Consider the following 72,089-nt stretch of genomic DNA (forward strand, 5'->3'; position numbering starts at 1 on the left):
TACATTTTATCTCTGTTTGCTTTATTGTTAATGTACGTTCTCCCAGCTAACAATGATCTATTCTACACTTTCCTTAATCTCCACTCCCTTTGATAACTCGTTCTCACACCTACACTTCCTTATCTCTGTATTTAGTTTTAGTTTAGTTTAGTTTAGAGATACAGCGCGGAAACAGGGCCTTCAGCCCACCGGGTCCGCGCCGACCAGCAATCCCCGCATATTAACACTATCCTACACCAACTAGGGCCAATTTGTTTTTACATTTACCAAGCCAATTAACATACAAACCTTACGTCTTTGGAGTGTGGGAGGAATCCAAAGATCTCAGAGAAAACCCACGCAGATCACGGGGAGAACGTACAAACTCCATACAGACAGCACTTGTAGTCGGGATCGAACCCGAGTCTCCGGAGCTGCATTCGCTGTAAGGCAACAACTCTACTGCAGCGCCACCGTGACCCCTCTCCCTCTCCTTCCCCTGACTCTCACTAAAGAAGGGTCTCGATTTGAAACTTCACCCGTTCCTTCTCTCCAGAGATGCTGCCTGTTCCGCTGAGTTACTCCAGCATTTTGTGTCTATCTTACATTAATTAGCCACAAAAAAATGCTGAAGTAACTCAGCGGGTTGTTTTTAGTAATGTGCACAAAGATCATCATTATACCTGGCACCCTTGCCACTCATGTGACCCCCTGGGGTGGTATGATCGTTTGAGGTATGTCTCCACCATACCCTGCTCCTCAACATGTAGAAGCAGGAGGACCCTGGACTGTGCTCCCCTTCACAGAGCCTTGACGTTGGCTGCACCAACCTTGATTCTATTTCCATCACACTCACAGGCGATGAGTTCTAATCTTGTTTTCCCTCGCAGTCCCCCTGTATCTTTTGGCCATCAGTTTGCAGTTATGAATCTTGGACATTGCAGCTTCTGTCCAAGGAAGCAGCCTCAGTTTAAGTGTATCTAACATTTCTGGTAACTGTTTGGTTTAGTTTAGTTTAGTGTAAGGTGTAGCAAGGTACAGTGGACAGCTTTTGTTGCATGCTAACCACAGTGGAAAGGCTGTACATGATTACAATCGTGCCGTCCACGGTGTACAGATAAGGACTGCTGCTGTTGGAGTAGAGGTTTAAAAGAGTGTAGCAATTGGAATGAATGATTGCAGGTCCATTGCTGGGACCAACACACAGGGAGTCGCCTGGCTTGAGCGCCATCTTGGAATGATGCAATGGTTCAATGGTTTCTTGACTATCATGCGTACCAAGGTGCAGTGAAATATGTTTCTGGCATACAGCCCGGCACAACTATCACCATACATAATAAGCCCCATTCCCCAGTTAGTGCAGAATGTACAGAACAGCCCACTGAGTCCACATACAAGAAGCTCCATTTTGGCGCCATTTTACAGTCCCAGCTGCAGCTGACCCCAAAGGCCCGTTGCAGCCATCTCCTCCATTACGGTCTTTATGCGATCTGTCATCCCTGTTCTTGCACGGACCTCTTCAGCCTTGCACCCATGGGGGCACCTCCCGCAGCTGACCTTGAGGGGATGGAAGGTTAGACTCCCCCCCCTTCGGCGCTTCTTGCTGGGCTCTTTGTCCAGCGTCTGCTGCCATCGCTGGCTCCCTCCACCCTCCTCTCCACGACTTCCCTCTCTGGTCGGGTTCCCGGGTCCACGGTGGGCGAGCCAGGCCTGCTGTTGTGATGCAGCCGTGGCTCGCCGGGATTCCTTTAGCTGTGCACAGCGTCTGGGATACATCTGATATTCCCACTTTCCCCGAGTACTCAAACCTACTCTCTTCTGACACAGAGCACAGAGACCAGAAGCTGCTTTTACTGAGGAAGAATAGGTCACAAGGAAATCCAGCAGGACATGGGATTGCAGTGTGAGTTGCAATGAATTTCCTTGCTTGAAATGACCTCTTTCTGTATCATATACAATGTACGATACAATGATTGACCATTGATCGGGGCTTTTGGCTATATGTGTACGTGTGCAAAAATCCAGTCTGTTTAAGACTTGAACTCTTTTGAAAAGAACCTAACCTTTGAATATTTTAATTTGCATTGTGTTGCCTGTTGCTATTTTTAAAAACCAAGTAGTCATTTGATCACAGTTTGGTGTGTGCAAGGAACAAAGGCATACTCAAAACCTCATTTATAAGGAATGGCTTGAGGCAAAATAGCAGCAAGAACATTGAGGCTGAAACTAATGAAGTGGGAACATATGAAGCTATTTAGCAGCTCACAGATTGCTTAATGACCCCATATTTGTGAAATTAATTGCAATTTTCAAAACCCATAATACTTTGCTTGAGAGCGCTTAATTGCTATGTTGAGACAGTTCTATGGTGAGTTTCCCTTCTGGGCACCAGCACCATAAATTAATGTGTCAGAAATTCATACACAAAATAAAGTCACAGCATCATTCATCGGTATAGTCAAAAAGTATGAAATAAGAAAAGAATGGCTCCTGTGGAGGAGCTGAAACATGTAAAAGGTAGCAGAAGGTAGACACAAAATGTTTAGTTTAGTTTACTGTCACATGGTACAGTGAAAAGCTTTTGTGTTGTGTTAACCTCTCAGCCGGGAAGACAATGTACCATTATAATTGAGCCATCCACAGTATATGGATACATGATAAAGTATAGCTGGAGTAACTCAGTGTAGGGCAGCAAAATCCATCGATTGTCCCTCACCTCTCAAAACACGGAGGGGGCGTGTCCCCCTGTCCCCCCCCCCCCCCCCGGGATTTCCGCCCATGCCAAGGACATATAGGTGTGAAGGTTAATTGGCTTGGTGAAATGTAAATTGTCTCTGGCGTGTGTAGGAAAGTGTTAGTGTGCAGGAATCGCAGTTTAGTGCGGACCCGCCGGGATGATGGAGCTCCGTCGTCGGAACGGAAGAACACTCTCAGCGGCTTGGAGTTTCCGAAACGGTCACTTCCTATCGGAGACCGCGGCTTCTGAGGTCCACAGGCCGAGCTGGACAGAGCTCCAACACTGGCGACCCCGGAATGGATCCCAGACTACGTGATGTTACAGCCAGCGCCGCCCGCGGCTGGAAGCCCCTCAAATCACAGCTCCACGATGTTAAACAGCAGTCCCAACACTCCGGAGCTTCACACAGCGATCCCCGGTAAGGCATCGCCCGCTCCACAATGGTAATGCAGTGCTGCGCCACCGCTGAAGCTCTGGCCGGTCTCCGGCAGGAAAGGCTGCGCCAATCAGATTCAGATTCAGATTCAACTTTAATTGTCATTGTCAGTGTACAGTACAGAGACAACGAAATGCAGTAACAGAGACAACGAAATACAGTGGAGGAAAACTCTCTGGGCAGATAGAACGGTCTGCATCTAACCAAGAGGATCTCTAGGTTAGCTGAGCAGTGACTCTTGATGATGGTGCAGTCCGTGCACCATGCTTTATTTACATAAATGCAGACCCCCACCTCTGGTCTTACTGGAGTCTGTTGTTCTGTCCGCTCAGAGTAAATGACACCCCATTAGCTGGATGGCGCTATCAGGAACGACGGTGCCAATCCAGATGGTAGGCCACAAGAGGGGTGAAGATGCAGCTGGGAGACAAATCGCATCCTCGACCAGGTAGTGACTGAGAAGACGGTTTCGCCCTCCCCACCCTACACATAAAAAAGACTAAAAGACCTCCAAAACTAAACTTTTAGACAGACTAAAAGTAACAAAAAGGATGAAAGAGCTGCTGGCGAGGCTGCCACACTCAATGGTGCCACCAATTGTTCCATATCTCCCATCCCCAGCATATCCATGTGCCGATCCAAAAGCCCGTGTATGCCAATATTGTATTTTGCTCAACCACCACTCCCACATTGGATTCCAGACACTCACCACCTTCTGTGTAAATAACCCTGTCACGCACATCCCCTTTAAACTTTGTCCCTCTCACCTTAAAGCTATTCCTTCTAGTAATTGATTTATCCATCCTGGAAAATATGGTTCTTTTTTTTTTCTTTTTTTTTTTTTTCTTTTTTTTTTTAATATTTTATTTTATTAGAAGTACAGTCATATGGCACCAAAGTGCCTAATATATATTTTCATAATACATTTTATGTACAACTTCTTTTTTTTTTTGTTACATTGAAAAAAGATGAGAATAAGAAAAAGAAGTTAGATAGTAAAGGATAGAAAGATGTGAAATATATAGTGTGTGAAGAAAGAAAACGAGTAAATGAAGAAAGTTGGGAGAGAAAATAGTGAAAAGAAAATAAAATAAAAAAAGAAAAGGAGATCATTATTTATAATCTTGACCAACCCTCGTCCAGTCCTGAAACAGTTATTTTTTACAATTGTGTTGCACCATATGATTCCAAAAAAACGACGAATGGAGACCAACTTGTTATGAATTGGTCTGATTTATCCATTAGGAGGAATCGCATTTCCGAAAATATGGTTCTGACTGTCTATTTTATCTAGGACACACAATTCAATGTACTTCTACCCTCAACCTCTGACATTCCAGAGAAAACAATCCGTCTGTCCATCCTCTCCCTGTAGCAAATACTCTCTAATCCAGGCATAATTTTGTTAAACCTCCTCTGCACCCTGTCCAAAGCCACCACATCCTTCCTGCAATGGGGCAACCAAATCTGCATGCAATACTCCATGCGCCTTGACCTCTGATCAAATCCAAGACTGGATATAAGTTCGGGGCAGTACTTGTTGTGCCCGAGAACCATGCACCACTCCTTAGTGGCTGTGTAGTCCAGCAGATGGACAAAAGAATATGTAGATAAAGAACGGGTGTTTGGCAAGAGCTTGTGGTTCACAGTGCTGGCCAGATGTTGCAACAGGGATGAAAGACTTCACACAAAAATCTGACGTGTTGAGAGATCTAGAAAAACACTTTGACAATCAGAATGCGTTGCAGACTTCGCGTTAGGATCCAAATGTATGCAGCTTGTTGGATTGCAAAATTTGGTTCACATTTCAGGCTGACAACATGGCAGTTTATGTTATGTGTAGGAAGGAACTGCAGATGCTGGTTTATACTAAAGATTGACACAAAATGTTGGTGTAACTCAGTGGGTCATGCAACATCCCCAGAGGTTTCGTTTCGGGTCGGGACTTTTCTTCATACTCTGAAGAACTCAGCCATTTCTTCAGATTCTGAAGAAGGGTTCTGACCCGAAACGTCACGTGTTCCTTTCCTCCAGAGACATTGCCTGATCCACTGAGTTACATCAGCATTTTGTATCTATCTTCGGTTTATGTTATGTAATCTTTTAAGTTTCATTGACTATCATGCATGTAGATATATTTGGGTTTGTCGTAAAAACAAGAACATGCGTTTCCCAAGATATTGATTGTTGCAATCAGAGTTCTCCATCTAAGAACTCTGCCAGTTGCATGGCAGCATAGCTTAGTTTTGTTTATTGTCACATGTACCGAGGTGCAGTGAAAAGTTTATTTGTTGCTTGCTACCCAGCCAGTGAAAAGACTATACATGACAAATTAAGCCATCTACAGTGTACAGATACAGGATAAAGAATACAAGATTAAGAATAAAAAGTTTAATGTTACTATTGAAATGAAGATTTAAAAGAGTGGAGTGATTGTAATGGATGATAGCAGATGCACTTCCTGGACCAGCACACAAAGAGTCACCTGGCTTCAGCACCATCTTGGAATATTGGCCCCACCAGAGGCCCTGGTTCGATCCTAACCTCGGGTGCTGTCTGTGTGGAGTTTGCATTTTCTTCCTGTGACTACGTGGGTTTCCTCCCACATCCCACAAAGATGTGCGGGTTTGTAGGTTCATTGGCTTCTAAGAAATTGCCCCTCGTGTGTAGGGAGTGGATGCAGAAGTGGAATAGCATGGAACTAGTGTGAACGTATGATCAATGGTCGGTGTGGGCTCGGTGGGCCAATGGACTTGTATCCATGCTGCACCTCTAAACAGAACTAAACTAAACTAAATATAGAGGGGGGTGAAGGTGATGTGTTTCATCTGGCAGTAATCCAAGATAGTCATGGAGTTTTTCAGCATGGAAAGTCTTTCGGCTCAAGTTATCTTTGCCGACTAAGTTGCTCATGCAAGCTCATCCCATTTGTATGCGTTTGATTTATATCCCTATAAACCTTCCCTATACAGGTACCTGTCCAAATGTGTTTTAAGTGTTGTAAATGTATCTGCCTCTACCACTCCTTCGGGCAATGCAATAATACAAGCAACAAGCTTTTCCAGACAGACAGCCTCACTAGAATGGAAGACCCAGATGCAGTCGAGTAAATAGCTCTGAAATAAATATATAATATGACTCACCACCAACCCACAGAATCCAAGAAGAAACACATTATGTAAAATGAGAACAATTACTGGAGACAGCATAATACAATGTTACTAAAAGAGTATGAATCATTCGCAATGGCACAAACATTGTGTCAATGATAGACACAAAATGCTGCAGTAACTCAGTGGGTCAGACAGCATCGCCGGAGAAAAGGATGGATGGCCTTTCAGGTCGAAAGCAAAGTTTCCTTTTAACCTGAAATGTTACCTAATCCACTGAGTCATTCCAACATTTTGTGTCTATCTTTGGTGTAAAGCAGCAGTTCCTACACCGATTACACCCTAGCCAAGTAAGACAGGGCAGAGACTGCACAGCATTCAAATATCTGTCAGTACAGTCAAGTCTCAGCAAGCAGTTTGTCAAAAAACATATCAATTATTTATTACATTGTTTTATGGTGTTTTCATACGTGGTAAAACATGGGAGCAAACAGTACAAAGAAGGACATTTATTCCCAAGAATGTAAGAAGCGGGTGGCACAGAGGCACAGCGGTAGAGCTGCTGTCTTATAGTGTCAGAGACCCAGGTACTACTGGTGCTGTCTATACGGAGTTTGTATGTTCTCCCTGGGACCGTGTGGGTTTTATCCGGGTGCTCCGGTTTTCTTTGACATTCCAAAGACCAGCAGGTGGGTAGGTTAATTGGCTTCTGTAAAATAGTAAATTGTCCCTAGTGTATCACTAAAGTCTAAACAGAGACTCAACCTGTCCTTGTTCTCCTCTCAGTGAGATCCTGGCTCATCCAACCTTGCTGATAACACCACATTCCTGCTTTCCTCCAACTCCCCACTAGGTCAAATCTCTTCCAGTTTATGTCTTGAATATATTCAATGCCACCCCTTGGCTTCTCTGGCAGCTTGTTCATATACCTACCATCCTTTGTTTTAAAAGATTGTTCTTCGGGTTCCTATTAAATCTCCCCCCACCTCCCTCACATTAAATCTTTGTCCCCTGGTTCTTGATTCCCCTGCTCCGGGTAAAAGTCTCTAGGCATTTACCCTACCTTTAGAGTTTAGAGATAGAGAACGAAAACAGGCCTTCTGTGTCCGAGTCTGCGCTGACCAGCGATCCCCGTACACTAACACGATCCTACACACACACACTCCAGGGACAATTTACAATTTTAACCTGCAAACCTCTACATCTTTGGAATGTGGGAGGAAGCAGGAGGACCCGGAGAAAGCCCACGCAGTCACAGGGAGAATGTATAAACTTTGTACAAACAGTACCCGTAGTCAGCAGCGAACCCGAGTCTCTAGTGCTGTAAAGCAGCAACTCTACCACTGCACCACTGTCTATTCCTCTTATGAACTGACCTAATGTAACTGCTAGTTTATTGTATATCTGTTTTTTGTGTTGTTGCCTTTAATGTTCTGGTGAGTGCAGCAAGTAAAAATCTCATCATTCTGGCATATGTGACAATTAAACACTCTTGAACTAATTTGTCAAACATAATTTAATCGACACCAACAACATAATGACTGTTTATAGTCATCTAATTATTTACAAAAACTTGGATTGTTTTCTCTGGAGCATTGGAGGTTGAGGGGACATGATAGAAGTGTATAAAATAATCGGCGTCGTAGATTGGGTCGACACTCAGGATCCTTTCCCCAGGGTGGAAATGTCAAAGAATTGAAGGCATACCTTTAAGGTCCGAGGAGCAAAGTTTAAAGGAGAAGTGTGAGCAAGTTTTTTTACATAAGCGGATCATGTGTGCCTGGAACATGATGCCAGGGGTGGTAATGGAAGCTGTGATCATGATGTGTAAGAAGCTTTTGGATATGCACATGGATATGCAGGGAATGGAAGGATATGGATCATGTGCAGGCAGGCAAAATTAACCTGGTGTCATAATTCACAAAGTGCTGGAGTAACTTAACGGGTCAGGTAGCATCTCTGGCGAAGAGGGATAGGTGATGTTTTGGATATACAGTGCCCTCCATAATTTATTTATTTACCTCTGTACTCCACAATTTGAGATTTGTAGTAGAAAAAAAATCACATGTGGTTAAAGTGCACATTGTCAGATTTTAATAAAGGCCATTTTTATACATTTTGGTTTCACCATGTAGAAATTGCAGCAGTGTTTATACATAGTCTCCCCATTTCAGGGCACCATAATGTTTGGGACATAGCAAAATCATGTAAATGAAAGTCATGTTTAGTATTTTGTTGCATATCCTTTGCATGCAATGATTGCTTGAAGCCTGCGATTCATGGACATCACCAGTTGCTGGTGATGTTATGCCAGGCCTGTATTGCAGCCATCTTTAGCTTATGCTTGTTTTGGGGGCTAGTCCCCTTCAGTTTTCTCTTCAGCATATAAAAGGCATGCTCCGTTAGGTTCAGATCGTGTGATTGACTTGGCCACTCAAGAATTGACCATTTTTTAGCTTTTGAAAAACTCATTTGTTGCTTTAGCAGTAAGTTTGGGAGCATTGTCTTGCTGCAGAATGAACCGCCAGTCAATGAGCTTGGGGGCATTTGTTTGAACTTGAGCAGATAGGATGTGTTTATACACTTCAGAATTCATTATGCTACTACCATTAGCACTTGTATAATCAATGAAGGTAAGTGAGCTAGTATCTTCAGCAGCCATAGATGCCCAGGCCATAACACCTCCACCATCGTGTTTCACAGATGAGGTGGTATGCATTGAGCTTGGGCAGTTCCTTCTCTCCTCCATACTTTGCTGCCATCACTCTGATATAAGTTGATCTTCGTCTCTTCAGTCCACAAGACCTTTTTCTAGAACTGTGGTTGCTCTTTCTTGGCAAAGTACTTCTTGGCAAACTGTAAACTGGCCATCCTATTTTGCGGTTAACCAGTGGTTTACATCTTGCAGTATAGCCTCTGTATTTCTGTTCATGAAGTCAGCTGCAGATAGTGGTCAATGACAAATCCACACCTGACTCCTGAAGAGTGTTTCTGATCTGCCAGACACGTGTTTGAGGATTTTTCTTTATTATAGAGAGAATTCTTCAGTCATCAATTTTTGTTTCTCAGTCTCATAATGGCTTCTTTGACTTTCATTAGGTCAACTTTGGTCGTTATATTGATAAACAGCAATAAAAGTTTCCAAAGGTGATGGGAAGACTGGAGGAAATAATATGTGCTGAGCTCTCTTATATCTGCATTAAGGAGGGACTTAAACAGTCCCTCCTTAATGGCTTTTAATAAAATCTGACAATGTGCACTTTAACCACATGTGATTTTTTTTTAAATTACAAATCGTAAATTGTGGAGTACAGAGGCAAATAAATAAATGATGGGTCTTTGTCCCAAACATTATGGAGGGCGCTGTTGGAGCCTGAAAACTGTAACATTCAGGTTCAGGAGCAGCTCCTTCTCTACAATCATCAGGATATTAAACACTGTAACCTCCAAATAGGATCCAAACTGTATAGCCTTGGGGACATTATTTTTGACTTTGCACTATTATTGTCTATTCACTAATAGTCGATTTATACTGTATATACTGTATGCTGAACTATTTTTTTGTTGTTTATTATGGATTTTACAGAGTACTGTTTACATATCTGTTGTGCTGTCACAAGTAAGAATTTCATTGTTACATTTCAGTACATATGACGATAAAACACTTTTGACTCTTCTTCAGAAAGGTCTGAAAAGTAAGAAGGGTTCCCACCTGAAACATCTCCAGAGATGCTGCCTGAACCGCTGAATTAGTCCAGCACTTTGTGTCTTGTTTTGTAAATCAGCATTTGCAGTTCCTTGTATCCAGGTTATCTTGGCATCACATTTGGTACAGGCATTGAGGGTTCATAAGTTTATAAGTTATAGGTGCAGAATTTGGCCATTCGGCCATCAAGTCTACTCTGTCATTTAATTATGGCAGATTTATCGTTCCCTCTCAACCCCATTCTCCTGCCTTCTCCACATAACTGCTAACAATCATACTAATCTATCACTCTTCGCCTTAACACTATCCATTGACTTGGCCTCCACAGCCATCTGTGGCAATGAATTCCACAGCTGAGTGCTATGAATTCCACAGGTTGAAGAGCCTGATTTTGCATTGTGCAGTTATATGTTCTTTCACCCCCTTAATAGTGAATTTCAATATATTCCCATTTACACTTATCCCGACTGGCTTTTTAGATTCCTGTTTTCTGCCTTGCTTCTAACCACAACGGTAGTAGGCAGCGCCGTGGAGCACAGCGCCAGAGACCCTGATTCGATCCTGATTAATGGGTGAAGTATGGAGTTTGTATGTTCTCCCTGTGACCGCGCGTGTTTTCTCCGGGTTCTCCGGTTTCCGCTACACTTCAAAGACCTGCAACCTTGTAGGCTAAATGCGTAGGAAGGAATTGCAGATGCTGGTTTACACCGACGATTGACACAACATTGCTGGAGTAACTCAGCGGGTTAAGCAGCATCGCTGGGGGAAATGAATAGGTGACGTTTAGGGTGGGAACCCTTCTTCAGACGTTTAACAAGGGCAGGACCTGTACACAGGAGCATAGTGATCCAGGATACAGTTCGCTGAAAGTGGCGTGGTGAAAGTTGTGTCTATCCCAGGTTTGTAGGTTAATTGGCTTCAGTAAAAAAATGTCAATTGTCCCTAGTGTGTTGGGCAACGCTAGTGGCTGGTTCCCGTGCTGTATCTTTAAAGTCTAAAGTCTATAGTAATCCCCTTCCAGCGGATCAGTAATTGGAAACAGGAACCAGGCAAGCAGTGATTCGTGCATGCACACAAGACTTCTGAACCTGTGGGGAGCGGTCTCGAGTGGCTGGGACTGGTCAATATTGAACGCCATGTTCAAGTTATTTCAAAGAGCCGCTGGCATGAGCTGAACAAGGCGGCGGCGTGTGTTGTCCGCCGAATGAGATTACTGCTGCTGCTGCACCTTGAGGGGGGAGTTTTTCTTTGTGCAGAGTAGCACACAACTCTTAGCCACACAGTCAGTGTTCGCTCCTGGACTTTCATCAATGACTGAACGATGCGATCAGCTGATATCAAGAAGTGCTGTCACTTCTGCTCTGCAAAATTAGATCTCAAACTTTGTCGCTCCCGCGGCAGCTCAGTGGGACTGACTGAGGGAGTCCGGCTCGGTTGATTTTTGATCTTCTAATCCTGGGGTTTGAAGGGGGTGAGGCACTTGTCTTCGGTCGAGATCTTAACACCACCAGCGGCGCGGCAGCAGAAAGAGACCATGGGAATCAAGCTGGTGTCCTTCGCGGTGGCCAGTGTGCTCCTGGGTTACTATGTTTACCTCCCTCTCCCCGAGGCATTGGACGAGAGGTGGAAGATCATGGTGGTCGACGCCTGCTTCCGAAGTTTGGAGCACCTGGTAAGCGGATCTGAATAGCAGGGAAGGTGGGGGAGTGGAGCGTAACACAAAGTGCTGGAGTAGCTCAACGGGTCGGGCAGCATCTATGCGGGGAGTGGAGTCTGAAGAAGGGTCCCCTCACCCGAAACTTCACCCATCATTTCCCCCCTTGAGATGCTGCCTGACCCGCTGAGTTACTCCAAGCATTTTGTGTTTATCTTTGGTATCATCCAGCATCAATCTTCACCCTCCTTGTAAAGGGTTCCGACACGAAACTTCGCCTATCCATGTCCTTCAGAGATGCTGCCTGACCCGTTGAGTTACACCAGCGTTTTGTGTCTATCTTTGGCGAATTTTCGAGTCGGGACCCTTCTTCAGACTCCCGAGCCAAAACCCTTCCCTCCACAGATGCTGCCTGACCCTTTGAGTTCCTCCAGCACTTCGTGTTTTGTTATGATCCCGGCATCTGCAGTTCCTTGTGTCTCCCAAAAATGTGGCATGCTTCGCTGATTTTTAAAATGACTTAATTGCATTTTCCTAGCGATTAGTGCATCCTTGCTTAGAGATCCTTTGTAAGACTGTCGACCACTCTATATAAACCCATCCTGCCCCCCCCCCCCCCCCCCCCCAGGGGCTGTCAACCTGCCCCGATTAAGAACATTGAACATAGAACAGTAGAGTACAGCAACAGTCCCTCCGGTTCACGAAGACCGCGCCGAACATGATGATGCCGAGACCACCTCCGACCTGCCTGCACATAACCAACATCCCTCCACTACCTGACAGGTTCGTTTAACGAAAATAAAACGTTCAGCTTGAGATGCAACGTTGAAACTCACTGCCAAGAGATTTTGCAACGCGTTGAGAAATCCTCCGATTTCCAACGGCCCCCTGGTGTGGGTTTAACGTTGGCCAACGGGAGGATGTGTGCTGCGATGGATTTTTATTTATAAACTTCAGACCAGAACCTGACACACCGGGGAAGATTAATCTCTATTGTTCACCATCTGCCTCACTTCGTATTTGTCCTTTACCTGTGCGCTTGTCCTGCAAATGTAATCTTGTTCATTGACATCCCGCACGCCTTCTATGTTGAGAGTTGTATTTCTATATCATTAGAGTATAGCTTCGCTTAAAGCGGGTGCCTGTAGTTTAGAGTTTAGATTATTTTAGAGATACAGCATGGAAACAGGCCCTTCATGCCACCGGATCCACCCCGACCACCGATCACCCATTCACACTAATTCTAAGTTATCTCCAAAAAGACTCGAGGTGCTGGAGAGACTTGGTGTCTTTTTTTGTTTTCCCCCTTTCGCAACCACCCTTCACACACCAGGGGCAATTTACAGAGGTCAATTAAACTGCAAACTCTTTGGATGTGGGGGGAAACCTGAGCAACTGGAGAAAACCCACGTGGTCACTGTGAGAACGTGCAAACTCCACATAGATCGCACCCGTGGTCTCTGGATCTCTGGCACTGTAAGGCGGCAGATATATCAGCGGTGACTCATCGTTTTTCAAGATATGGCTGGAAAAGCGAGCCGTTCTTAATTGCCCTTGAAAGAGTACTGGAGAAATGCATCTGAATGCCAGCAATCCTTTTGATTAAGGCTATTTTAGGGGATGAGAACAGTTTCAAGTCAGGATGGTGTGCCGCTGAGGGGAACCTTCAAGTGGTGGTGCCCCCTACATCCCTCTGCCCTTTTACCCCATGGTGGTAGTCAGGGGGTAGGGATGCAATGCAGGAGCAGCTTATACAAGAATCCATCCACATAGACATTGTGAGCTGAAGGGCCTGTTCCTGTGTTGTATTTTTCATGTTCTAGGTTTTATGTTTTATGTTAATAGTCAAGAGTGTGTTTGACAAATGTACCAGTGGAACAGTAAAACTCTTATATTTTACAGCACATTAACATAGAGCATTAAACAATGCAACATAGGAACAGGCCATCTGCCCAAAATGTCCATGCCAAACAAGATGCTGACCAATTCATATCCCTTCATCCTATGTGTAGGAAAGAAGATCAGATGTTGGTTTAAATCAAAGATAGACACAAAATGCTGGAGTAACTCAGTGGGACTGGCAGCATCTGGAGAGATTGCCCATCAGTCTGAAGAAGGGTCTCGACCTGAAACGTCACCCATTCCTTCTCTCCAGAGATGATGCCTGGCCCACTAAGTTACTCCAGCATTTTGTGTCTACCTTCTTTCTAGGTGCCTATCCAAAACTTTAGACTTTAGAGTGGAAACAGGCCCTTTGGCCTACCGATTCTGCGCCAACCAGCAATCATCCCGTACACTAGCACTATCCTACATACTAAGGATGATTTTGGCAGAAGTCAATTAGCTTATAAACCTGTATGTCCTTGGTGTTTGAGGAAACTGGAGCACCTGGTGAAAACCCACGCGGTCACAGGGAGAGCGTACAAACTCCGTCCAGACAGCACCCATAGTCAAGATCGGATCTGGGTCTCCAGTACTGTATGGGAGCGACTCTACTGCTGTGCCACAATGCTGCCCCTTAGAAGTCTCTTAGAAACAAAAATAAATATACAATAATTTAGCAGTTACTCTAATTAAATGAAACCATCATAGTCCAAAAATAAAGTACATGGGGCAACCATGGTAGTGCAATCTGTAATGGTTTGGTGCTCAGGTAGAGTTGTGCTGGGTGGTAATGAGAAGAAGCAGTTCCTCAACATGGAAATTCTTCCCATTGGTAACAATGAGGTGGAGTGGCAGAGTGGTAGAGTTGCTGCCTTGCAGCGCCAGAGATTTGGGTTCGCTCCTGTCTACGGGTGCTGTCTGTACGGAGTTTGTATGTTCTCACAGCATTTTGTCTTCTCCCCATCCCTCGCATTTGTTCACCCATTTGCCAATCAAAACCCCCCACACCTGTATCCACCTATAAACTTGCCCAACTCATCTCCTTTAAATGTTGCCACACTCACCTTAAAGCGATGTCCTCTGGTCCTCTGTCACTCACCAGGCTTTGCCCCACCCTCACCTCTCTTCCAGCTTTCTCTCCTTACTACATCAATGAAGCAGGGTCTCGACCCCAAATGTCTATTCACTCCAGAGATGCTGCTTGACTCACTGAATTACTCCAAGACTTTGTGACTTACTCAAGATCCCAGCATCTGCAGTTCCATGTGATTACCAATAGCCTGAAGAAGGATCCCAACCCGAAACGTCACCTGTCCATGTTTTTCATTGGTCGGGGTGTTGAACATGGTACAGTAGAGTTGCTGCCTTAGAGAGCCAGAGACCTGGGTTCGATCCTGACGGCAGGCGCTGTCTGTATGGAGTTTGTACTTTCTTCCTGTGACCGTGTGGATTTTCTCTGGTTTCCCCCCACACTCCAAAGACGTGCAGGTCTGTAGTTTATTTGGCTTCGGTATGTTGTAAAATTGTCTCTAGTGTGTAGCAGCATACCCAGCAGTCCCTAGCAGCATGTCTGGAGAACATGGATGGACGTCATTTTGGGTCGGATCCATCTTCAGACCTGTGCAGGTCATAATGTGTAGGTGTTGCTTGTGTACTGCTGTTTACGAGTTGCATTGTTAATGGTACTTTAATGGCACACACTCCTCATAATTAAACAAAGACATGGCATTGATTAGCAGGGTGGAATTTGTCCAGCCTTTTATGAATACCAGTGGGCAATTTTTGACAACAGAAATAGCTGCCAGTTGTATCACTATTGAGACAGTTTAGCTCGAGGGATGTGTAGGAAGGAACTGCAGATGAAGAAGAAGAAGAAGAAATCTTTATTGTCATTGTACAAGACAACAAAATTTTGTTGGAGCAGTCCTCCAGCTGCACAGGAATATGAGTATAAAAATGCGTTTAAAAAAGAACTATTAAAAAATTAGACTATAAATGCTTAGTTTACACTAAAGATAGACACAAAATGCGGAAGTAACTCAGCGGGACAGGCGGCATCTCTTGAGAAAAGGAATAGGTCATATTTCGGGTCAAAATCCTTCTTCAGACTGGGGCTCTGTCTGACTCTCTGAGTTACTCCAGCATTTTGTGTCTATCTTAGGCTCGAGAGATGACTAGTTCTGAAGCATACACCTTCAGTACCACAGTGGTATGTGTTAATAGGTTACTTTCAATTAGGATAACCAATTGACTTCTTCTTTCGTGTCCATCTTCCATGTTTCAAATGTTGACATCGCTGTCATCGTCCGTCCTGAAAAGGATGCAAGCGTCCGGCGACATCAGTGGGAGCCATCACTTGTTACAATAGATGATGGTGGTAGCAGAATTAGCTCGGGATATTTCCAGCTTCCAGCCCCGTGACATGGACGCTTCTGCTACAGGGCCACCAATTGACGAAGAACCATAAGAGTAATTTAGTCAAGTAGGGTTAGAGCAGACCTTTTAGCCTTTCCAACTTATTCCACCTTGAGATGCTCTTTGACCCAATCCCATACACTTGCCTGTTCACCATTCTTTGTCCTTCATTTTAACTATAACACAGATCATCCAATTTCAGTCTAATCTTAACAGCTGACTTATTAAAAGTTTCCTTTATTTGGATGAAAGTTTAGAAGTTTGTTCATCCCCTTGTGTGTAAGGTATGTCCAAATTCCACTGCTTCAAATAAAGTCTCGGACTTCTCATGCCAATGGAAATAGCTTGAATGCATTGACACCAATGAAACACTGTGTACAAAACAATTGTTGCGTTGAGTTGTAGAGTTGTCTTGATGCAGTACGATTAGGGTTCAGTAGAAACAAGGAACCGCAGATGCTGGTTTATACCAAAGATAGACACAAGGTGCTGGAGTAACTAACGGGTCAGACAGCATATCGGGAGTAAAAGGGCGGGAGAAATTTTGAACTGAAAATAGGAAGGGGGGGTTCTGGTGGTCATGGTGTATGTGAAAACTGGAGGCAAGAAAATCAATACCAGTTTGGGCCAGCCACAAATGACGCCAGGCAGGTCGGTTCTAGTTAAGCCCACTGTTGGTTAGGGAAGGTAAAAGTTGCTATATGGCTGCAAATCAGTGCAACCTTCCTAGAGGAAAAAAAAAATGAGAACAGTGGAACTGCTAAAACGACCAGGGTGGAGGAAATGTGAGAGGGGTGAGGGGAGTGTAAGTAGAAGTTACTTAAAATTAGAGAATTCAAGGTTCATACTGCTGGGTTGTCAACTACCCAAATGAAATATGAGGCTCAATAGATCGATTAAAGAACCAAATGGTTCTGGGAAAGCAGCTGTTGCTGAATCTGAGGCTTATGAACCTTAGTTTGGAGTTCAGAGATAGTTTAGAGATACAGCATGGAAAATAGTTCTTCGGCCACACCAAGTCCATGCTGATCACCGTCCCTTCACATTAGTTTAATTTTGTTTAATTTGGAGATACAGCATGGAAACATCCCTGAGGCTCACCGAGTCCGCGCCGACCATCCATCCACTCCCTACACACTAGGGGCAATTTACAGAGGCGAATTAATCTACAAACCTGAACGTCTTTGGAATGAGGAAGGAAACTGGAACACCCGAAGGAAACCTATGCGGTCAATAGACAATAGACAATAGGTGCAGTAGGTCATTCGGCCCTTCGAGCCAGCACCACCATTTAATCCACATTCCCCGTTCCTGCCTTCTCCCCATATTCCCCGACTCCGCTATCTTTGAGAGCCCTGTCCAGAGAACCGGCCACCACCGCCCTCTGAGGCAGAGAATTCCACAGACTCACAACTCTCTGTGTGAAAAAGTGTTCCCTCATCTCTGTTCTAAATCCGGTCACAGGAGAACAGTCTCCAGTCTCCGGCCATGGGGAGAACGTGCAAACTCCACACAGACAGCACTTGACGCCAGGATCAAACCCTGGCACTGTGAGGCTGCTTCTCTACCAGCTGCATAACCGTGCGTCCCATAACCTCCTACCTCAGATCTCACAATTACTAAATGGCAGCAATTCAGTGCAACCTTCCTAACTAAAAATAGTTTGGAGAAGGTTGGAAGATTAGAGTGAAGACATCTGCAAAAATCTTGCTACTTCCATTGTTTCCTCAGCTGAATTCCTTTTTTGTTTGGTTAGGCACTTCTGCTCCAATGTATTCTTTGCTATCAGCTTTCATTCAGCTTTGTCTCTCTCCTTGAATGAATTAGTGTAGCTGGGACATGTTGGTTGGTCAGTGTTGGGCTGATGGACCTGTTTCTACACTCTACGACACTATGACTCTATGACTGTATCTGGCATGTTTCCTGGCCTGACAGATTGAAGATGTTTCTGACGAAGTAAAGCTGTTTGCCATATTTATTTTGTAAATGCTTTTGATATTAAACACCTGTCTACAATTATGCAAAACAGTTACTTCAGCACGATTTTTCGCCACCTTGAACATAAGTCGTAGGAGGGAGAGGATACGTTGTCCCCCTAGGCCTGCCCTGCGTGCAATGTTCATGGTTGATTGCAGCCTTCACACTGATCCTCACAACTCCTGACACCATTGTGAATCCAAAGTATATTTTAACTTTGGTTGCACTCGATGACTCACCATTCATCACTCAGCACATTTGCAAGTTTGGCATGCCAATATACTGCGCCTAAATATTGTCTAGGTTGTGGTTTGTTATTGTCACGCACACCGAGGTCTGAAGAAGGGTCCGATCCAAAACATCATCTATCCCTGTGTTCAAGAAGGAACTGCAGATGCTGGAAGATCGAAGGTACACAAAAATGCTGGAGAAACTCAGCGGGTGCAGCAGCATCTATGGAGCGAAGGAAATAGGCGACGTTTCGGGCCGAAACCCTTCTTCAAACTGAATTTTTGCAGTTATATGTTCTTCTACCCCCCTAATAACAGATTCCTGTATATATTGCCAATGGCAGAGTTCCTCTGACTGACTTTTTAGATTCCTGCTCTCTGCTTTTCTTTATTTTTGTAAGCCAGCATCTGCAGTTCCTTGTGCCTGCACTGAAAAGCTTTAGCTTGCGTGCTATCCAATCAAATCGGATAACACTTTACATGAATACAATCAAGCCAGTGGGAGAGTCTAGGACCAGAGGGCACAGCCTCAGAATAAAACGAGGTACCTCCAGAAAGGAGAGGAGGAGGAATCTCTTTAGCCAGGGTGTGGTGGATCTGTGGAATTCATTGGGTATTTTTAAGGCGGAGATTGACAGATTCTTGAATAGTAAAGGTGTTAAGCGTTATGGGGAGAAGGCAGGAGAATGGGATTGAGAGAGTACCATAGATCCGCCATGATTGAATGTCGGAGTAGACTTGATGGGTCAAGTGGCCTAGTTCTGGGAAGAAGCTGTTCCTGAGTTGGTACATGCTTCTAAGCTTCTGTATCTTCTGCCCGACGGGAGCAGGGTGAAGGAATTACCATGGTGGGAAAGGCCCTTGATTATGTTGGCTGCTTCCTTGAGGCAGCATGAAGTGCAGATGGTGGGGAGTCGGGTCTGCGTGATGGATGGGCTACATACACAACTGTCTGTAATTTCTTGCAATGTTATGCAGAGCTGTTTCCAAACATGCTGCGATGCAATGTGACGGTCTGCTTTCTCCGGTGCTTCTCAAAGAACCATAGAGTCATACAGTGTGGAAACAGGCCCTTTGGCCTTACTTGCCCACACTGACCAACATATCCCATCTATACTAGTCCCACTTGCCTGGGTTTGGCCCATATCCCTCTAAGCCTGTCCTATCCACGTACCTGCCTAAATGCTTCTTTAGAATCTAACAAAGTCGTTGGAGACATGCCACATTTTCTCTGGCGATGTTGGTGTATTTTTGGCTGTTGCTTTTAGTTGGTCCATCTCCGCCTTTCCCTACAATCTACCTTTTCTTTTCCCTCATTACCATCTTCCCACATCTCTGCCCATATTATAGGCCTCACTTCTACAATGTGCATGTCTCCTGAAATTGCTCTTGCCCAGAGGGTCATTTAGAATGAAGCACAAGCATGATTCTTGTTTATTCCATGAGAATAGTCAGATGTGAGCTGTTATCTTATTGTGTACGTCACCATGAAAACAACCTGTTGCTGAAAGAGAATATCTTTTGTGCAGAGATTAATGACCTGGGAAACACAGCTAGAAGGGATGGTGGAAGCAGCTTCAACTGTACGTTTTAAAGAGGATTGGATAAGGATTATTGGTTGGAAGCTGAGAAATGATATTAATGGGATTGATTATAGACACAAAGTGCTGGAGTAACTGAGCGGGTCAGGCAGCATCTCTGGAGAAAAAGGATGGGTGGTATTTTGGATCAGGATCCTTTTTTAGACCCGACCCAAACCACCACCCTTCCTTTTTCTCCAGAGATGATGCCTGACCCGCTCAGTTACTTCAGCAGTTTGTGTCTATCTTCGGTATATACCAGCATCTGCAGTTTCTTTCTACACACTTATTGCCATTGATTATTTGGTTGATTGAAAGATACAACATGGAACCACCGAGTCCACGCTGACTATCGATCACACTAGTTCTATGTTATTCCACTTTTGCATCCATTCTCTACACACTAGGGCCAATCTACCTACAAACACACACGTCTTTTGAATGTGGGAGGAAACCAGAGTACCCTGCAAAAACCCATGCGGTCTCAGGGAGAATGTGCAATCTCCACACACAGACAGCACCCGAGGTCAGGATCGAACCCTGGTCTTTGGTGCTGTGCGTCAGCAGCTCCACCCTCAGTAGCACTGTGGCGCCTACACAGACAGCATGCAGATGCTTAATGAGATAAATAAAATAAGCTTTTCTCCTGCACTATGTTATTTACGATTCCTAGATTTGCAGGTTTCCTTAGAAAAAGTCTAAGTGTCCTCAAATATGTTTTATTCTTTTACATCAGCATCACTTCACAGTAGCCCAGGAATTATTTACCTCATTTAAAATACTGATCCAATACTTTTCTAAAACATGACAGTGAAATGAATATTTAATTGGCTGCAAAGTGCTTTAGGATGACCTGACGTTTTAACCTGACACTTGTAGGAATGAAAGACTTTCCTCTTGTGCTTTAATGCAGCCAAACATAGCGGCTGACTCATGCACGGAGAAAATGTCCTGCAAAATGCAGTGAGTGAAAGTGACTGATTAATCTGCTGTTGATAGATACAAAATGCTGGAGTAACTCAGCGAGACAGGCAGCATCTCTGGAGGGAAGGAATGGGTGATGTCTGAATAAGGGTCTTGAGCTGAAACGTCGCCCATTCCTTCTCTCCAGAGATGCTGCCTGTCCTGCAGAGTTACTCCAGCATTTTGTGTCTATCTGTGGTTTAAACCAGCATCTGCAGTTCCTTCCTACACATTTAATCTGCTGTTGATGTTGATTGAGGAAAGTGTCATCCAAGATTACATACTTCAGTGCTTGTGGTGTGCTGTGAACCTATACCCTTCTGTCCCAGCAGGCAAGTGAAGTACTGCTGAGCGTTACAACAGCATTGCCAAAGCCAAACTTGGAATAATTTCAACAATTCAGCCTAGCGCTACTCCCACCATTTGCAAAGCTCGACCCTCGTATATAAAAACATTCGCATTGTCCTGTTTATGGAATTCTAAAAGGCTGCAGCATTCTCAAGGTTGGGACCAAGCTAAAAGATCAACAGTGAAATGCTTCCAATGTTATTGTGAGCTTCACCCTACACGAGCTGTCGTTGTGTAACAGTTGCTCTGCAGTGTCGAAAATATAATATCCCTCCCGTTCCAGAACTCGTAAAGTTACAAAGCTTTTATTAATAAAGGACTTCAAAGATTGTAAAATATCCCACACGCATATTTGGTCAAAAGCTGATATTAAGCCACATCAACATAGAACAGTGCAGCACAGGAACAGGCCCTTCAGCCCACGATATCTGTGCTGGGCATGATGCCCAAGTTAAACTAACCTCCTCTTCCTGCATGTGATCCAATCCCTCCATATCCATGTGCCTATCTGAATACCACTTAAACACCACTATTGTATCTGCCTCCATCACCACCCCTGTTAGCATGTCCCAGGCACCTACCACTATATGCCTTTATACATACATATATATGTATGTGTGTGAGTGTGCATGTGTGTGCTTGTTCGTGTGCGTATGTATATGATATCTATGCAGATGCATATGTATATGTATACACACACACACATTATACGTGTATATATACACACACACACAAATATATATATAGACACACACTCAAACACATACACACACACACACACACACACATATATACACACACACACATATATATCTACACACACACATACATATATACACACACACACATATATATTATGGAATGAATGGCAAGGCTCATAGGTTGGGCACTTATTAAAGTCAATGAGGCTGGTGTTGGCACAAGAGCCCAGAATTGGAGGTTTTCACCAGTCTCTGAATGGAAGAAATTACAAAGAAGGGGAGGTGTATGGGAATGTAGGGATTTGAAGGGATGTCAGTGAAGTCCAGTGAGATCAGGGGGTGGTGGGTAGTAGGATGATGCAGAGATGGATAACAGAGCTTCGGTTATCCTGACGCTTATGAAGATGGGAGCTGAGAAGAGAGAGTATTGGGAATTGCTTATCCTTGAAGGAAACAAAGACGTGGATCAGGTTCAAGTCAATATGGGCCAAATGTGGGCAAATGGGACTAGCTTCGATAGGGCATCTTGATCAACATGGATGAGTTAGGCCAAAGGGTCTATTTCCATGCTGTATGACTATGACTAGGGCAAAACATTAAGATTCCATGTCAATTCCCAAATGTCAGGTGATCAATGTAGATGTTTGGGAGCACAGTAGTGTAAGGGAAGAGATCATGTGATGCAACCTTCAGGAACATGTCCATTCAGATTTTGGTTTGGTTTTGCTTGGTTTAGTTTAGTTTGGTTTAGTTTAGTTTAGATTAATTTAGTTTAGTTCGTTTAGCATATTGTCACATGTACCAAGGTACAGTGAGAAACCTTTTTGTTGCGTGCTGTCCAGTCAACAGAAAGACTACACATGCTTACAATCAAGCTGACCACAGTGTACAGATACAAGATAAAGGGAATAATATTTAGTGCAAGATAACATTCAGTAAAGACAGATTAAAGATATTCGGAGGGTCTCCAATGAGGTAGACGGTATCACTCTCTATTTGTTGGTAGGGTGGTGATAGGATGGTTCAGTTACCTGATAACAGCTGGGAAGAAACTGTCCCTGATTCTGGAGATATGGGTTTTCACACTTCTGTACCTCTTGCCTGATGGGAGAGGGGAGAAGAAGGGTGAGATTCTTCCTGGATTATGCTGGTGGCCTTGCCAAGGCAGAGTGTGGTGTTGATGGAGTCAATGGAAGGGAGTTTGGTTTGTCCGATGGTCTGGGCTGCATCTGCAATTCTCTGCAATTCCTTGCAGTCTTGGATGGAGCTGTTGCAAGAGTTGGCAGTCTTCAGTGCCTATGGTAATGACTGTACAGGCTGATAACCACCCAGATTTCTAACCACTCAAGGGCCATTGACTTCAAAGATACAATCAACAGATTGAGCTTCCCTCCCATTTATTGAATTTTTATTCCATGTAGGGGATCATTTCTCTGAACAAAACTTGCCCAGGCAACATTTGCTCACAAGTTTAAACTTGCAGAGAATAGTGGGTGTGTGTAAAATAAGCAAGATTTTGTTACAAAAGTACGTGCATGAATGATATCCTTGAAAAGATGCCCAAAACTGAAGGTGGTTTGCAAATGAACCATGTTCAGAAGTGATCAGAAAAGATAAACTCAGACTTTCTACCCCCTGGAGTTTTTTCTGTGCTTCTAAAATATATGTTTTTATTAATTGATCAAAAGATATAACATGGAAGCAGGTCTTCAGCTCACCGAGTCCACGTTGACCATTGATCAGCCCTTCACACTAGTTCTATGTTATCTCACTTTCACATCCACTCCACTAGGGGCAATTTACAGAAGCCAATTAACCAACAAGCCCTGTGCATCTTTGAGATGTTGGAAGGAATAGGGTACGGATTGGGGATGATCATCCATGATCACATTGAATGGTGGTGCTGGCTCGAGGGGCCGAATGGCTTACTCCTGCACCTATTGCCTATTGTCTATCAGAAACTGGAGCATCCGGAGGAAACCCATGCGGGCACAGGGAAATGTGCAAACTCCACACAGCCAGCACCCAAGGTCAGAAACGAACCTGGACCTCTAGCAAGATTCCCTTGTGAGGCAGCAGCCATGTTGACCAAGATGCACTGTGAGGCAGCAGCCCCTACAAGCTGCCCAGTTGCAGAAAACCTTTCCAGCAGAACTCCAAAAGGCATTTGGACAGGTACCCTGAGAGAACGGGTTCAGAGGCATATGGGCCAAACACAAATAAATGTGACTAGCTCGAGAGGCATCTTGGTTGGCTTGGACGAGGTGGGCTGAAGGGTTTTTTCTGTGCTCTAGGAGTCTAAATAACTGCAGGTATGTATAGAACTCATGACATTCTCCCTTCATTAGGTGTTCAAACTGATCTGACCGATCAACGTAAAAACAGTTGGAAATTCTGAATTGGTAGCCAGTTTGCGAAAAGTCAGATCTTGGTTTAGGCCATATTTGATGATGTTTGAGAGAGAATGAGGATGGGGTGGGGGGTGGGGGTGGTGTGAAGGGGCAGGGGGGAGGGGGAGGGGGGGGGGGGGGGGGGGTTGATAGGCTGGGAGGCTCAGTGAGTGAGGGAGCTTCACATTGAGAAAGTGATAGAGCCAGGCATGATTTCATTTTTTCCGTCTGGCTTCTCATTATCTTCCTATATCATTTGAATTACGCCATTTGGCCGATTGTGTCAATCATGGCTGATCTATTTTTCCCTCTCTACCCCATTATCCCGCCTTCTCCCGCCTTCTCCTTTGGCACCCTTGCTATTCAAGAACCTGCCAATTAAAAAATACCCAATGACTTGGCTTTCCACAGCCGTCTGTGGCAATTAATTCCACAGATTCATTACCCACTGGCTAAAGAAATTCCTCCTCATTTCTTTTCTAAAGGTATGTCCTTTTATTCTGAGTCTGTGCCCTCTGGTTCTAGACTCTCCCACCAGAGGAAACATGATCTCCACATCCACTCAATCCAGACCTTTCACTAATCGGTGAGTTTCAATTAGCTTCCCCTCATTCTGCTAAACTCCAGCGGGTACAGGCCCAGTGCTGTCAAAGGCTCATAAGACGATAACCTAATCATTCCCGGGATCATCATCATAACCCTACTCTGGACCAAAGCCAGCACATCCTTCCTCAGATATGGGGCCAAAACTGCTCACAACACTCCAAATGTGGTCTGACCAGCGCCTTATAAAGCCTCAGCATTACACCCTTGCTTTTATATTCTGGTCCTCTCGAAATTAATATTAATATTCTCCAACAGTTGTTGCCAGATCCTGTCTGGCAACAACTGTATCATAAATTAATGAGGATTTGGGCTGTGGAAGTTGGGGCTGTGACTTCTCTAACCCTAAGGGATATGAAAAGTTGGGCACATTGGAAAAGATGGAGCAATGCATAGGGGCAGTTGAGAGCACAGGGCTATTTTAGCATGTTACCATAAAATGTACCTTGATCTATAAATACATGGCCATGCACTGCAGTGATAGAATAGCATCACGGTTGAGTTACTGGGGGAGTAATCAATTTTAGTTTATAGATACAGTGCGGAAACCGGCCCTTCGGCCCACCGAGTCCGTGCCGACCAGCGATCATCCCAGCACTATCCTACACACTAGGGACAATTTTTAATATTTTTACTAGAGCCAATTAACTTCCAAACCTGTACATCTATGGAGTATGGGTGGAAACCAGAACACCCAGAGAAATCCACGTGGTCACAGGAAGAATGTACGAACTCTATACAGACAGCACCCGTAGTCAGGATCGAACCCGGTCTCTGGCGCTGTTAAGGCAGCAGCTCTACTGCTGCACCACTTTGCTGCCCATTTAATTAATTAAGACAGAGACACAAGGAAACACAGATGCTGGAATCTTGAGCAAAGCACAAAGTGCTAGAGGAACTCAGCAGGTCAGGCAGTATCTGATGAGGAAACATACTGGTGACCTTTCAGTTTGGGACCCTTCTTCAGACTGATCAATTCACCCCTGTGTAATCAATTGACACTGGATATTGATTAAGAAGAGACAAGTTTAACTACTGCTGTGGACTAAAACAAAATGGAATTAAAAATAAAATTGTTAATGATAATGTTGATTGTAAGTCTAAAGAATTGTAATAAAACTTACGTCAGGGTATAAAAGGAACAGATAAAAGGAACTGCAGATACTGGAATCCTGCATAGAACAGAACGTGCTGGTGTAGGTCAACGGGTCAAGCACATGCCAGGAGAACATGGACACTTACGTCTGAAGAAGGATCCTGAGACAAAACGTTATCTAACCATGTCCTCTGGTGATGCAACAGTTCAATGGTGCTTTTATTGTCACATGGGCAAATTGCTAACACAGCGAAGTTCCTTGTGATACAAACAGTCCAGAAAAGTATTACCATACCCTCGATCCCCAATTAGCAAGTGCAGAGAAATAGTCTACTGAGCCTACACACATGAGATGCTATGTTTTTGTATCAATTTTAAAGTCCATGCTCAAGTTGTTATGAGCGGTACCTGTTCCAGGCAAGTCCCAGGCTGAAGGTACACAAAAATGCTGAAGAAACTCAGCGGGTGCAGCAGCATCTGTGGAGCGAAGGAAATAGGCAACGTTTCGGGCCGAAACCCTTCTTCAGGCTGATGGGGGGTGGGGGGAGAAGGAAGGAAAAAGGGAGGAGGAGGAGCACGAGGGCGGGGGGGTGGGAGGAGACAACTCGAGGGGTAAGGAAGGGGAGGAGACAGCAAGGGCTAGCAAAATTGGGAGAATTCGAAGTTCATGCCATCCGGACGCAAGCATCCCAGGCGGAATATGAGGTGCTGTTCCTCCAATTTCCGGTGTTGCTCACTCTGGCAATGGAGGAGACCCAGGACAGAGAGGTCGGATTGGGAATGGGAGGGGGAGTTGAAGTGCTGAGCCACCGGGAGTTCAGGTAGGTTCTTGCGGACTGAGCGGAGGTGTTCGGCAAAACGATCGCCCAACCTCCGCTTAGTCTCACCGATGTAAATCAGCTGACATCTAGAGCAGCGGATGCAGTAGATGAGGTTGGAGAAGATACAGGTGAACCTTTGTCGCACCTGGAACGACTGCTTGGGGCATTGAATGGAGTCGAGGGGGGAGGTGAAGGGACAGGTGTTGCATTTCTTGCGGTTGCAACGGAAAGTGCCCGGGGAGGGGGTGGTACGGGAGGGAAGGGAAGAATTGACAAGGGAGTTGTGGAGGGAGCGGTCTTTGCGGAAGGCAGACATATGCGGAGATGAGAAGATGTGGCAAGTGGTGGGGTCACGTTGGAGGTGGCGGAAATGGTGGAGGATTATTTGTTGTATTTGCCGGATGATGGGGTGAAAGGTGAGGACTAGGGGGACTCTGCCCTTGTTGCGAGTGCGGGGATAGGGAGAGAGAGCAGTGTTGCGAGGTATGGATGAGACCCTAGTGCGAGCCTCATCTATGGTGGCGGAGGGGAATCCCCGTTCCCTGAAGAACGAGGACATTTCCGATGCCCTGGTGTGGAACGTCTCATCCTGGGAACAGATGCGGCATAGGCAGAGGAATTGGGAGTAGGGGATGACGTCTTTACAGGGGGCAGGGTGGGAAGACGTGTAGTCCAGATAGCCATGTGAGTCAGTTGGTTTGTGGTGTATGTTGGTCAGGAGTCGAGTCCCAGGCTGATGCGGGCCTCCAGTCGTCTCCTTCCTTGCTCCCTCTCCTCACCCGTGCACCTTTGTTCTGCCTGACCCGCTGAGTTACTTCAGCATTTTCTGTTCTGGCCAGACTGGCATATGATGAAAGAATGGATTCACTGGGCTTATATCCTCTGGAATTTAGAAGGATGAGAGGAGATCATATAGAAACGTATAAAATTATTTAGGAATTGGACAGGCTAGATGCAAGAAAAATGTTCCCAATGTTGAGAAAGTCCAGAACCAGGGGTCACAGTTTAAGAATAAGGGGGAGGCCATTTATGACTGAGATGAGGAAAAACTTCTTCACCCAGAGAGTTAAGAATCTGTGGAATTCTATGCCACAGAAGGCAATGGAGGCTAATTCTCTAGATGTTTTCAAGAGAGAGTTGGATATAGCTCTTAGGGCTAACGGAATCAAGGGATATGGGGAGAAAGCAGGAACGGGGTATCATTCCGGATGATCAGCCATGATCATATTGAATAGCGGTGCTGGCACGAATGGCCGAATGGCCTATTCCTGCCCCTATTTTCTATGTTTCTATGTTTCTAACTTACAAACCTGTAATTCTTTGTGTAGGAAGACACCAGAGCACCAGACGAAAACCCACACAGGTCACTGTGGACTTTGTCTTAGTGTAAATGGCGCCAAAATCCGATTCAGATTCAGATTCAGATTCAATTTTAATTGTCCTTGTCAGTGTACAGTACAGAGACAACGAAATGCATTTAGCATCTCCCTTGAAGAGCGACATAGCAAACGATTTGAATAAATAATAATAAGTGTCTGGGGGGGGGGGGGGTGGGGGGGGGGGGGGGGGATTGGCAGTCACCGAGGTACGTTGTTGAGTGAGTAGAGTGACAGCCGCCGGGAAGAAGCTGTTCCTCGACCTGCTGGTTCGGCAACGGAGAGACCTGTAGCGCCTCCCGGATGGTAGGAGGGTAAACAGTCCATGGTTGGGGTGAGAGCAGTCCTTGGCGATGCTGAGCACCCTCCGCAGACAGCGCTTGCTTTGGATAAGGTGACTTGTGCATGCGTGATCAATGCAACAAGAATTTCACTGTGCAGTGTTCACGTGACAATAAAGAACCATTAAGCCATCCGTGGGTGTCTGGAAAGCGCTGCAAAGGGTGGTGGTGGAAGCAGATACAATAGTGGTGTTTAAAGAGCTTTTAGATCGGTGCATGGATATGCAGGGAATGGAGGGATATGGATCATTTGCAAACAGAGGAGATTAATTGAACTTGGCATCATATTCAGTGCAGACATTAGGAGTTGGTTGGGTCTATTTCTGTGCAGTACTGTGCTATGTTCCATGTTCTGTCATCTAATCTGTGGTTGTCATCCATCACTTACACAAAACCCAAGGCTCAGCATTGTGTGGTGACTGAGCATTCGAAAATTTAAGGAAAAGCATTTTTGTTGCAGTTTGCACGAACTATTTGGTAATAAAAACATAAAATGTTAACAATACTTCGCAGGTCAGGTTGCCTTTGAAGATACTGCTGAGTTTTATACGCTCAAAAGTATTTCCTGATTTTGTTTTTACTTTAGCTATCCACCATCTGCTGTTTCCTTTCGATTTCCAGGGTTTGACGATTGGGTATGTTCATCAGGTTAGCTGGCGATGTTAGATCCAGCTTTTCTAAATCTTTAGTTTATTTACAGATATAGCGTGGAAACAGGCCCTTCGGCCCACTGAATCCACGCCGACCATCAATCACCCGTTCAGGCTAGTTCTATGTAATCCCACTCTCGCATCCACTCCCTACACACTAGGGGCATTTTACAGAGGCCAATTAACCTGCAAAAACAAACACGTCTTTGGGTTGTGGGAGGAAACCGGAACAATCTCTCCTCAATACGGAAATGCTCCATCCTAGGCAATTTAGGTTTTAGTTTTAGTTTTAGAGATACAGTGTGGAAACAGGCCCTTCGGTTCACTGAGTCCACAACAACCAGTGATCACCCCTCCAACAGTTCTATTCCACACACTAGGAACAATTTACAGAAGCCTACAAACTCGCACGTCTTTCAAATGTGGGAGGAAACCGGAGCACCTTGAGGAAACCCACGCGGTCACAGGGAGAACGTGCAAATTCCACAAAGAAAGTACCCCAGATCAGGATCGAACTGGGGCCTCTGGCACTGTGAAGCAGTGGCTCTACCACTTGCTCTATTGTGCTGCCCATAACTTTGTCTCCATGTTCCTACTAATGCTGCCATATGTTGTTTACTTGTAAGAAAAGACACCTAAATTATAGCTTTCCAACCAGACTAAGCTTGATACAATAATGTCTGTAGCAACCACTTACCCATTCATTTAACTTATGCTAAATCTATTTTAGAGTTACTGTGTCATACAGCACAGAAAGAGGCCCTTTGTACACTCTCAATCCATGCTGACTAGGTTTTAAAGCTGAGGCTGTCCCATTTGTCTTTGGTTGACATATCCCTCGAAGCATTCCTTATCTTTTGGGCAGCACAGTGGCGTAGCTGGCAGACCTGCTGCCTCACAGTGCCAGAGACCCAGGTTCAATCCTGACCTTGGGTGCTGTCCGTGTGGAGTTTGCACGTTTTCTCTGTGACCATGTGGGTTTCCGCTGCATGCTCTGGTTTCTTCCCACATCCCAAAGACGTGCAGGTTTGTAGGTAAATTGGCCCCCTCTGTAAATTGGCCCTAGTGTGTAGGGAGTGGATGCAAAAGTGGGATAAAATAGATCTAGTGTGAACGGGTGATCAATAGTCAGCAAGGACTTGGTGGGCTCAAAATGTATCTTTAAGATTTATCTTCCAAGATGGATGCAAAATGCTGGAGTAACTCAGTGGGACAGGCCCTTCTCAGCCCGAAACATCACCCGTTCCTTCCATCTAGAGATGTTGCCCGGCCCGCTGAGTTACACCAGCATTTTGTGTCTATCTTCGGTGTAAATCATCATCTGCAGTTCCTTCCTATACAGATCTTCCAAGATGTATGTTTAACTAAACTATCTATGTACCTGTCTAAATGTCTTAATTGTTGCCATTACACCTGCTTCTACAGCAGCACACAGAAGAAATCCCTCTCACCTTGAATTTATGCCCTCTAGTTCTGCACTTTTCTACCCAAGGAAAATGCCTCCTGGCATCTAAGGATATAGGCCAAATGTAGGTAGGTGGGACTAGTGTAGATGGGGTACCATGGAAAGCATTCACAATTGGTTGGAATCCTATTCACAACTGCATTAAATGCTTACAAGACAGCATCACTTGTTTGAGATTGAACCCGGGTCTCTGGCGCTGTGAGGTAGCAGCTCTTCCTGACCCTGTATTAATGCAACTCTTTCTTTTCATTAGCTAGGCCACCTGATAGGGGCCTTTTTCAGTGAATGTTTTAGACTGCTCTGATTAATTTACCTTTAATTAGCAATGCTAAAGTGCATCTTTGAAATAGATATTTTAAACCCTCCCTGCTTTGTGGGGGGATCGTTTAGAAACTTACAAAATCCTTAAGGGGTTGGACAGGCTAGATGCAGGAAGATTGTTCCCGATGTTGGGGAAGTCCAGAACAAGGGGTCACAGTTCAAGAATAAGGGGGAAATCTTTTAGGACCGAGATGAGAAAAACATGTTTTTTCACACACAGAGAGTGGTGAATCTGTGGAACTCTCTGCCACAGAAGGTAGTTGAGGTCAGTTCATTGGCTATATTTAAGAGGGAGTTAGATGTGGCCCTTGTGGCTAAAGGTATCAGGGGGTATGGAGAGCAGGCAGGTACAGGATGCTGAGTTGGATGATCAGCCATGATCATATTGAATGGCGGTGCAGGCTCGAAGGGCCGAATGGCCTACTCCTGCACCTATTTTTTATGTTTCTATGTTTGTGGATTTCCTTAGCTGGCAGTTGCTTTGTGTACAGACCTTGGAGATCGGGCTTGTTCAGTTGACAACTTATCTTTTGGCAGCCTCTCTCGGTCCTTAATCAATGTCTAGACATTCAAAATGTTGAACTGAAATCAGACATGAGAAGCACATGCCTGAGATCAACTACTGTGTTCGCAACTTCAACGTCTTCTCGATCAAACTGCTACTGGTGTTCTGCTTTGCTCTTTGCTCGATCTGTCTTTTAGTGGACGTTCCAATTTGCCCAGTTAAATGAGCGACCTCCAATTTAGTGACACAAGGAACTGCAGGTGATGAAATCTTGAATAAAACTAAACTGCTGGAAGAACTGAACGGGTCAGGCAGCATCTGTGGAGGGAATGGACAGGCAACGTTTTGGGTCGGGACCCTTTTTCAGACTGATTGTAGTAAGAGGCAGAAAGCGGGAAGAGAGGTGGGGGCAGGACCAAGCCAGGCAGGGTATTATTATTATTTTATAACCATCTTAACTGGGGTCAAGGAAAGAGCGTTCACGTTGTGGCCCTGTTTTCACCAATCTTTCCACCACCACGCACAAGAAGCACAAGAAGCGCAAGACAGACACCATTGTATGCAGATGCCGTGGTGTGTTCAGCTCTGGCTGAACAACTAATCTTGTGTGTGGACTCGAAGAAGAAGAAGAAGAAGAAGACCATCTTAACTATCATTAATATATTGTCCATCCTCAACTTCATTCCTACCATTGGGAAGAAGGTACACTAGTCTGGAAAACATGACCACCAGGATGAAAAATAGTAGAAACAAGGAACTGCGCGTGCTCGTTAATACAAACGATAGACACAAAGTGTTGGAGGAACCCAGCGGACCAGACAGCATCCTGGAGAACAGGGAGAGGTGATGTAACGGATCGGGAACATTCTTCAGGACTTGGGTATTCTTCAAGAATAGCTTCTTCCCAACCATCAGGTTTTGGAGCACTACACAACGCTAACCTCTCCTCTAAACTTCTATGGAATGTCTTTGGTTTCACTCAGGACAGTTTTTTCTTTGCTCTAGTTTTCTGATTATTTATCTTTTTTTTTTGTTTATTACATACAGTATCATCTATGTGTATTGTGTTTACAGGCCTATTAAGCTACTGATGTGATAATTTCATTGTTGTTGTCAGTACATACAGTAGAGTCACAGAGTCTTACAGCATGGAAACAGGGCATTCGCCCACAACTTGACCACACCGGTCAACATGTCCCATCTAAACTAGACCCACCTGCCATCATTTGGCCCATATCTCTCTAAACCTGTCCTATGCAAGTACCTGCCTAAATGTTTCTTAAATGTCGCAATAGTACTTGTATAAACTACCTCCTCTGGCAGCATGTTCTACACAGACCACCACCCTTTGTGTAAAAAAGTTACCCCTCAGGCTCCGATTAAATCTCCCCCCCCCCCCCCCCCCCCCCTCACCTAAACCAATGTCCTCTGGTTCTTGATTTCCCTACTCTGGGCAAGGGACTCTGTGCTTTTACCCGATCTATTACTCTCATGATGTGTACACCTCTATAAGATCACCCCACATCCTCCTGTGCTCCAATCTATGGAGTGAAGGAAATAGGCACCATTTCGGGCTGACACCCGGGCCCGAAACGTTGCCTATTTCCTTCGCTCCATAGATGCTGCTGCACCCGCTGAGTTTCTCCATGATTTTTTTGTATCCTCGCAAAAGTTGCCAGGTGTGAAATTTAAACACTTCTGATTATTGATGCCATTAATGTGGCATTGTATTATCAAATAAAACAAGCTACAGTGGAGAACTATTAGGATTGATGACCAAAAACCTTGATTAAAGGGATAGAAGAAATCCCTTTAAGCCATGCATGGCCTGTCCCATTTTAGATCTGTACGTTCTGACCTACAGAGTATGCAGCTGACACTGGTGAAGTTTCAAGGGCAGGTGGGTGGTTTGATTGGTTTATTGCATGCTCCGTCCATTTTATCTGCTCCCAGATATGACCACACATGAAAACAACTGGAATTTAAGCTGGATAGTGGGCCGAGAAGATTTACGAGGATGTTGCCAGGACTTGAGAGTCTGAGCTCTGGAGAGAGCTTGAGCAGGCTAGGACTGTATTCCTTGGAGCGCAGGAGGACGAGGGATGATCAAATAGAGGTGTACAAAATCATGAGAGGAATAGATTGGATAAATGCACAAGAGTTTCTTGCCCACAGAAGGGGAATCGAAAACCAGAGGACATAGGTTTAAGGTGAGAGGGGAAAGATTTAATAGGAACGTGACGCGGAACTTTTTTTACACAAAGGGTGGTGGGTGTGTGGCAAGAACTGTTGGAGGAGGTAGTTGAAGCAAGTATTACCGCAATGTTTAAGAAACATTTAGATGGGTACATGGATAGGACAGGGCCCGACATTCTGGCAGGCAGGTTTGCTAGGGCTACACGTGTGGGTTTAAATTAAATAGTGGGGGGAAGGGATTGGCAAATTGGGAGTATAACGATCGAGTTGAAGGGGAAGTAACTACAGGAAAAATTACAAAAGATTCTCGAATTAATGGGAAGGAAAGCTCAAGGTGACAACAGAGTAAGGTCAGGGCCAATTGCGAGCGGTACGAGGGGGGAAGTGAATACGGAGGTCAAAGAGCTGTATAAGAAATAAAGTGGACGAGCTTGAGGCTCAGTTAGAAATTGGCAAGTATGATGTTGTGGGAATTACAGAGACATGGCTGCAAGAGGGCCAGGGCTGGGAACTGAATATTCAAGGGTATACCTCCTATCGAAAAGACAGACAGGTAGGCAGAGAGGGTGGGGTAGCTCTGTTGGTGAGGAATGAAATTCAGTCCCTTGCAAGGGGTGACATTGAAACAGGAGATGTGGAGTCAGTATGGATAGAACTAAGGAAGTGTAAGGGTAAAAAGGCCCTAATGGGACTAATCCACAGGCCCCCAAATAGTAGCCTGGACATAGGGAGCAAGTTGAATCAGGAGTTAAAATTGGCATGTAGCAAAAGTAATGCTGTGGTTGTTATGGGAGATTTCAACATGCAGGTAGACTGGGAAAATCAGGTTGGTACTGGACCCCAAGAAAGGGACTTTGTAGAGTGCCTTTGTGATGGATTCTTAGAACATCTTGTATTGAAGCCTACCAGGGTGAATGCAATTCTGGATTTAATGTTATGTAATACAGTGGATTTGATAAAGGACCTCGAGGTTAATGAGCCATTAGGAAGTAGTGACCTTAACATGATCAGGTTTAATCTACAATTGGAAAGGGAGAAGGGTAGATCAGGGGTGTCAGTGATACAGTTGAATAAAGGGGGCTATGGGGCCATGAGGGAGGAGCTGGCCAAACTTGACTGGAAAGATACACTAGCAGGGATGACAGTGGAACAAAAATGGCAGGTATTTCTAGGAATAATACAGAAGGTGCAGGGTCAGTTCATTCCTGGGAAGAAGAAAGATTCCAAGTGGAGTGTGGGACGACCATGGCTGACAAGGGACGTCAGAGACAGTATAAAAATTAAAGTGAAGTACAACGTAGCAAAGATGAACGGGAAGCAAGAGGATTGGGTAATGTTTAAAGAACAACAGAAGATAACTAAAAAGACAATATGGGGAGAAAAGATAAGGTACGAAGGTAAGCTAGCCAAGAATATAAAGGAGGATAGTAAAAGGTTATTTATGTATGTGAAGAGGAAAAAATTAGTTAAGAGCAAAGTTGGACCCTTGAAGACCGAATAAGGTGAATTTATCATGGGGAACAAGGAAATGGCAGATGAGTTGAACAGGTACTTTGGATCTGCCTTCACTGAGGAGGACACAAAGAATCTTTCTGATATAGTAGTGGCCAGAGGATCTGGGGTGATGGAGGAACTGAAGGAAATCCACATTAGGCAGGAAATGGTGTTGGATAGACTGATGGGACTGAAGGCTGATAAATCCCCAGGGCCTGATGGTCTGCATCCTAGGGTACTTAAGGAAGTGGCTCTAGAAATCATGGATGCATTGGTGATAATTTTCCAATGTGGATTGGAGGGTAGCTAATGTTATCCCACTTTTCAAGAAAGGCAGAAGAGAGAAAACGGAATTATAGACCAGTTAGCCTGACATCGGTGATGGGGAAGATACTGGGTCAATTATAAAAGAAGTAATAGCTGCACATTTGGATAGCAGTAACAGGATCGGAGTCAGCATGGATTTACGAAGGGGAAATCATGCTTGACTAATCTTCTGGTATTTTTTGAAGATGTAACTAGGAAAATGGACAAAAGAGAGCCAGAGGATGTAGTGTACCTGGACTTTCAGAAAGCATTTAATATGTTCCCACATAGGAGATTAGTGGACAAAATTAGGGCACATGGAATTGGGGGGTAGAGTGCTGACATGGATAGAAAATTGGTTGGTAGACAGGAAACACAGAGTAGGAATTAATGGGTCCCTTTCAGAATGGCAGGCAGTGACTAGTGGGGTACCGCAAGGCTCGGTGCTGGGACCGCAGCTATTTACAATATACATCAATGATTTGGATGAAGGGATTCAAAGTAACATTAGCAAATTTGCAGATGACACAAAGCTGGGTGGCAGTGTGAACTGTGAGCAGGATGCTATGAGAATGCAGGGTCACTTGTACAGGTTGGGGGAGTGGGCAGATGCATGGCAGATGAAGTTTAATGCGGATAAATGTGAGGTTATCCATTTTGGTAGCAAAAACAGGAAGGCAGATTACTATCTAAATGGCGTCAAGTTGGGAAAAGGGGAAGTACAATGGGATCTGGGGATCCTTGTTCATCAGTCAATGAAAGTAAGCATGCAGGTACAGCAGGCAGTGAAGAAAGCGAATGGCATGTTGGCCTTTATAACATGAGGAGTCGAATATAGGATCAAAGAGGTCCTTCTGCAGTGTACAGTGAGACCACACCTGGAGTATTGTGTGCAGTTTTGGTCCTCTAATTTGAGGAAGGATATTCTTGCTATTGAGGGAGTGCAGCGTAGGTTTACAAGGTTAATTTCCGGGATGTTGGGACTGTCATATGCTGAGAGAATGGAGCGGCTGGGCTTGTACACTCTGGAGTTCAGAAGGATGAGAGGGAATCTCTTTGAAACATATAAGATTGTTAAGGGTAGCACGCAACAAAAAGCTTTTCACTGTTTTTACTGTACCTTGGTACACATGACAATAATAAACTAAACTAAACTAAACATTGTAATCCATCATCCTGGCTTTGACTCTGAAATGCTTTGCACTTGTAATTGTTGCTTTACCATGAGATGGCACCAGATGGCACTAATTCTCTTACATTCCACCTTTTGGGTAAAAGAACAGGAAATTAATTCTTAATGTACTGCAAAACATTTATCCTTCAAACATCACAGAAACAGATGGTTTGTTCTTTTTCGTGCTACTTCTTTTAAAAACTGCGTAAACTGGCCACTGCATTTTTTACATAACAGCAGAGACTGCAGAAGCTATGTGCAAAGATCAATTTCACTGTGCCTTGGTAGGTATGACAAGAAAGTACCACTGAACCAATGGGATGCATTTGATTCAATGGGGCGGAATTTCTTTAGCCAGAGGATGGTGAGTCTGTGGAATTTGTTGCCACAGTCGGCTGTGGAGCTAAAGTCATTAATAGGTTCTTGATTAAAAAGGGCATCAAAGGTGACATGGAGATGGCAGCAGGGTTGAGAGAGAAAGATAGATCAGCCATGATTGAATGGTGGAGTAGACGCAATGGGCTGAATGGCCTAATTCTGCTCCCCTGTCTTCGGGTCTTATGTACAGCATCTTGACTGTCTAGAATATATTCATCTCCATTCCGCATGGTGGGAATGTGGAATGACCTGCAAGAGGTAGAGGCAGGTATAATTGCAACATTTAAAAGACATTTGGACAGGTTCTACTGTGTTGCCACTATCTTGGAACTATGCACGTTCACTTTCTGTACTACAACACTCTCTGAGTCTGAAGAAGCTGAAACGTCACCCATCCTTTTTCTCCAGAAATGCTGCCTGACCCGCTGAGTTACTCCAGCACTTTATTTCTACTGTGTAAGTTTTGCCCTGCTTTGTCTTACCAAAATTACTTCTTAAATGTGATGAAGCTTTAGCTATCATTGCAGACCATATATATGTTCCAGACCCTAATTTCTCAAAACGTTTCATTGTGATCCATTTCTAATCCTTCTGCCAAATATCATAAATTGATGCCCCTTAGTTATTGATTTCTTGTTGAGCTAAATAAAGGTCTTTTCCCTCATCTTGACTTAGTCATAATCATACAGCACAGGCCCGTTGGCCCATCTCTCCAACCTACCAAGATGCCCTTCTAAGCCAGTCCCACTTCTGCACTTTTGGTCTATTTCCTTCTAAACCACTGCTAACGAGATACCATATTCTCATAATTTGATTGTACATATTTTGCTTACAGTAATTAAGCATCCTATTTCTGCTATGTTCAGAGGACCGTACAAGCGCAGGAGGCTGTGGAGTAAACTTATAGAGGCATATAAAATCATGAGAGACATAGGTCATCTTTTACCCAGGGTAGGGGAAACAAGAACGGAGGAAATGTTCAAGGTGAGAGGGGAAAGATTTAGTGGGAACCTGAGGGGAGCTTTTTCCACACAGATGGGGAGCAAAGATACTAGAGGAGCTCCTCTGGTATCTTTGGTGGTGGGTACATGGAACGAGTTGCCAGAGGGGGGTTTTTGAGGCAGATACTGGAGCTACATTTAAATGACATTTGGATATATACATGGATAGGACATAGTGGGATATTGGCCAAACATGGACAGCTGGCACTCGAGTAGATGGGGCATCAGGGTTGAGATGGGCTGAGGGGCCTGTTTCCATGCTGTATGAATCTATGACTCCAAAATGGCAATGGACAAGTTTAAAAAAAAATCAAAATTAAACTTTATTTGGAATTAAAAATATGTACAAAACAAGAACTGTGCAAAAATTCTTCTGACATTCTCAGCGGTTATACATATATCTATAGCGTTGTATTTGGTAGTTACTACAGAAATATCATTATACCCGGCAACTTTGCCACTCATGTGGCCCCTTGGGGTGATATTCCTTCCCTCATTTGAGGGTTGTCCCCACTTCACCCTACTTCCCAATGTCCAGCAGAAGAAGGACCCTGGACTGTGGTCCTCCCCCATTGAGCCTTGGCATTGGCTGTACTGAGCTTCAGTGTGTCCCTCAGCCTGGAGCGGGCCAGTTGGCAACATCTTGCTCTGCTGGGAGAGCAACAAGAGCAGACCAAAGAGTGTCTTTCATCGAGTTGATGACCTTCCAGCAGCACCTCGAGCCGTCCGTCTCAGATTGTGTCCCTGGGAACAGTCCATTGGCTGTACAGTCCATAAGGCCCTCTGCTACAGCTGTTAGGGAGAAACCCTGACAGGGACCCTTGCAACTTTCTGTGGAGTCAAATCCACACTCTACGAAAATGTGGACAACTGTCTCTTCTCCATAGCAGCCATCCCGAGGGCAAAGTGCGCCAACAATAAGATTCCAACAGTGCAGGAAGGATTGACTGGGAGGGCCCCTCTCAATGAGGAGCCAAAGTGCTTGTTGGTGAGTGTTGCTTACGAGGCATTTCACCAGACAATGCCACAGGGTCCATCAAGTGCCTTTCTTGCAGCGCCAGCAGGATGTTCCGTGCTGAGCACTGCCTGATGGACTTGTGTTCAAAGGTATTGGTCCAGGGGAACCTTTCCACCAAGGACGGGGGGTCAGGCAATGGACAAGTAAGGCCAACTAGAGGCGAACGGATTGCAGGAGAAGCATATCACGACTACCAATGTTCAGATTCACATGGTTATCTCTGTTTCTCTGTTGGTCTAGGCTGAGCTGACTGAGTTCATTGGGCTGAAGCACTACATGGAGGTGATGATGCTGCTCACGGTGGCGGAGATGGTGGGGCCCACGTCCGACGAAAATGTCACCGTGGTGGACACAACCTTTAACGGGGTTGCCGTCCGCGTCTTTGAGCCGACCCGTCGGAAGCCAGGACTGCGGCGGGCGGTCATTTATATGCACGGCGGTGGCTGGTGTTTGGGAAGTGCAAGTAAGTGGTAAATTAATTCTCCAATTAATGAGATAGAATATAGAGAATTGGTGCTGGAGTAGGCCATTTGGCCCTTCGAGCTAGTACCACAGTTCAATATGATCATGGCTGATCATCCAAAATCAGTCCCCCCTTCCTGCTTTTTCCCCATGTCCCTTAATTCCCTTAGCCCTAAGAGTTAAATCTAACTCTCTCTTGAAAGCATCCAGTGAATTGGCCTCCACTGCCTTCTGTGGCAAAGAATTCCAAAGATTCACAACTCTCTGGGTGAAAACGGTTTTCCTCATCTCAGTCCTAAATGGCTTACCCCTTATTCTTAAACTGTGACCCCTGGTTCTGGACTCCCCCAACATTGGGAACATTTTTCCTGCATCTCACCTGTCCAATGCTCTAAGAATGTTTTACGTTTTTATGAGAATCCTTCTCATCCTTCTAAATTCCAGCGAATACAAACCCAAACGACCCATTCTTCATCATAGGTCAGTCCCACCATCTCGGGAATTAACCTGATGAACCTACGCTGCACTCTCTCAATAGCAATAATGTATTTCCTTAAATTAGGAGACCATAATTGCACACAATACTCCAGGTGCGGTCTCACCAGGGTCTCGTACAACTGCAGTAGGATCTCCTTGCTCCTGAACTCAATTCATCTTGAAATTAAGGCCAACTTGCCATTGGCCTTCTTCACTGCCTGCTGTACCTGCATGCTTACTTTCAGTGACTGCACAACTAGGTCTCGTTGCACCTCCCCTTCTCCTAATCTGACACCATTCAGATAATATTCTGCCTTCCTGTTCTTCCCACCAAAGTGGATAACCTCACATTTGTCCACATTATATGCTTGCCATGCTTCTGCCCACTCGCCCTATCCAAGTCACCCTGCAGCCTACTCGCAGCTCACACTGCCACCCAGTTCTGTGCAATCCAAAAAGTTAAAGATGTTACATTTAATTTATTCGTCTAATTCGTTAATATATATTGTAAGCAACTGAGATCCCAGCATCGAGCCTTGCGGCACTCCACTAGTCACTGCCTGCCATTTGGAAATGGACCCACTTATTCTTGCTCTTTGCTTCCTGTCTGCCAACCAGTTCTCTGTCCATGTCAATACCCTACCCCCAATACCATGTGCTCTTATTTTGCATACTAATCTCTTGTGTGGGACCTTGACAAAGGTTTTTTGAAAGTCCAGATACACCACATCCACTGGCTCCCCCTTATCCATTCTACTTGTTACATCCTCAAAAAATTCCAAAAGTTCAGTCATGTATGATTTCCCCTTCATAAAGCCATGCTGAATTTGACCGATCCTGTCACTGCTATCCAAATGCGCTGCTATAACATCTTTCATAATCGACTCCAGCATCTTCCCCACTACCGATGTGAAGCTAACTGGTCCATAATTCCCTTTCTCTCTCCCTCCTTTCTTAAAAAGTGGGTTTACATTGGCTGCCCTCCAGTTCATAGGAACTGATCCGGAGTCGAGAGAACATTGGAAAATGATCATCAATGTATCCACAATTTCTATGGCCACCTTGAGTACTCTGGGATGGAGACCATCAAGTCCTGGGGATGTATCTGCCTTCAGTCCCAACAGTTTACCTAACACAATTTTCTGACTAATGTGGATTCCCTTCAGTTCCTCCCTCCCACTGGATTCTCGGTCCCCAAGTATTTCTGGGAGATTGTTTGTGCTTTCCTTAGTGAAGACAGAACTAAAGTACTTATTTAACTGTTGTGTTATTTCCTTGTTTCCCATTATAAATTCACCTGTCTCTGACTGTACGGGACCTACATTCATCTTCACTAATCTTTTCCTTTTTACATACCTATAGAAACTTTTACAATCAGTTTTTATATTCCCCGCAAGCTTGCTTTCATGCTCTTTTCCCCCCTCTTAATTAACCCCTTTGTCCTCCGTTGAGTTCTAAATTTCTCCTAGTCCACTGGTTTGCTACTTCCTCTGGCCAATTTACAGTATGTGCCTCTTCCTTGGATTTAACACTATCCTTAATTTCCCTCGTCAGCCACGGTGGAGCCGCATTCCCAGTTTTATTTTTTTGCCAGACAGGGATGAACAATTTCTGGAGTTCATCCATGGGGTCTTTAAATCTTCGCCATTGCATCTCCACTGTCAACCCTTTAATATAATTTTCCAGTCTATCCTAGCCAATTCCCATCTCAGACATTCAAAGTCTCCTTTCTTTAAGTTCAGGACCCTAATCTCTGAATTAATCATGTCTCCATCCTAATGCAGAATTCCACCATATTATGGTCACTGTTGCCCAAGGGGCCTTGCACAAGATCACTTACTAATCCTTTCTCATTACACCATACCCAGTCTAGGATGGCCTGCCCTCTAGTCAGTTCCTCTACATATTGGTTTAAAAACCCATCCCATATACATTCCAGGAAATTCTCCTCCTCAGCACTGTTAATAATTTGGTTGGTCCGATCTATATGTAGATTAAAGGTAGAAAGAAATGCTGGAGAAACTCAGCAGGTGAGGCAGCATCTATGGAGCGAAGGAAATAGGCAATGTTTCCGGTCAAGACCCTTCTTCAGACTGATATGAGGGTGGTGGGGGCAGGAAGAAGAAAGGAAGAGGCAGAGACAGTGGGCTTAGGGAGAGCTGGGAAGGGGAGGAGAAAGCAGGGACAACCTGAAATTAGAGGTTCATACCGCTGGGGTGTAAACTGTCCAAGCGAAATATGAGGTGCTGCTCCTCCAATTTACGGTGGGCCTCACTCTGGCCATGGAGGAGGCCCAGGACGGAAAGATCTGATTTGGAATGGAAGGGATAGTTGAAGTGCTGAGCCACCGTGAGATCAGGTTGGTTAGTGCGAACCGAGCGGCGGTGTTGGGCGAAGCGATCGTCAAGCCTACGCTTGGTCTCACCGATGTAGAGCAGCTGACACCTGGAGCAACGGATGCAATAGATGAGGTTGGAGGAGGTGCAGGTGAACCTCTGCTTCACCTGGAAAGACTGCTTGGGTCCTTGGATGGAGCCAAGGGGGGAGGTAATACGACAAGTGTAGTATTTCTTATTTATAGAAGACATAACTTTCATTCAGAAGAGGGTGTGGACCAGAATCGTCACCTATCCATGTTCTCTAGAGATGCTGTCTGAAGAAGGGTCCAGACCTGAACTGTCTTGCATTGTAATCATGTATAGTCTTTCTGCTGACTGGTTAGCATGCAACCAAAGCTTTTCACTGTACCTTGTTACATGTGGCAATAAACTAAACTAAACCAAACTAAACTAAACTATCCCTTTTCTCCAGAAATGCAGGCTGACCCAAAACCCATACGCTAGTTCTATCCTACACACTAGGGACAATTTACAGAAGTCAATTAACCTAAAAACCTGTATGTCTTTTGAGTATGGGAGGAAACCGCTGCATCTGGAGAAAACCCACCCAGTCACAGGGAAAATGTTACAAACTCCATATATACAGCACCCGTGGTCAGAATCAAACCCGGGTGTCTGGAGCTGTGAGGCAGCAACTCTACCGCTGCGCCACTGTGCCGTACTAACTGTGGTAATGTAAATACCTTCCTCTTTCCTGCTTAGTCTGAAGAAGGGTCACAACCTAAAATGTTGCCTATCCACGTTCTCCAGGGATGCTGCATGATGCACTGTTACTACAGCACTTTGTGCCTTTTTCTGACCAGATAACCTTCCTCCGTGCTGTTGACTACGCCCAGGAAAATGGGGAGAGCATCCTTGGTCATTAATTTATTGTTGTGGAATCTTATGTGCACATTGGATGGGTGCAGGCTAGAGCTTAGCTTGATGTATTTTCTGAAGTTTAGCGGACCTAATAATTGCGTCAAAACTGGCTCTTTGGCCCAACTTGTCCACACTGACCAAGTTGGCATTCTGGCCTAGTCCCATTTGCCTGCTTTTGTGACCCATATCCATCCAAAACTACCTTATCCATGTACCCGTCTAAAGGTTTTTTAAACATTTTGATAGAATCTGTCTCAACTACCTCCTCCGGCAGCTCATTCCATACACCCACCAACCTTTGTGTAAAAATGTTGCCCCTCAGGTTCCTATTAAATCTTTCCACCCTCATCTTAAACCTATGTCCTCTAGTTCACAATTCCCCTACCCTGGAGAAAAGACAGCATTTACCCTATCGATTCCTCTCATGATCTTGTACAGCTCTATAGGATCATCCCTCATCCTCCAGCACTCCAAAGAATAAAACTCCTAGCCTGCTGCAACCTCTCCCTGTAGTTCAACCCCTCAAGCCCTGGCAGCATTCTTTTAAATCTTCTCTGCACCCTTTCCAGCTTAACAACCCCTTTCATATAACAGGGTGACCAAAACTGAACACAATACTCTAAATGTGGCCTCACCAATGTTTTGTACAACTTCAACACAACCTCCCAATGTCAATATTCAATAGTCTGACTGATGAAGCCCAATGTGCCAAAAATCAAAACATAGGTGTTTGATTGTGGGGAACTTGACAATGATATAGGCATTGGAGATGCTGATTCTATAACAGTCCTGAGGCATGAATGTATTTTGCCATTTATATTGACACTTTCAAGCTTTCCTTCCTGCTGATAACTGAACCTCTCATTTCACTTTCAGAAATGCAACCCTACGATGCCCTGTCAAGAAAGACTGCAACAGAACTGAATGCAGTTATTGTTTCTGTGGAGTAAGGAATTTTACTGTTTTTTTCTCACACTATCGACTAGGATCATATGTTCATGTTCATAATTATAGGAGCAGAATCGAATCATAAGTCGTAGGAACAGGAACATAAGATTAGTAGAGGAGTCAGAGGTTATGGGGAGAAGGCAGGAGAATAGGATTAGGAGGGAGAGATAGATCAGCCATGATTGAATGGCAGAGTAGACTTGATGAGCCAAATGGCCTAATTCTACTGCAGTTCCTTATGACCTTATAAGAACGTATGTTCAATAGTCATTCAGCCCATCGTGTCCACTGCACCATTCAATTAATCATCGAGTCTACTGCACCTTTCCCCCTCAACCCCATTCTCCAACCTTTTCTCCGTAACATTTGACACCTTTACTAACCAAGAATCTCCGCTTTAAAAATACCCAACGACGGCCTTCACCTGTGGCAATGAATTACACTGATTCACCACCCTCTGGCGATATAAATTCCCCCTCATCTCCTGTCTAAAGGGTATGTTCCATTATTCTGAGGCTGGTCCTAGACTCTCCCACTAGTGGAAACATCCTCTCCTCATCCACTTTATCCAGGCCTTTCACTATTGGGTATGTTTCAATGAGGTCCCCGCTCACCCTTCTAAACACCAGCGAGTACTGGCCCAGCTGTCAAACACTTATCATACATAAATCTAGCTTGTTTGGATACAGAAAACCTCCAACTTATGCTCAAGAATTCTCAGCTCAGTCAAGACCAATTTTAAGGGTCTTTTTTTGATAAGAAAATAATCTGGATAATTATATTTATTCCGGGAGTTTTTATTATTGTAACCATATAACAATTACATTGTACAAGTCCGAGATTGTACATTCATACATTGTTATGACGGACTGGATGGAGTTTAGTTTAGTTTAGTGATACAGTATAGAAACAGCCCCTCGGCCCACTTTGTCCACACCAACCATCGATCACTCATTCACACTAGTTCAATGTTAGACCATTTTCCCATCCATTCCCTACATGCTACGTGTCATTTCACAGAGGCCAGTTAACCGCAAACTCACAAGTCTTTAGGATCTGGAAGGAAATTGGAGCACCAGAGAAAACCCACGTGGTCACAGGGAGATCATGCAACCTCCACACACAGACTGCACCCAAGGTCAGGTTTGAACCCATGTCTCTGGCACTGTGAGGCGGCGGCTCTACCAGCTGCAACACTGTAGTTAATGGGATAATCCCAAGGTAGAATTTTGTTATGGATACCAGCAGATAGTGGGGGCAGAGATTTAGTGTTGACTGCTCATTGCAGTTCCATTAGTTGGTTTTATTGTTAGCATCAGTCCATAAGGTTCTCTTTTGAAAACAGATGGGATTTCTTTAATGTACAGATAGGTCTCTACTACTGATTTAAGCCTTTCAGTTTTAAGAATTTTTTTGTTGAGGGACAAATATTTTGCCATGCATTCCATGGTTAGTGAGCAAAGTCCTTTGAATGAGAACTATTACTGTAAAAAGATATAGCAACTCTAACAATTTTATCGAAATGTTTGGAAAATATAATGCAGAGCTGCACAGTGATGCAGCAGTAGAGTTGCTGCCTCACAGCACCAGAGCCCCATGTTTGATCCTGACAAGGGGCGCTGTCTGTACAGAGTTTGTACGTTCTCCCTGTGACCGTATGGGTTTCCACCATGTGCTCCGGTTTCCTCCCACATCCTAAATTCGTGAAAGTTTGTGGGTTTATTGCCATCTGTAAATTGTTCATAGTGTGCAGGAGAGAATCAGTTCAAAGGTGATTGATGGTCGGAGCCAGCTTGGTGGGCCGAAGACGCTGTTTCCACTCTGTATCTCTGAACTAAACAAAACTAAAACCACCGTGGAAAAGCCAGGCGTGCTTTTTGATGCTAAGCATAAAATAGATTTCATGAATATTTTCGTTTTGGATAAACTCAACTTGAAAATGCAGAAACATAAAGTCATGATGTTCTGGAGTACATCACCACTTTAACTAGGTTAAAATAAAAGTGTAAATTATCCCTAGTGTGTACGATGGTGCTAGTATACAGGGATCGCTGGTCAGCACAGACTCTGTGGGCCGAAGGGCCAGTTTCCACACCATATCTTTAAACTAAACTAAACTAAATAAACTAAACTTCTGGAATTTGAAACAGTGGCTCCTGAAATGAGGCGGTGCTATAACAACATTTAAAAGACACGTGGACAGGCAGAGTCGTAGAGTGATACAGCATTGAAACAGGCTCTTCAGCCCAACATCCATGCCGACTAAGATATCCCACCTCAGCTCATCCCATTTGCCCACGTTTGGCCAATATCCCTCAAAACCTTTTCTATCCATTTACTAGGAACCTGACGCGGTATTTTTGTACACAAAATAACTCTTGCTAGTGAGCTAGTAAATTCTATTTATGGCCAACACTATAGAGTTTGATGATCATTTGTTAAATTTGATGCCTGTTTTATCTTACAGATATCGGTTAGCACCGCAGCACCATTTTCCCGATCAGTTTAATGATGTCTATGCCGTGGTGAAGTACTTTCTCCAGCGGGAGATCTTGGCCCAATACATGGTGGATTCCGGCAGGGTTGCTGTAGCTGGGGACAGCGCCGGAGGCAACCTCGCGGCAGCGGTGTCTCAACAGGTAGTTGTGGAAGACCATCAAAGTTATAAGCAGTGTAGTGGTGCAGCGGTAGAGCTGCTTCCTTACAGCACCAGAGACCCAGGTTCAATCATGACTACATATACTATCTGTACGGAGTTTATACGTTCCCTCTGTGACCCTGTGGGTTTTTCTCCGGGTGCTCCAATTTCCTCCCACACTCGAAAAACCCACAGATTTGTAGGTTAACTGACCTGTAAAATGTTCCTAGTGTGTAGGATAAAACTAGTGTATGGGTAATTGCAGGTGAGCATGGACTCGGTGGGCCGAAGGGCCTGTACCCATGCTGCATCTCTAAACAAAACAAAACTAAACTAAAGTCTGAAAAAGGATCTCAACCCGAAACGTCAACCTATTCCTTTTCTCCAGAGATGGTGCCTGACCCGCTGAGCTACTTCAGCATTTTGTGTCTATCTAAACTAAACTAAACTAAATTAAAAGTAAACTAAACAAAACATGTGGGTTTGAAGGTTCATTGGTTTCTGTAAATTGTCCCTCGTGTGTAGGATAGAACTAATGTACAAGTGATCGTTTGTTGGCAGGTACTCACTAGGTCGAAGGACCTGTTTCCACGCTGTATCTCTAAAATCAACTAAACACATCTTTAGTGCAGGAAGGAACTGCAGATGCTGGTTTACACCGAAGATAGACAGAGAATTCTGGAGTAACTCAGCGGATCATGCAGCATCTCTGGAGGAAAGGAATAGGTGATGTTTTGGGTCGAGACTCTTCTTCAGACTGCGAGTTAGGGGAGTGGGTAACTAGAGGTATGAAAATGTACAGCTCACATCTTTAGTTACTGTATGTTGTGCACTAAATAACAAAGGGGATGTTTTGCAGATCCAGGAAGACCCTAAAGTTGAAGTTGCAATCAAGATCCAAGTGTTGGTGTACCCTGCATTGCAGACAATTGACTTCAACACTCCCTCCTACCAGCAAAACGGAAACATGCCCATCCTGCCCAAGACCCTCATGGTCAGGTTTTGGAGTGAGTATTTTAGCCGGGACAAGTTGCTCCTGAAGGACATGACGGACAATACCCACACCGGCCGTGAAGACAGAGATTTTAACAGCCTGGTAAACTGGAGCATTCTTCTGCCCGAGAAATTCAGGAAGCAGTATAAGTATTCCCCGCCCGGCCAGGGGAACGAGGGCACCTCTTCCACCAGCGTTCCCGGGATCTTCGACCCAAGGGCGGCCCCACTGCTGGCTCCAGACGAGAAGCTGAGGGCCCTGCCTCGGGCCTTCATCATGACGTGCGAGTTCGACGTGCTGAGGGACGATGGGGTCATGTACGCCACGAGACTGCGGGGAGCCGGGGTCCACGTCACCCTTGAGCACTTTGACGATTGCTTCCACGGCGTGCTCATGTTCATCACCTGGCCAACCAACTTTGCCATCGGTCAGAAGCTCTTGGGCCGTTATATAGACTGGTTGCAGGAGAATTTGTAAATTGGTTCACAAAATATTTCTCACCGGCCTTCCACTATGTACCACACCTGTGGATTATAGTTCATGTGTTCATACGTTCATAGGAGCAGATTTAGGCCATTCGGCCCATCAAGTCTCCTCTGTCATTCAATCATGGTCAGTCTATCTTTCCCTCTCAAACTCATTTTCCTGTCTTCTCCCCATAACCCACGACACTCGTACTAATCAAGAACCTGTCAATTAAAAATACCCAATGACCTGGGCTCCACGGCCATCTGAGGCAACAAATTCCACTGGTTCGCCACCTTCTGACTAAAGAAATTCCTCCTCTCCTTTCTGAAGGCACGTCCTTTTATTCTGAGGGTAAGCAATCAGCAAGTGATTTTATTTCCTAATGATCCACCTCCATGATTATCTTTGTATTTAACCTCTAGTTTTACTGTAGTGCTTTTGGTCAGGGATTATAATCACTTGAAGTGACGGTTTTAAAGGAAATTTACAGGGTACAGAACAGTGGGGGAGTTTGACCGCACATGGCTTAGACATTCACACCGGGTTTCTTGGCTTCTCCAAAATCTTATGAATGGGCAGAGGCCATTCTGCCCCTCAAGCCTGTTCCTTCATTCATTGGGAACATATGAACATGAAGCAATAGTTAGCTCAAGGCACCTCAAGCCTGTTGCCATTCAATGTGATCGTGGTTGATTAGCTTAGAGATACAGTGTGGAAATAGGCTCTTCAGCCCACCGAGACCATTCGCACTAGTTCGCACCAAACCCACGCGGTCACGGGGAGAGTGTGCAAGCTCCGCACAGACAGCAACCCAGGTCAGGATCAAACCTGGGTCTCTGGTGCTGTGGGACAGCAGCTCTACCTGCTGAGCCACTGTGCCACTCGATGTTGGCCCTGATTCCTCCTCTATGCCAGTTCCCCATAGCCCTCAACTCCTCATCTTTGTCAACTCAGTTACCCGCCTTGGTTGATTGTCCCTTAATTCTTTATTTGCCCAACAAACATTTGTCAAACTCAGTCTTGATATTGTAAAAAGTAATATTCGGCAGATACTGGAAGTTTGAGGTAAAACAGAATGTTGGAAATGCTCAGCAAGTCTGGCAGCATCTGTGGAAAGAGGGCAGCAGAGTCATCATTTCAGATTGGTACCTCGATCAAAGGTCATTTACCAGAACCATTAATTCACATCTTTTCTACATGGATGCTGCCTGACCTCCCGAGTATTTTCAATATTTTCCATTTTACTCCAGGTTTCGAAGTTTTCATTGATACCTCGTTAACTGGAAGAGAATTTCCTCAGCCTCAAGAAGTGTTTTCTCTTGATATCGTGACAAAAACTTTAAATGGTCCCATCTCCTTATCCCCCCCCAGACAAAATAGTTGCTTTCCATCAAGAGAAAGACACAACTTGCTGGAGTAACTCAGTGGATCAGGCAGATTTTGAGAGCATGGATTAGTGATGTTTCAGTTCAGGATCTGAATGGACTGAAGAAGGGTCACGACCTGAAAGATCACCTGTCCACATTCTCCAGAGATGCTGCCTGACCCGCTGAGTTACTCTAGCATTTTGTGTCTTTCTTTGGTAAACCATCATCCTTGTTCCTTGTTCCTTGTTACTACCTCTCCATCTAGCCAACTTGCAGCAACTAAAGATGGATCCTGACCCAAATCATTGCCTATCCATTCCTTCCACAGATGCTGTCTGACCCTCTGAGTTACTCCAGCGCGTTGTGTTTTACCCTAGTTGCATTTGTGATTATCTTAAACTACAGACAATTTCATAACTTTCTATCCCCAAGAAAATGAGAATCTGTGTCATACAATCTTTCAGCCTTACAATCATTCCTGGCTTAATGTCTGCAGTGTCCACTCCAACATTCATAAGTTTATGTTCATATGTTCTGGGAACAGAATTAGGCCATTCGGCCCATCAAGTCTGCTCTGCCGTTCAATCATGGCTGATTTGTCTTTCCCTCTCAAGCCCATTCTCCTGCCTTCTCCCCATAACTCCTGATACCCTTACTAATCAAGAATCTCCACCTTAAAAATATCCATTGACAACCTCCACAGTCATCTGTGGCAATGAATTCCATTTTATTCTGAGGCTGTCCCCTCTGGTCCTAGACTCTCCTGTAGAAACATCCTCTCCACATCCACTCTATCTGGTAGAACAAAGCCAACATATCCTTCTTGACCTGTAACATCTATAATTGAAGGTGTCAAGATTTTGAACAGGTCTGACTACAGTCCGCCTGGACTTACCTGATCTCCCAGTTGCTGAACACTTTAATTCTCCTTCCCATTCCCACGCTGACATTTCTGTCCTCGGTCTCCTCCATTGTCAGAGTGAGTCTAAAAGCAAATTGGAGAAACAACATCTCATATTGGGTAGCTTACAGCCCAGCGGTATGATAATTGATTTCTCTAACTTCAACTAACCTCTCTCTCTATCCCTCCCCCACCTAAGTCACACCAGCTTCTCATTTTCACCCTACAAACAGCTAACAATGGCCTGTTTCCTTTATCATCAAGTTACTTTTTTGCATATCTTTCATTCATTTGTTCTCTCCACATCATCGTCTATAGCTCTCGTTTCCCTTTCCCCAGACTGAAGAAGGATCTCAACCCGAAACGTCACCCATTCCTTCTCTCCAGAGATGCTGCCTGTTGCACTGAGTTACTGCAGCTTTTTGTGTCTAGCTTCAGCAAAATGCCTGAGCCAGGATTGAAAATTAATACATGCTTATGTCCAAAGCTAAGAAGCCTGATCCCCAAACCAGTCGTACGCCTGTATTTCCTAGCTCTTTGTACCCCCACCCCATGTACTTCTCTATTGATGTGCTGTGTGTATAGATGTGATGTGATTATTTGCTCTATTTGTAATGCAATGATTAAAGTGTTGATTAAAAAGCTCCATCTTCAACTCAAATGCCTCTGTGTTTCTTATCCTAAGAGCAATCCATTTGGTTTACAGGGCCAGCAGCTAGACTTCTAAGCCATTGAAGTATGTAGAGTTATAGAGCCATACACCACAGAAACAGGCTCTTTGGACCAACTTATCCCAGATGCCCCATCTACACTAGTCCCACCTGTCTGCATTTGGCCCATATCCCTCTAAACCTTTCCTATCCATGTACCTGCCCATGTGTTTGATCTCAAAAATGCAGCTGAGCAAATTACATTAATCAAAGTAAATAAATCTGAAAACATTTCACAAGTGTAGCAAAAAGCAGCATTTGAACTAGAGAATGGGGTCTTGAACAGAAAGGAAATTGTTTCATGTTGGTGATTGAAATGGAGCCACTGAATGAACAGCTGCCAGAGAAGCTGGTGCGGTCTATATGAGTTATAGAAACATAGAAAATAGGTGCAGGAGTAGGCCATTCGGCCCTTCGAGCCTGCACCGCCATTCGATATGATCATGGCTGATCACCCAACTCAGTATCCCATCCCTGCCTTCTCTCCATACCCCCTGATCCCTTTAGCCACAAGGGCCAAATCTAACTCCCTCTTAAATATAGCCAATGAACTGGCCTCAACTACCTTCTGTGGCAGAGAATTCCACAGATTCACCACTCTCGGTGTAAAAAATGATTTCCTCATCTCGGTCCTAAAAGTCTTCCCTCTTATCCTTAAACTGTGACCCCTAGTTCTGGACTTCCCCAACATCGGGAATAATCTTCCTGCATCTAGCCTGTCCAACCCCTTGCAAGTTTTGTACGTTTCTATAAGATCCCCCCTCAGTCTTCTGAATTCCAATGTGTACAAGCCGAACAAGCCGTTATGAGGAGGGGATGTCTATTGCTCTTAACCAGGCTGCATGGTTGTATGTAGAAACAAGGAACTCCAGATGCTGGTTTACCAAAGTCAGTGTACAAAATCATGAGGGGAATAGATCGCACAGAATCTCTTGCCTGGGCAAGAGTAGGGGAATCAAGAGCCAGAGGACATAAGTTTAAGGTGAGGGGGGTGGGAAGATTCCATAGGAAACTGAGGTGTAACGTTTTTACACAAAAGGTGGTGGGTTTGTGGAACGAGCTGCCAGAGGAGGTGGTTGAGGAAGGTAATATCGCAATTGTTAAGAAACATTTGGACAGGTATGTGGATAGGAAAGGTTTAGAGGGATGTGGGCCAGACATAGGCAGGTGGGACTAGTGTAGATGAGGCACTTTGGTCAGCATGGGCAAATTGGGTTGAAGTGCTTGTTTCTACATTATATAACTCTGTGACCTTTCTCCATGTCAGTCAAACCCTGACCTGTCCGTGTTATATCTCTCATTATTCCAACAACGCCATATACAAAAGGGCACAAAGTGCTGGAGTAACCCAGCGGTTAGGCAGCATCTCTGGAGTGGAGAACATGGATAGATGACGTTTCGAGTCAGGAGCCTGTAATTGTATGAGTTCTTTGATGTCCTCACACCCCCTTCATCATAGAACATGCATATAACATAGAACAGTACAGCACAGGAACAGGCCCTTCTGCCCACAATGTCCATACTCAACATGATGCCAAGTTAAACAAATCTCCTCTGCCTGCACATGATCCATATCCTTACCTTCCCTACATATCCATGTGCCTATCTGAAAGTTTATTAAATGTCCCCACCATATCTACACCACCATCGCCCTAACAACATGTTCCAGGCACCTCTCACCAACTAGAGAGCTACTGACCTACCACCTACCTCATTGGAGCCCCTTGGACTATCTTTAATTGGATGTTACTAGACTTTATCTTGCATTAAACATCATTCCATTATTGTACACTGTGGCAGGTTGATTGTAATCATGTATAATAGTCTTTTCGCTGACTGGTAATGTAAATAGCTCATTCTAAGTTTCCCCCCAGTCTAGTTCCAGTCAATAAAATACTGAGTCAAACACTTGTGCATCTAAACTTTATTTTGACAAAACACAATTACAATTCCCACTACTATACCTGACAACCGCGGGTTCGATCCTCGTATCTGCCTGGCCAAGCCCTCCTAGCCTCGTTCAAGCAGGGACACTCCAGAAGGTCACGCAGTCCCAAGCGTTCTCCCAGAAGATCAACACAGGACCTTGTGGGAGTGGCCTTTTATAGGTCCCCGAACCTTGAGGGGCCGAACCACATGGGGGTGGTCTCTTTACAGTCCAATAACAGATATCGATTAACACAGTGTATGATAGAAATTTCCCTAACCCAATAATCCAGTGACGAATACAATGTATTTGAAAGAAAGTTATAGAAGGAAGCAAATAAGAATAAACATTGAAACATGTGCCCTGAGATTCAAACAGTTTCTCCAAGGCTCAACAGTTCGACCAATCATCGATTAACAGGATGACTGTCTTGCAACATTATTTACACTATTAACAATGCTTTTGCAGCGATCCAATCAAAATGATGCAGTTAGGGTTTGTTTGCAAAACTGTTATACATTTTATCAATTTAGGAGAAACAAGGAGAACACCTGGACCCCTTACCATCCTGCATTCCATTCTGAGCCTAGACTGGCTGGCGCCATTCAGTGGCGTAGGGTGGGTTTTGAGCGCCCGGGGCAGTTTAAAATATTGCGCCTCCTCATTAGCGGCTAGCTATGGCCCATGAGCTGTTATAAATCCAGGTTTTGTATTTATTTTCTCAACCTAACAAAAAGATGGCGGCGCTGCCTTAGCAGCTGCGGCTCGCCTGCAGTCTGTCTGTTTTTTTCTTCTTTTTTTGTGTTGTTCTTTTGGCCTGTTTAATTGATTTTTGGTTTATTATGTTGTGTATGTTGGACACACACACACACGTTTTTGGTCTCTTCCTTCGGGGGATGCGACTTATTTTGTCGTATCCCCCGTCTCCGCCTGCGCAGAGGCCTAATGGCGGAGCTGGCGGCCTCAGAGCTGGGGCAGCGGCAGGGACAGCGGCAGCAGCAACCAGAACTCGGAGCTGGGCAGCGGCAGCGGCGGCTGGGACAGCGGCAGCAGCGGCGGCTGGGACAGCGGCGACCAGAGCGGCAGCAGTAGCGGCGACCAGGGGAAGGCTGCCAATTTTAGAATTTTTTTTTTTGCCATTTTATAATTGTTTTTTATCCAACAATTTTTTTGCGCCCCTAAAAATTTAGCGCCCGGGGCAACCGCCCCTCTGGCCCCCCCCCCCCCCCCCCCCCCCACGCTACGCCACTGGCGCCATTCAAAGCCAGTAAAGTTCAGCTGACAAGGGTTAAGCAATTCTGACAAGTGCAGGGATCCTCCATTTTATGGTGTCTTTAATTTGTCCAATATTAACAGTAGCATGAAAAAAAAGAGCTTTTCCCTGTACCTCAGTATATATGACAATAAACTAAACTAAACTAAAAAGTGAGTAAAAAACACTTGTCCCGCTCATTTTTACTTTTAGTTGAGTTTAGTTTAGAGATACAGCGCAGAAACAAGCCCTTTGACCCACCGAGTCCGCGCCGACCAGTGATCCCCGCATTAACACCCTCCTACACACACTAGGGCCAATTTACTATTCCAAGCCAATTAACCTACAAACCTGTACATCTTTGATGTGTGGGAGGAAACCGAAGATCTTGGAGAAAACACAAGTGGTCACGGGGAGAACATACAAACTCTGTACAGACAGCATCCTAGTCGAGATTGAACCCGGGTCTCCGGCATTGCAAGCGTGTAAGGCAGCAACTCTACTGCTGTGCCACCATGCCGTTCATCTCCTTTAAACATTTCCCCTTTCACCTTTAAGCTATACCATCTAGTCTTTGACATTTCTACTCTGGGGTGAAAGGTTCTGATTGTCTATCCTTTCTATGCCCCTCGTGATTTTAAGGACTTCTATCAGGTCATCCCTCAGCCTCCGATGTTCAAGAGAAAACAATCCGTTTGTCCAGTCACACCTTTTAATTGAGGCGGCATTGTGGTAAATTATAACTCTGTTAGATGTGCGGGAAGGGCTGACATTGCAAAAAGTTATTGTAAAATGAGGAAATCATTAAGCCGAGAAATTTAACCCTAGTTGGTGCTAAACATGTTATATAGCAGTGGAAATACATGATACTTACACTGACAAATTCAGCTCTGCAGTTTGAAGGTGGAACATGCATAAATAGACCTTCTTATCCGCACTGTTGGTTGATATCAGCTATAAATTCATGCTTGGAAAAATGTGAAAGCATAGATGACATGGAATCATGGAAACTTATTGGTTGAAGTCAGTCAAAGAAGACCTTCTTATCCACACTGTTGGTTGATCATTTACTCCACAATCCTGTAAATACTGTGGTTAATTGTTCATCCGGGATTTTTGCAAGGCTCTGAAGAAATGTGCCACCACGACCCTTTAAGGCAGAAGTTGAAAGGTTTGTAGGATTTAAAAGAAGGCTATGTAGGAAGGAACTGCAGATGCCGGTTTACACTGAAGATAGACACAAAATGCTGGAGTAACTCAGTGAGACAGGCAGCATCTCTGGTGAGAAGGAATGGGTGGCGTTTCGGGTCGAGACCCTGATTCAGATTTAGGTCTGAAGAAGGGTCTCGACCCAAAACTTCACCTATTCCTTCTCTTATATGGAGGTTTCCTGGGAAATATCAGTCGGCAAGTGAGTAAAACACAAAGAGCTAGAGTAACGCAACAGGTCAGGCAGCATCTATGGAGGGAAATGGACATGCAATGTTTCTGGTTAGGACCCTTCTTTAGATTGATTGTAGAAACAAGGAACTGCAGGTTCTGGCTCACAAAAAAAGGAGTGCTGGAGTAACACAATGCGTCAGGCAGTATCTATAGTGAATATGAATAGGTGGCGTTTCTGGTTGGGACCCTTCTATTCTCTCCAGAGGTGCTGCCTGACCCATTGAGTTACTCTAGCAATTTGTGTCTTTTTTTCAGAGTGATGGCGATTGGCATGTGAAGTTGTGCGTGTGCAAGGTTAGATTTACAGTAGGTTCAGGTTTATTATTGCCAAGTGTACTGAGGTACAGTGAAAAGCTTTGTTGTGCTTGGCTCACCAAACAGATCAGACAGCCATACGTAACTACAATCAAGTCAAACTCAAATAAAATAGATACATCAGAGGGGAAGATACAGAGTGCAGAATATAGTTCTCAGCACTGTAGCACATCAGTGTTATAGACAAAAAGTCCAATGTCCGCATTGGGGTAGAGGTGAATCAAACAGTACACCTGTCATAGCACTGTTGTTTGATCTGACACAGTATCCAAGAGTTCAATAGTATTTCATAAACTGTCCCAGCCAATTTCAGCCAAGGTAAACATTGTAAGTAGGTAAAATATTCCTGTAAAGGTATTATAGTAGAAAACTTTACTTTAGACTTTAGAGATACAGCGCGAAACAGGCCCTTTGGCCCACCGAGTCCACACCGACCAACGATCCCCGTACACTAGCACTATCCCACCCACTAGGGACAATTTGTACAATTTTACTGAAGCCAATTAACCAACAGACTTTTATGTCTTTGGAGTGCGGGAAGAAACTGGAGCACCTGGAGAAAAACCATGCAAGTCACGGGAAGAATGTTCAAACTCCGTATAGACAGCAGCCGTAGTCAGGATCGAACCTGGGTCTCAGGCGCTGTAAGGCAGCAACTGTGCCACCAAAGTATATATCTGTATACTCTTATATTTAGAGACAGGAAGCCATGTTGCAGCATTGCATGACTTTGGTAAGACCGTATTGGTGTATTACTTACCTTCTCGTTGTCCCCTTTGCAGGAAGGATATGGAGGCTTTGGATAGGGTGAAGAAGAGGTTCACCAGATAGTTGCCTGGATTAGAGAGCATTAGTTTCAAGAATAGGTTGGACAAACTTGGATTGTTTTCACTGAAACATCAGAGGATGAGGGGAGTCCTGGTAGAAGTATAAGAGGCTAGATAGAGTAGACAGCCAGAATGATTTTCCAAGGTGGAAACATCAAAGACCAGAGACCATAGCTTTAAGGTGAGAGAGGCAAAGTTTAATGGATTTATGCAGGGAATGTCTTTTTTCAAAGAGTGATGGGTGCCAAGGGTGGTGGTAGAGGCAGATAAATTGTGGCGTTTAAGAGGTTTTTGGATAGGCCCATGGATATGCAGGGAATGAAGTGTTATGGATTATGTGCAGACAGAGGAGATTAGTTTATCTTGCCATCATATTTGGCATGGACATTGCGAGCTAAAGTTTCTGTTCTTGAGCTGTACAGTTCTATGTTCTAAAATGTAGACATGGGAACACTGTCTGAAGGATCATGGAAGCTCGTGCTTAATAACTTAACTTTCCAAGTGCAGAAAAATACAAACATCCTTGGGTTGCCCAATCCACTAAAAAAAGACCAATACCATTATTTTTGAATAGTAAAAGGAAATTCAGGGTCAAATCTTCACACATGCTATTTGTGGAACCTGTGGTTTGAAAATACAGCACGCTGCACAAAATGTTTTAACTCACAATGTACTGAATTGAGTCAAGCACTCAGTGGAGGTACAAGGGACTGCAGATGATGGAGCTTTGAGCAAAACAGAGCAAAACATATAGTTCTGGAGGAACTCAGCTGGTCAAGCAGCATCTGAGGAGAGAAGTTGACAGTCAGCGTTTTGGGTTGGAACCCTTCTTCAGACTGGTCACCAGTGGAATTGGAGGCTTTCCTTTGAAAGACTAGATGCAACGAATTGCACATGCTGGTTTACAAAAGAAGACACAAAGTGCTGGATTAACTCATCAGATCAGGCAGCACCTCTAGAGAGCATGGATAGGTGATGTGTAGGAAGGAACTGCAGATGCTGGTTTACACTGACGTCTCCACCCGAAACGCCACCTACTCCTTTTCTCCAAAGATGCTGCCTGATGCTGAGTTACTCCAGCATTGTATGTCTATCTTATGGATAGGTGATGTTTCAGGTTGGGACCCTTCTTCAGTCTGATTTTTTGTTTGGTGGGGGGGGGAAGAGAGTAGTGGCAGGAAAAGCGTGGCAGCAGGGTTTTCTGATAGCCAGATGGTTGAACAAAGGCCATAGATGAAAAGACAGAAGGTGTGAGACAAAAGGATTGAAGAGTTGTGAATTACGAAGCTAGAGAAAGGAATGTAGGTGGAGGGGGGAAGGGCGAGGGAGGCATTATGTGGTTAGCTAAAATTCAGTGTTCATACCATTGGGTTGTAAGCTTTGAATGACAGTATTGACTTCAAATGTAGTATTAACTTTCAACATCATTTTTGATCAATATTTGACTTGTCAATATATATTTTGCATTGATGTTGAGTTCCTTCAGCACTTTGTGTTTTGCTCTTTATAATTATCATGTCTGAGTTGAATAATCAATGTCTCTTTCAGGTCACACTGATGGTGAGATACAGTACTTGGTAAAAGCAACCACACTGATGTTTCCTGATAGATCATTGCCTGATCTGAATGTCTCCATTGTATCTTAAATTCTTCGAACATCGCTAATAAACGAATGACATGTGTTGTTTACTCAAATGGAACCTGAAGAGGTTGAACATTTAATGCATGTTGACATTCTCTCTGTTAGGCCATAGAATATAGAACCGTACAGCACAGGAACTGGCCCTTCGGCCCACAATGTTTGTGCCAAATGTGATGCCAAGTTAAACTGATCTCATCTGCCTGTACATGATCAATATCCCACTAGTCCTTGCACTTTCATGTGCCTATCTAAAAGCCTCTTAAATGTCATTATCGTATCTAACTCCACCAGTGTCTTACAGTGCCAGAGGCCCGGGTTCGATCCTGACTACAGGAACTGCAATTGTAGGAGGTAAATGTCATAACAAGGTTGCCGTAGGTGAACCTATGGAAGGATAATTAAAAAAGTATATAGGGTAGCACAGTGGCGCAGTGGTAGAGTTGCTGCCTTATAGAGCCAGAGACCTGGGTTCCATCATGACTACAAGTGCTGTCTGTGCAGAGTTTGAATGTTCTTCCTGTGACCATGTGGGTTTTCGCCAGGTGCCCGGGTTTCCTCTCACATATACATACATGTTTGGAGATTAATTGGGTTCAGTAAAAATTGTAAATTGTCCCAAGTGAGTAGGATGGTGTTAGTGAATGGGGATCGCTGGTTGGCACAGACTTGATGGGCCGAAGGTCCTGCTCCTACCCTGTATTTCTAAACTAAACTAAACTAAACTGGACAGCACAATCCCTGGCAGCGTTTTCCAGGCCTCCACCACTCTGTGAAAAAACTTGCTCCACACATCTCCATTCACTTTTCCGCCTCTCAACTCATGGCTATGCCCTCTAGTGTTGGACATTTCCACCCGGGAGGTTCTGAATGCTTACCCTATCTATGCTTCACATAAAGTTATATATTTCTGGAGAGAATGGATGTGTAAGGAAAATGGATGGGACTGGTACTTCAAGAATATTTTCCACATGTTCTCATGATGAATGCTGAATTTAGCTCAACGCGGTTGTCAGGCTAACCCAGAGGGACAATGTGAAATGGGCAGAGTTCTATAACAGGAAATACCACTCATGATTCTGATTCAGTGGCACAGAGTTCAAGACCCCTTGCCCGCTGAGAAAAAAAAGGGCGGTACGGTGGCGCAGTGGTAGAGTTGCTGCCTTACAGCGCTTGCATCGCCGGAGACCCGGGTTTGATCCCGACTACAAGTGCGGTCTGTACGGAGTTTGTATGTACTCCCCCTGACCGTGTGGATTTTCACCGAGATCTTCGGTTTCCTCCCACACTCCAAAGACATACAGGTTTGTAGGTTAATTGGCTTGGTATAAGTGTACATTTTCCCTACTGTGTGTAGAATAGTGTTAGTGTGCAGGGATCGCTGGTCGGTGTGGACTTGGTGCGTGGGCCAAAGGGCCTGTTTCCACGCTGTATCTCTAACCTAAACAAAACAAAACTTACTCAAGGGAGGTAATTGGAAAAGATCTCAGTGTTCCATTCCAGGACAGTAAAGCACAGTTATAGGCCCTTCGGCCCACCATGACTGTGCTGCACAAGATGCCAAGGCCTACTTTAGATTTTGGAGAGTTTTCAGAGATTTGGCCCTTCGACCCACCGAGTTCATGTTGACTAGTGCTATGCCACACACTAGAGACAATTTAATATTTGTACCGAAGCAGATTAAATTACATTTCTGTACGCCTTTTGAGTGTGGAAGGAATCCGGAGCACCCCAAAGAAAACCCACGTGGTCATGGGGCGAAAGTACAAATTCCGTCCAGATAGCACCTGTATTCAGGTTCGAACCAAGGTCTCTGACACTGTAAAGAGGCAACTCTGCTGCTGCGCCACCCTGTCACCCGATTTGTTTATAACTACAATTTAAATTCCACACAGATGATTAAAAACAGAAAATGCTGGAAGCTCTCAAAAGTTAGAACTGGAAGTGCCCTTGGCCTGAAACAAGTATTGTGTTCCTCTTTCCATGAATGCTGCCTTACCCACTGAGTGTTTCGAGCAGTTTCTGCTTATTTATTTCAAGTTTTCAACATCTGCGGTCTCTATGAATTTGTTCCTGAATAAGTGAATTATTATGAACATGAGAAAATGGCATTAACTCAGGATGTAACGGTCTAAAAGTTATCATGCTCAAATGCACTGCAATCAAAGTCACCATTTTGCTAATGTCATTGTTGAAACACAGCTGGTCAGAAAGTCAAGCATGTGTCTAATTATCACATGTACCAACAACAGAACGATGAAATTCTTAGAGTGGACACAAGGAACTGCAGATTCTAGTTTACTAAAAAGGACACAAAGTGCTGGAGTAAGTCAGCAGGGCAGGCTGCAACTCTGGAGAACATCTACAATGAGATTCTTACTCTCTGCAGCTCAGCTCTCCGATGGTGCAGAAAGCTCATCTGCACCGTTGGATGTGGTGGTGGGTACTTTCACTGTTTTCATTTAGTTTTACGATCGGGTCATTAAACAGTTATTCAGACCAGCGTTGTTTTGCACTGCTTGGTTGTTTCATATGGAGAGTTCATATGGACTCTCGAAAATGTTTCTGAGTTAAAACAGGTTTGAAACATACTTACATTCCATGACTTTCCACCACCATATTAGAAAACCAATGTTCTAACAAGAATAAGGAAGTGTAGAAACTGTGATTAGTAAAATTGTTATTAGTTCGAGAGGAGTTGGTGACTGCAAAAGCTAAGAAATCCAAAGATCCTTAGGGCAATTTTTTCACTCAGAGGGTGATGGATATATGGAACAAGTTGTCGGACGATAGACACAAAATGCTGCAGGAACTCAGCGGTTCAGGCAACATTTCTGAAGAACAAGGGTAGGTGACATTTGGGGTCGGGACCTTTTTCAGACTGAAGAAGTCTGAAGAAGGATCCCAACCTGAAACGTTACCTATTCTTTTTCTCCAAAGACACTGCACCTACCATTGAGTTACTTCACATTTTGTGCCAATCTTTGGTATAAACCAGCATCTGCAGTTCCGCGGGGTTCGGTGAGCCGCGGGACTGCTTGTACCATCGCCCGGTGGGGTATCGCCTCAGCGCAGAGGGAGAAGAGGAGGGAAGAGACTGCAGCCCTAAGATTTTTGCCTCCACCACAGTGATGTGCTTGGAGGACTCAGTGTGGTGGTGTTAATTTGTGTTTATTGTTGTTTATTATTGTATGATTGTATGTATGACTGCAGGCACGAAATTTCGTTCAGACCGTAAGGTCTGAATGACAATAAAGGTATTCAATTCAATTCAATTCAATTACAAGTTGTCAGATGAGACATTTGAGGCAGGTACTATAACAACATTTAAAAGGCACTTGCATGTGTACATGGATAGGAAAGATTTAGAGGAATATGGGCCAAATGCAGGCAACTGGAACTAGGTTAGATGGGAGATCTTGGTTGCCATAAACAAGCTGTGCTGAATAGCCTTTTTCCATGCTGGGTGACTTTATGACTCTATGACTCTATGACCTACATTTCACTGTTGTTTTTAAAGAGTTAGCAAAACTATTGCTATCTACTTTATGAAATAGTTCATGCAGATTGAAAGGTTCACACACTATTTATGATATAGAGATAAGAGAGTACAGTCATTCTAACAAGTAAGGAACAAATATGTGTTGGCATAATTGTTTTTTTAGTTTTAGTTAGAGATATGACATGGAAACAGGTCTTTTGGCCCACCGAGTCCATGCCGACCAGCGATCACCTGTACACTAGTTCTATTCCACACACTCGGGATGGGTGGGCCACCTCTGTGGGTTGAGGCTCCTGTTTCCATGCCATATCTCTAAACCTTGTGACTCCAGTTTTTCTGTTCTTTGTGTGAGTATCTCTTCGACGTTTGCGCTCTGCCTGTAACCCACTAATAATTAGAACATAGAACATAAAATAGTCCAGGCAGCATCTCTGGAGAAAACGGATAGGTGACGTTTCAGATCAGGACCCATCTTCAGGCTGACCTGAAACATCACCTATCCATTTACACCACAGATGCTGCCTGACCCACTGACTTATTTCAGCAATTTGGATCTATCTTTGGTATAAGTCAGCATTTACAGTTCCTCTCTATTACATTTTAGAACAGTACAGCACAGGAACAGACCCTTTGGCTCACAGTATCCATGCCAAACATGAACCCATCATTCATGTCTCCCTGCACAGTGGTGTAGTGGTTGAGTTACTGACATACAGTGATATAAACCGGGTTAGATCCTGACCTCGGGTGCTGTCTGTATGGAGTTTGTACGTTCCCCCAGTGCCATGTGAGTTTTCTCCAGGTGCTCTGGTTGCCTCTAGCATTCCAAAGATTTACAGGTTTGTAGCTTCATTGGCTTCTGTAACCAGTGTGTAGGATAGTGCCAGTGTACGGGGTGATCACTTGCTGGCGCAGACTCGGTGGGCCGAAGGGCCTTTTTCCGCACTGTATCTCTAAAAGTAAAACTATATTTTTTAATTGTAGATATTGTGGAAGTTGAATGGGTGGAAAGGTGAGATAGCAAATAGTGAAATGGAATTAGATGCTGATGAACTAATGCTGATGCTGACTAAAAAAGGAAGGGCAAAAAGGGGTCAGGAGATAGCTCTGGTGGGTAGCATTAAGAACATTCCCAAAATAATTTATAAATACATAAGGTGGAAAAGGGTAACTGGAGAAAAGAGGTAACTCTCTGTGGGACCTCTTAGGAATCAAAGCGGTCACCTCTGTGTGGAGCCACAGGAGATGGGCAAGGTCCTAAATGAGTATTTCTCCTCTGTATTTACCGAGGAGAAAGACAGTAGGACGGAGGAAATTGGAGCAGTCACTGGAAGTGTCATGAGAGCAGTCAGGGTTACCATTGAGGCAGTACTGAAGGTACTGTCGTGATTGAAGGTAGACAGATCTCCAGGGCCTGATCAGATATATCCCAGGACATTGCGGGAAACTAGAGAGGAAATTGCGGGAGCCCTGGTTGAAATTTACGAGTGGTCTTTAAATACAGGAGTGGTGTGGGAAGACTGGAGGGTGGCAAATGTTGTACCTCTTTTCAAGAAGGGCTGCAGGGAAAATGCTGGCAACTATAGGCCGGTGAGAACATCCGTAGTTGGTAAGAAAACTGAGAGTATTCTGAGGGAAAGGTTATACAAGCATTTGGATGGACAAGGTCTGATTAGGGATAGTCAGCATGATTTTGTACGTGGGAGGTTTTGTTGCACAAATCTGATTGATTTTTTTGAAGACGTGACCAAAAAGGTTAATGAGGGCAGAGCTGTAAATGTTGTGTACATGGACTTTAGTAAGGTGTTCGACAAGGTACCGCATGGTAGGCTGCTCTAGAACGTCAGATCGCATGGGATCCAAGGAGAGATAGCTGAATGGATGGCAAATTAGCTCCATGGAAGGAAGCAGAGGGTGATGGTGGAAGGTTGTTTCTCGGATTGAAGGCCTGTGACTATTGTTGTGCCTCAGGTTCGGTTCTGGGGATGTTACTGTTGGTTATCTACATCAATGATTTGGATGAGAACATACAGGGCAAGATTAGCAAGTTTGCTGATGATGCAAAAGCGAGTGGTTATGCTGATAATGAAGATGGTTGTGAAAGATTGCAGCAGGATCTGGATCGATTGGCCAGGTGGATGGATGAATGGTTGATGGAATTTAATACAGAAAGGTTGTAGAGGTGTTGCATTTTGGGACGTCGAACAAGGGCAGGACCTGCACAGTAAATGGTAGGCCTCTGGGTAGTGTTGTTGAGCAGAGGGATCTAGGAGTACAGGTGCATGGTTCCTTGAAGATCGAGTCGCAGGTAGAAAAGGTGATCGCAAAGGCTTTTTGCACTTTGGCCTTCATCAGTCAGAGTATTGAGTATAGAAGTTGGGAGGTCATGTTGCAGTCGTATAAGACGTTGGTGAGACCGCATTTAGAATATTGTGTTCAATTCTGGGCACCATGTTATAGGAAAGATATTGTCAAGCTTGAAAGCGTTCAGAAAGGTTTAATGAGGATGTTGCCAGGACTAGAGTGTGTGAGCTATAGGGAGGGGTTGAGTAGGCTGGGTCTCTATTCCATGGAGCGCAGGAGGATGAGGGGAGATCTTGTAGAGGTATGCTAAATCATGAAAGGAATAGATTGGCTAGATGCTCAGAATCGTTTGCCCACAGTAGGGGAATCGAGGACCAGAGGACATTGGTTCAAGGTGAAGGGGAAAAGATTAAATAGGAACCCAAGGGGTAACTTTTTCACAAGAAGGGTGGTGGGTGCATGGAACAAGCTGCCAGAGGAGGTAGTTGGGGCTAGCACTATCCCATCATTTAAGAAACAGTTAGACAGGTACATGGATAGGACAGGTTTGGAGGGATATGGTCCAAGGGCAGGCAAGTGGGATTAGTGTAGCTGGGACATTGTTGGCCGGTGTGGCTGAGTTGGGCCAAAGGAGCCTGTTTCCACACTGTATCACTCTATAACGTGATTAAGCTTTGTTGATTTCGATGCTAACATTTGAAAACATTTGTTCAGCTTTATATTTCCATGTTTGTTTCTTGTTACTGATTTTGCTGGAAGCAATGAAACTGCAAAGCATGACACAGCTCATTAGTACTGGAATAAACAGCACTTCAAAAGTTGAACTGTGGTTTTTTTTATTGAAAGCCTATGGGGGAAATAAAATATAATTTAACAAAATTAGTCATCTCAACCAGGAAGTTACAGCCAATGTTGTAATTTATAGGAAGGGGGAATTAGGAGCAACAAGTGACACAAAGCTGTGTGGCAGTGTGAACTGTGAAGAGGATGTTAGGAGGTTGCAGGGTGACCTGGTCAGGTTGAGTGAGTGGGCAGATGCGTGGCAGATGCAGTATAATATAGATAAATGTGAGGTTATCCACTTTGGTGGCATAAACAAGGGGGCAGATTATTATCTCAATGGGGTTTGGTTAGGTAAGGGGGTGGTACAGTGAGACCTAGGTGTCCTTGTACACCGGTCAGTGAAAGTTTGCGTGCAGGTACAGCAGGCAGTGAAGAAAGCTAATGGAATGTTGGCCTTCATAACAAGAGGATTTCAGTATAGGAGTAGAGAGGTCCTTCTGCAGTTGTATAGGGCTCTGGTAAGACCACATCTGGAGTATTGTGTACAGTTTTGGTCGCCTAATTTGAGGAAGGGCATCCTTGTGATTGAGGCAGTGCAGCATAGGTTCACGAGATTGATCCCTGGGATGGCAGGACTGTCATATGAGGAAAGATTGAAAAGACTAGGCTTGTATTCACTGGAGTTTAGAAGGATGAGGGGGTTCTTATAGAAACATATAAAATTATAAAAGGACTGGACAAGCTAGATGCAATGTCCCCAATATTGAGTGAGTCCAGAACCAGGGGCCACAGTCTTAGAATAAAGGGGAGACCATTTAAGACTGAGGTGAGAAAAAAAATTTTCACCCAGAGTGTTGTGAATTTGTAGAATTCCCTGCCACAGTGGAGGCCAAATCACTGGATGGATTTAAGAGAGAGTTAGATAGCGCACTAGGGGCTAGTGGAATCAAGGGACATGCGGAGAAGTCAGGCACGGTTATTGATTGGGGACGGTGGCAAAGTGGCTCTGTAGTAGAGTTGCTGCCTTACAGCGCCAGAGACCAGGGTTTGATCCTGACTACGGGTGCTGCCTGTACGGAGTTTGTATGTTCACCCTGTGACCACGTGGGTTTTCTCCGGGTGCTCCGTTTTCCTCCCACTCTCCAAAGACGTACAGGTTTGTAGGCTAGTTGGCATCGGTGACATTGTAAATTGCCCCTAGTGTGTAGGACAGTGCTGTTGTGCAGGGATCGCTGATCGGCATGGACTTGGTGGGCTGAAGGGCCTGTTGCCACGCTGTATCTCTAAACTAAAACTAAACCAGAGAGCAGTGAGAAAGGGAACAAATGTGAAGATTTTAACTATAAATAGAAAATGCTGGACCGACTCAACATTTGTGGAACAATGAGTGGAGTTAATGTTTCAGGTTGACAAACTTTCACCAGAACAGAAAATGTGAGAAGCAAGACACAAAGAACTGCAGATGCAGGGATTTTGAGGACAACACAAACTGCTGGAGGAACTCAGCGGGTCAAGCAGCATCTGTGGAGGGAATGGACAAATAAAATTTTGGGTCAAGACCCTTCTTCAGAACGACTGTAGGAGGTGGAAGAAAGCTTGAAAAGAGAGTTGGGAATGGGCCAAAGCTGGCGAGTGATGGGTGGATACAGGTGGGGTGGGGTGGGGTTGAAGAGCAGATGGGTGGTAAGTGACAACGGCTAGAGATGAAAAGGAGACAAGAGGGTGTCTGATGGGGAGAGAAGATGGGTGAAATGTAATAACGGAGGAAAGGGAAAGAGGTGGAGGGGGGTGGGTGTGGGGTGGGGGGGGAGAGTAGTGGGACAGTGGGAGAAATGGTTGTGCATAGAGGGGACAGAGGAAAGGAGGGGGGAATTTTGGGGGTATTATTTAAATTGGAGAATTCAATGTTCATACCAAAAAAAGGCACAAAGTGCTGGAGTACTTCACATCAGTCTGTAGAATGGTCCTGACTCAAAATGTTACCTATCCATGTTCTCCAATGCTGCCTGGCATAATGAGATACTCCACCACTTTGTGACCTTTTTTGTAAACCTGCACCTGAATCCTCAATTTTCATACCGTAAGCCACGTAAGCGGAATATAAGGTTTAGTAAAGATGAAAGGGTGAAGCGGGCAAAAGGAATGTTTGTGAAGCCAGAGGATTAGGAAATCCTTAAAGATAGCGGAGTCAGGGGATATGGGGAAAAGGCAGGAACAGGGGGTACTAATTGGGGATGATCAGCCATGATCACATTGAATGGCGGTGCTGGCTTGCAGGACCGAATGGCCTACTCCTGCACCTATTGTCTATTACATGTGGTAGTACTGGCTGAGAATTGGTAATCATCTTTTACATGAAGAGCAATTACTCCTCCTTGTTACTGTTGGAAGAGATGGAATTAGAACCTAATGCACGTGACAAGAGAAGAAGGAAAAACACAAATTTGGACGTACGGTATAAGTGGGTTGGGCTGATGGGGTTTGTTTCGAGAAGAGGAGGGAAATGGAACAGATGGCCACTGTGATAAGCAGAAAGAGGAGAGGTGGAGATAAGCTATGTTGCAGCATTTGCATTTAACTATAGATAAGCTAGCTGCACATCGAAATGTTTCCTTCATTTTAGTTAATTATTATTGTCACGTACTGAGGCAGAGTGAAAAGCTATTTTGTTGTGTGCTATCCAGTCAGCAAAAATACTATACGTGATTACAATCAAGCCATCCACAATGTACAGATACAGGGTAAATGATATAATGTTTAGAGCAAGATGAAGACCAGTAGAGTCCAATTAAAGATAGTTTCAAGGTCTCCAATGAGGTAGATGGGAGGTCAGGACAGCTCTCTAGTTGGTGAGAGGACGGTTCAGTTGCCTGATAACAGCTGGAAAGGAACTGTCCCTAAATCAGGAAGTGTGCGTTTTCACACCTCTGTATCTCTTGCCTGATGGGAGAAGGACGAGTGAGTGACCGGGGTGAGACTCGTCCTTGATTATGCTGATGGCCTTGCCAAGGCAGTGTGAAGTGTAGATGGAGTTAATCGAATGGAGGTTGGTTTGTGTGATGGACTAGGCTGCATTCACAACTCTTTCACACTGGTTCCACGTTATTGTACTTTCGCATCCACTCCCTGTGCACCAGTAGCAATTTACGGAGGGCCAATTAACCTACAAACCTGCTCGTCTTTAGGATGTGGGGGAGGAAAGGAGACCACCCGGAGAAAACCCACGCGGTCACAGGCAGAATGTTTAAACTCCATACAATCACTATCCAAGGTCAGCATCGAACTATGAGGCAGCAGCTCTACCAGCAGCTCCACTATGAGGCAGCAGCTCTATCAGGAACAAGGGAAAAATAACTTCCGCTGAAAGGATTAGCTCTGAAGTTTTATCTCCCCTGGTGGGTTAGTGAATCAGCAAATATCCGCATCATTGTAACATCACCACGGGCTGATGACTCCAACACAGAATGAAGCTTGACTCAATGAATTTCATGTCTAAATGTAAACGTCAGTGCCTCTTTGAATAGGTTTGCAGTTCTTCTCACATTTTAATATAGCAGATCTCAAATTTAACTGCACCCTCGTCGTGACAGCTGTAGTCCCGACCTTGTCTTGTTCCAGTTGATCGAACAGCCCAGCTTTGAACTTTACTTTTGGAACTTAGAGATACAACGTGGAAACACGCCCTTCGGCCCACCGGGCCAATGCCGACCAGCGATGACTCTGTATTAACTACAAACCCACAGGTCTTTGCGATGTGGAAGGGTGGAGCTTTGGAGCTGCTGTTGCCTCAAAGTGCTAGAAATATGGGTTTGGTCCTGACCTCAGGTGCTTTGTGTGTGTAGTGTGTGTAAATATTCTCCCTGTGGCTATGTGGGTTTCCTCCGGGTCCTCTGGTTTCCTACCACATCCCAAATATGTGTGAGTTTGTCGGTTAGTTGGCCCTCTGTAAATTGTCCCTAGTGTGATGGGAGTGGATGGGAAAGTGGGATAATATACATTTAGTGTGAACTGGTGATTGATGGTCCATGATAACTCGGTGGGCCGAAGAGCCTACTCCCATGCTGCATCTCTGAACACACGAGGAAACACATGCAATCACAAGGAGAACATGCAAACTCCACACAGATAGCACCAGAGGTCAGGATAGAACATAGGTCTCCAACGGTAGATTCCAATGTTATTTTAATTTCAGTTTAAAGATACAGCACAGAAAGTTGGATGACAGAACTAAGGTGAAGGAGTGTCTGATAGTTTGCATGGCTCAGATTCAGATTCAGATTCAATTTTAATTGTCATTGTCAGTGTACAGTACAGAGACAACAAAATGCATTGGACAACGAAATGCATTTCGTCGAAATGGCCTGTTTCCATCTCTAAACTAAATCTCTTAGTTCCAACACTATAGTCCCAGTCCAATGTTTTAAGTAAATATGTTTTGAAGATCTTGATTCCCCACATCCTTAGGTTCTTTATGATGAGCACTACCAGCGACAGAAATAAAGTTAATCTAAGGTTCATTTGTGGGGAGAGAGTGCTATAATATCAACTAATGTTGCAGTTGTATAAGACGTTGGTGAGACCGCATTTAGAGTATTGTGTTTAGTTCTGGGAACCATTTTATAGGAAAGAATGTTATCCAGCTGGAATTGAATTGAATTAAATTGAATACATTTTATTAATCAAGTATGTATACATACAAGGAATTTGCCTTGGTGCTTTGCTCACAAGTAACAGCACGATATGCAGTAAACAATTATGAAAAAAACATTATAATTTGAAATGTGAAGAATGAAATAAAATACCAGAGCAAGAGGAGGCGACAGACTTTTGGCTGTTGAGTTGAGCTCCTGCTCGTGGAAAAAAGTTGTTTTAATGTCCGGCTGTGGCGGCTTTGGCAGTCCGGAGTCGCCTTCCAGAGGGAAGTGCTTCAAAGAGTTTGTGGCCAGGGTGAAAGTGGTCAGAGATGATCTTACCCGCTCATTTCCTGGCCCCTGCAGTGTACAGTTCGTCGATGGGGGGAAGGTTGCAGCCAACAATCTTCTCGGCTCATCGAATGATGTGCTGCAGCCTCTGGATGTCATTCTTGGTGGCTGAGCAAAACCAGACCATGATGGAGAAGGTGAGGGCAGACTCTACGATAGCCGTGTAGAATTGACCATCATTGTTGCAGATTGTGTTTTCTCAGCTGCCGCAGAAAGTACATCCTCTGTTGGGCCTTTTTAAATGTGGAGTCAATGGTCCCCCCCCATTTAAGGTCACTGGAGATGATGGTTCCAAGGAACTTAAATGACTGTGGTGTTGTTGATGGTGAGTGGGGGAGGGGAGGGGGAGCTCTCCTAAAGTCTACAATCAATTAAACTGTCTTAAGAGCATTGAGTTCTAGGCACCAGGACACCAGCTGTGTCACTTCCTGTCTGTAGGCAGATTCCTCCCTATCCTGGATCAATCCAATCAGGGTTGTGTCGTCTGCAAACTTGAGAAGCTTGACAGAGGAGTCTGTGGAGGTGCAGTCATCGGGGTAGAGAGAGGAAAGGAGAGGGAAGAGTACACAGCCTTAAAGTGCTCCTTGCTGAGGGTCAGTGGGTCTGAGGTACTTTCCCAGCCTCACATGCTGCTTCCTGTCTGTCAGGAAGTTGGTGATCCACTGACAGAGGGGTTCAGGCACAGTCAACTGGGAGAGTTTGGAGTGTAGTAGCTCTGGCACAATGGTGTTGAATGCAGAGCTAAACTCCACAAACAAAATCCTGGCAAAGGTCCCCTGTCAGTCCAGGTGCTGGAGGATGAAGTGCAGGCCCAGGTTGACTGCGGCATCCACAGATCTATTGGCCCGGTATGCAAACTGCAGGGGGTCCTGCAGGGGGTTTGTAATATTTTTCAGGTGGGCCCGTATGTCTTTCAAGAGTCTTCATGACTACAAAGGTCATTGCGACAGGCCTGTAGTCGTCAAGACCAGTAATCCTTGGCTTTTTGGGTACAGGAACAATAGTGGATATTTTGAAGCAGGCAGTGCCAGTGCAAGTTTGCAGGGTTGAAAATGTCCATGTAGACCACTGCCAGTTGTTCAGCACAGAGCTTGAGGGTAGAGGGGGAAACATTGTCCGGCCCTTGACATTTCTGGCTTTTCTAACTCCTGAATAGCTTCTCCACCTCCGCAATTTCTATTGTTGGTGATGGAGAAGTGGCCAGACTGATGTTGGGCAGAAAGGAAGGGGTGGAGAGTGGTCGAGGGCACAGTCTTTGCAGACTGAGGTCAGGCTGCAGGCCCGTACGAAGCTTTTCAAAAAGGGGGGTGGCATGACAGGATTACAAAAAAATTGAATGTGAAATAATGTGCGCGCAGCGTACATCACGAGCGCGAAGCGTGAAGTCCCTCGATGCCGGGGTCCAGGGCCCGCTTAAGGGGTTTTAGATGCATTCTGATGCATTCTGAGCCTTGTTTTGGAGCATTTTTGCACCAAATTTATGACCAATCTTTCAGAAATTAACAGGAATCTGAGGTAGCTTTTTCACACAAAGGGTGCTGGGTGTATGTAACGAGCTGCCAGAGGAGGTAGTTAAGGCTGGGGCTATCCTAATGTTTAAGAGACATTTGGACACGAACATGGATAGGACATTTAGATGGGACATGTCGGTCGGCGTGGGCAAGTTGGGCTGAAGGGCCTGTTTCCACACTGCATCATTCTATGACTAAAAAGTGAAGAAGAAAAATGCATGTAGATAAGTAGAGCAGATTTGAAAGAGGAGTGAAATGTAAAGGCAGAGAGAGGTTTATGGGTGGAAAGGATGCGGAGAATGTGGCGACGTTTCACAGAGTGCTGGAGTAACTCAGGCAGCATCTGTGGAGAACATGGATAGGGGACATTTCACAGAGTGCTGGAGTAACTCAGTGAGTCAGGCAGCATCTGTGGAGAACATGGATAGGTGATATGTCACAGAGTGCTGGAGTAACTCAGTGAGTCAGGCAGCATCTGTGGAGAACATGGATAGGTGATATGTCACAGAGTGCTGGAGTAACTC

General features: G+C 44.6%; 1 protein-coding gene across 1 annotated transcript; it reads left to right on the forward strand.

Moving 5' to 3' along the window:
- Positions 1-10,817: 10,817 nt before the first annotated feature.
- On the forward strand, positions 10,818-49,470 carry aadac (arylacetamide deacetylase). Its single transcript, XM_055645747.1, has 5 exons — positions 10,818-11,640; positions 39,096-39,318; positions 43,931-44,000; positions 46,470-46,641; positions 47,500-49,470. The coding sequence occupies exons 1-5, from the start codon at positions 11,503-11,505 to the stop codon at positions 48,109-48,111; spliced, it is 1,215 nt and encodes a 404-aa protein (XP_055501722.1). The 5' UTR covers positions 10,818-11,502; the 3' UTR covers positions 48,112-49,470.
- Positions 49,471-72,089: the final 22,619 nt, after the last annotated feature.

This window comes from Leucoraja erinacea, chromosome 14 (genome assembly GCF_028641065.1).
Source record: "Leucoraja erinacea ecotype New England chromosome 14, Leri_hhj_1, whole genome shotgun sequence".
Classification (NCBI taxonomy): domain Eukaryota; kingdom Metazoa; phylum Chordata; class Chondrichthyes; order Rajiformes; family Rajidae; genus Leucoraja; species Leucoraja erinaceus.

What these genes read in the sequence shown, in the direction of transcription:
- aadac (XM_055645747.1), top strand. Translation starts at nt 11,503, where the DNA reads ATGGGAATCAAGCTGGTGTCCTTCGCGGTGGCCAGTGTGCTCCTGGGT. An exon ending in TCCGAAGTTTGGAGCACCTG is followed by an intron (nt 11,641 to 39,095) that starts GTAAGCGGATCT and finishes CTGTTGGTCTAG; the next exon opens with GCTGAGCTGACTGAGTTCAT. An exon ending in CTGGTGTTTGGGAAGTGCAA is followed by an intron (nt 39,319 to 43,930) that starts GTAAGTGGTAAA and finishes TTTCACTTTCAG; the next exon opens with AAATGCAACCCTACGATGCC.